The sequence below is a fragment of the Quercus robur genome, chromosome 12 (genome assembly GCF_932294415.1).
Source record: "Quercus robur chromosome 12, dhQueRobu3.1, whole genome shotgun sequence".
NCBI classification, from domain to species: domain Eukaryota; kingdom Viridiplantae; phylum Streptophyta; class Magnoliopsida; order Fagales; family Fagaceae; genus Quercus; species Quercus robur.
In genome coordinates this window covers 27,344,457-27,412,277 of record NC_065545.1, presented here as the reverse complement: position 1 = coordinate 27,412,277, position 67,821 = coordinate 27,344,457, and the positions used below count along the sequence as shown (strand labels likewise).

The 67,821-nt window shown below is 36.8% G+C and overlaps 1 protein-coding gene across 1 annotated transcript; it reads left to right on the top strand.

The window, feature by feature from the left end:
* Window positions 1-26,110: 26,110 nt before the first annotated feature.
* LOC126708582 (salutaridine reductase-like) lies at window positions 26,111-29,601 on the top strand. The gene is made up of 5 exons (XM_050408376.1): window positions 26,111-26,228; window positions 26,533-26,776; window positions 27,471-27,536; window positions 28,539-28,724; window positions 28,957-29,601. The coding sequence occupies exons 1-5, from the start codon at window positions 26,194-26,196 to the stop codon at window positions 29,332-29,334; spliced, it is 909 nt and encodes a 302-aa protein (XP_050264333.1). The 5' UTR covers window positions 26,111-26,193; the 3' UTR covers window positions 29,335-29,601.
* The last annotated feature ends 38,220 nt before the right edge of the window (window positions 29,602-67,821 follow it).

Here is a 67,821-nt window from a genome sequence, read left to right as displayed (position 1 = left end):
TATAATTATCCATTTGAAAACCTCTACCACGCCCTCCCCTTGGCACGAACCAGCCCTCATTGTTCAATGAAGCTTGATCCTCTTCATCTTCGAACTCATCCTTATGGTCGTCATTATAATTATCCATGCAGGCACGCCTTTCCTGCCTTCTAGCATTTGGAACTCTTTGGGGGCGCTCCTCACACAAAGTAACAATAACAGTGTCTTCCCTATCCATTTGATCTTGAATCTCATTAAACACCACATTCATGTGCTCAAATTGTTGTTTCATAGCCTACAACATGAAGGACGACTCCTCCCTTCCTTCCCTATTTGATGTTTCGCCCCTGGAAGACATACTTTTGAAACTACAAAGAAATGTTAGAAATAATTCCTCATAACACTCCCTCACATGTTTGCACTCAAATTATGTCACTCACACTCGTGTTTCACTCTTAAATTGGATTTTTCTGGATATTAGTCTCACACTCTCTTGCCTTTTTCCACTTGTAGCTTCCCCTTTTCAGTTCTGCGTTAAACTAATAAACTTGATCAAGAAATTCAACTTGTAGTATTTAAATTAATACTGACAACAAGAAAATATTACAAAAACAATAAATTAAAGGAAGAGGACAAAAGAAAACAATATTTTGGTCTAAGAGAATTGAAACTACAAACAATATATTTTTTTTTTTCTGTTTTCTGAAGTCTCTTCTTTTTCTTTTTCTTTTTTACGTTATTATTATTATTTTTTTTTTTTGGAGCTTGGTGCACAATTTTAACCAAGTGCACGTGACAAAATAGGAACAAGGAATAAAGAACACAAAAGGAACAAGATAGGATGATAACAGGAAACAAAAGATAAAGGGATAGTAAAACTGATTTTAGAACCTATGCTCTGATACCAAATGATGTGAACCTCAATCGACACGCTTTGAGACCCAACAAATAATATTGGAATATTTGCCCAAGAAAGCTAAAATTCATATTTTTCAATTTGGGTTCCAGCAGCAATCAAAGCTTTAAAATTAGGAAAATATTGGGAAAACAAGTATTATGGTATACAGGTAATAAATTTTTTACAACCATAACTAATTGTTCTTCTTTAGTTGGCCTATTCATCATCTATGCAATTTTGGACCTCCACTTGGTAATGAAGGTAGAGAAGGATTCTTTCGGCTCTTGATTCATGGTCTCGAGATCTCTCCTTGTTATATCCACCTCTATGTTGTACTTGTATTGCTTGTGAAAGTCATGGTAGATGTCTTCCTAACTCCTTGCTTTAGTACCTTCCAAGTTGAGAAACCACCTAAGAGCGGCTCCAGTCAAAGTATTTTGGAACATTTGAGCAAGTAGTTCTTCGGTTGCCCCTATGGCCCTCATATACATCTTCAAATGGGACTTTGGGTAGCTGGTTCGGTCAAACTTGTCCAAGGTTGGCATCTTGAATTTGGGAGGCAATCTCACATCTGGGAAGAGTGAGAATGATTGGTAGTCCATGAGGTATTCCATCTTACGGGCTCTCCTAATCATCTCTTCTACCTTGTTTAGTCTCTCATTGATCTTCTTCTCTCCCTCCAAGGTTGGGGAATTTGGGTCAGTCTTGTTCTCCTCTTGGCCATTCTTCAGGCTTTGGAACTATTGTACCATAAGGTTCATGTACTCCCTCAGCTGGATTTGACTAGCTACCATGGTGTTGAGTAACTCTTGAGTGTTCATAGGTTCTTCAGTGTTTGGATGTTCTCCATCTTGTGCCATGGTGATGGGATCCTTAATCTTCTTATGGCTTGAACTATCTTGTAGGTCAAATATGGGGTTGTGATGTTGCAGTAATGAAGTGTCTTCTATGCTCACGAGCTTCAGTACCGTGATAGGAGTGACGGGCTTGGAACTGGAACTACTAGCTTCAATGTCGGTCTTGGGTTCTCTTTGAAGCCTTCCCTCTGATCTTGACCAAATTCTCCCTAAGATAAGGCTTGGTCGGGTTAACCATAGCTAGGTCCCCATCTATATCAATCAATCAAGCAAACACACACAACATGCAATGCGATTTTAACATGGACCGGCCTAAGGGTAGGTTCTAAGTCATTACGTTGTAGGGTGGGTTTGTTGTTTCATTGTTTCCTATAGCTAGGATGTTGCACCTCCCAACTTGTAATATAATGAACATTGCGTTGGTCTGAATGGCATGGTTTATCCTTTACAGTTAACAAAAAATGATCCAATGACTTTAGGCAATGAGTTGGTGAGTTTGCCACCGGGTACCCGAATCTAATGAAGACCGGTGATCCATGGTTACTACCACCACATGTTGTTGAGATGGGTGCATACATATTTGTTGTTTTGATGGCACACATTATGACAGTTAGGGAAAGCTTTTAACAAACAATACAAACAACGAAATATCATATAACATCTTAATAAACATAAATAAACAAACAAACAACAATATCATGAAAAATCATACAAAAACAAGGGTACATATTTGGTCACTTAAGTCTAATACAAAACTTAGCTCTCGACATCCCTAGTGAAGTCACCACTGTGAGAGACCGCAAAATTAGGTTCTCTCAAAAAAGAGATTTGTGGGCGCTTCAAAAGGCACCTCTCTTTTTGGGTAAGTGTTGTGGAGTCGCCACTTTTTTTTTTATACAAAAATAATAATAAAAAAATTACATACAACTTTACATGACTGAAATGTTCCATTATCATTGATTGAATAAAAAAGATACAAACTTGATAAATTGAATATTACATGGCTTTGGGTCATAGATACAAACTACCAAAGATACATGGCTTTTTGTCCTAGTTATAATCTACCCAAAATAAAAATAAAGATAAAGCCTAGGTTTACCTATTCAAAGACACTAAATTCGGGGGCTAGGTTACGAAATGGGAAGGTGTTAGGCACCCATTCTGCCCAGACAGAGTCTGGTCTTCTAGATTCTCATAACCAATGTACCCCTTTATGCATGACATGAATGATATGTTGCATACATGAAACACTTAACTAAAATAAGTCACATAAATCTATTTATGAATGTATCCTCTTTTTTGTTAAAAATTCAAATCTGTTGTTGTGAACTAAAAAAAAAAAGATTGGTTTGATTGAGTTAACTGTGAATCAAGTTCCAATTTGGGATTTTAATTACAAAAACCAACCATTTTAAATAATGGCCTAAAAGCTTTCAAGTCGCTGGTTGAACCAACAAATTGATGATCTAACCGCAGTGAGGTCCGTTCAAGAGATTCCATTTATGAGGAAAACTTTATAAAGGAGATTAGAAAGTTTAAAATCGAGACCCCTCACACTTTTGAAAGAAATGCTAAGCATGCTAATCACTAAGGTAGTTGCCTTTGTTATGTCTTCAATTTTCATATTATATTTATTTTACTTTTAGGTATTAATAGTCTTTTTTTTTTCTTTCTTAAAATCATATTAATATTTTTTCATTTTATTATATCACCCATCTCTCAATCTACAATTATTTGCTAAATTCATTAGTGATTCAAGAATAATGTGAATGTGCTATTTATAAATTTATATTGAAATTTTTTTATTTAAGATTAAAATACTTTTTATTTGAAAGATAATAAAACATAATTTTTTAATGGTTGTTTATACATTATTATTTTGAAAATTCATTAGAAATTTGTTCAAATTGCTTTAGATATATTTTTAGTAATTTTTACAAATTTAACAGTTTTCATTTTCATTGATTATTAATTTATTTGTGACATCATCACAATTTAATCTTTAGTTTGGCCTTAAAAACCACGAACTTCTGCTTTTTCTAATTCTTTGAACGGTTCAATTTTAAAACATTGGTTTGCAACTCATCAAATGGAGTGTAATTTTGAGTTTTTCTAGTTGGAGTTCTTTGAACGGTTCAATTTTGAATTCTTTTTACTTTTTAGTCATGTATACTTGTTTTCCAAAGTGTATCTTCTTGTCACAAAAAAAAAAGGGTGTATCTCCCTTATCTTCAAGTTTTGTTAATGAGTTTTCTTTATTGTATTAGGTCAAGTTTATGAATTTTTGTTTGAATGTTGTTAGGACATATGTGAATCATGTTAGGAACATATGTCATTTAGAATTGGCTAATCCTTTGACAAAATGCACTTTACTTATAATTGGGTAGATCTAGGTGTGTTTAATAATTCAAGGAACAAGAGTTCAAGTCAAGTGTTAAAGTCATGCAAATTTGTCCAAGAAACAAGTGAAGAAGTGCTGGATTTTAAAACTTGACAGCTATCTCGACAGATAGCATCTATCGAGGTTTAAAAGGCCTGTTTAGCTTGATGCTCGACAACTACTCGATAGATAACCTATCTATTGAGATTTACGAAAATCAGTTTTTTAGATCTGATTTCACACCAATCCGTGTATATTTGTTTAGGCTCTCTTTTCTCACAACCCTAAACATATATAAGGATTATTTTAAGGGCCGTCACAACTGCTGCAACCCAATGCAAAAGTTTTTCACAAGCATATTATGATCGGAGACATATACCCTAGTTCATCTTTCTCTTCAAGAAGCTGTTGCATTTGTATGCTATAGGGTTTTGTAACCAAGGAGTTTCATGATCTTTATCGTGTTGATGAACTGAAGAACTTTGCAGCTAACATCCTTCTCAAGTTGGTGGTTAGTCATGTACTTGGATTCGTGCATCGATTGGTTAGTCATGTACTTGGAGCCGTGCATTAAAAAGGAGAGATTATCACTACTAAACAAGTCCAATTGGGTATTGGGGTAAGGGTTCAATTGTAGGATGGTATAAGGTACTGAGATTCCTTTACTTGTAACTGCTTGTTGTGATAATAGTGGATTATCGGGAGTGGTGACCTTAAATTCACTCGGTGGGGTTTTGCCTTGGAGGCTTTTCCCATTCGTAAATAAATCACCTGTGTCAAATTTATTTTCCGTTGCATTTAGTTTAATTGGTGATTTGTTTGTGCTACCACATTTACTTTATGCTAATTGAATTAATTAATTAACTTGGCTAATTAATTGGTTAATTTATCACAAGGGGTCAATTCATTCTTGGCCTATCAAATGGTATAGTATATATGCACAAAAGTTACTTACAAAATTCTGTCAGGGAGGTTGTAGGCAGTTAGTATGAGAGTTTTGGTGACAAAGATATAAGATTGGGTTGGAATTTTACGCTATTAATCTTGGTGTGGAGTCTTTGGTAAGGAACTCTCAAGCTTGTGAAGGGGTTGAATAACCATTATATTGCATTAAGATCACCTTTCTCAGGAGCGCATATACGCCTTTAGGAATTAGGAGTGGATCCTTCTACTACTTTTTTTTTTTTTTTTTTTTTTCAAGATTTTCTTTATCAGCAGAGAGCAGGTGTTGCTGCTATCTTCCTTCTAGCACTTAAGGGCTTGAGTTATTGTATTTGCATCCTTACCACATATACGTGACCTTATTCACCTTTGGTACATTAAAACAATTTATTACATTTCCAATAAATAAAATGCATGTTTGTTAGATCAGATATATGGTAGTTGTCTAGTTGAACGTAACATGGAAACCTCAAATCATGGTGAAAGATGTTGTTATGAGTTAGTGAAAAAGTGGAAAACAATTGTGTGGCTAATTTTTGACAAACAGTACAATACACATGCACCTGGTTGCACCAGACATCCCTTCCAAATTCTTTTTACTAGAAGAAAGAAATTTTTTATTGATAATGAATGGTATATGTTGAGAGGTATATGAAATTAGTTCTCCAGTATTTAACTAGTTATTGTAGGCTGATATCTCTTACTCTTAGCATTATGCGGTGAACAATTCAACAGTACTATTAATGTGCAAAAATTAGTGAAAGCATGCATTGGCTTTCTTGAGTGCAACCATTAGTAGATAGGAAAATTTTCTTGAATCAGTTGGTTCAATCTTAAAAGGAGTTGCTAAATTCAAATTCTTAATGAAACTGATAGTTGAAGAGATGGCTAGAGTTAGTACAAATTTCTTGCATTTTTATTCCGCTTCTTGCATTATAGTTGGTTCAAACTTCAAAGGATTGCTAAATTCAAATTCTCGTTACTAGCCACATATTGAAACGCTTCCCTATAATCATTAATATATGATATATCCCAAGTAGACAATTTATACGGAACTTAACACACATCCTGCAATATGCCTTTACAGTAAAAAAATTACACAAATGCATGCAATTCAAGATATTGCAATTGCAATATTTGTATAGGCTTCCACAAGGATGTTGGATGAAAATAGATGGACCCTAATTAATTAATTCAATTACTCAAATTGATTAATTAGTTCAAATTACATGCAAATTTTGTAGGCATTAACAAATCACCAAATAACTAATATGCAACGAAAAATAAATAACTCAGTGATTTGTTGACGAATGGAGAAAACCTCTCACAAGGCAAAAACCCCATAGGATGTGTTAGGACATATGTGATTCAATGTTAGGAACATATGTCAATATTTTATATAATTAGCTAATCCTTTGACAAAACGTACTTTACTTGTAATTGGGTAAATCTAGAATGTGTTTAATGCTTTAAGAAACAAGGTTTCAAGTTCAAGTGTTAAAGCCATGCAAGTCTATCCAAGAATCAAGTGAACGAGCGCTATTTATTAAATCTCAACAGCTAGCTCAACAGCTAGTATCTATCGAGGTTTAAGAGAGCTGTTTCAGCCCAAGGCTCGACAGCTGCTCGACAGATAGGGTATCTATTGAGATTTATGAAGTTTAGTTTTTCAGACTTGATTTTCATCCAATCCGTGAATGTATGTTTGAGCTTTCTTTTCTCATAACCCTAAACATATATAAGGATTATTTTAAGGACTGTAAAAGGTGATGTAAGTTGCACAAGAGCACAATTCCACAAGTGTGAAGAAAAGTGTGACTGAAAACCTAGTTTGCCCTAGTTCTTCTTCTCTTGAAGAAGCTGTTGTGTTTGTACACCATAGGGTTTTGTGACCAAGCAACTTCATGATCTTCATCGTGTGATGAACAGAAGAACTTTGTAGCAAACATCCTTCTCAAGTTGGTGATCAAGTCGCGTACTAGGATTCGCACATCAATTGGTTAGTCACATACTGGGAGCCGTGCATTGAAAATGAGAGATTGTCACTATAGAACAAGTCCAATTGGGTATTAGGGTAAGGGTTCAACTGCAGGTTGGTATAAGGTACTAGGATTCCTTTATTTGTAACTGCTTCTTTTGATAATAGTGGATTCACGGGAGTGGTGACCTTAAAATCACCCAGTGGGGTTTTTGCCGTGTAAGTTTTCCTCATTCGAAAACAAATCATCATGTCAATTTATTTTCTTCTGCATACTTTAGTTAATTGGTGATTTTTTTGTGCTACCACGTGCTTTGCATGTTAATTTGATTAATTAATAAACATGGCTAATTAATCAATTAATATATCACATGAGGTCAATACATTCTTGGCCTATCAGGATGAATCTAAGGTCACCACTTCCAAGAATCCACTAATCAATAATCAAGCAGTTACAAGTGTAAGGTTGAATTTATTCAACCATCTAATTGGCTCTATTCCGTGCCAAATTTACTTGTATTTCAGCATTTAGTAACCCTGTATTTAGGTGGGCTTGTTGTAAGGGTAGTGAGTAAGATAGAGTGAAGTTTGCTCAAGAGTGTGCAAGAAAACAGAGACTCGCGGCTTGGCCTCGCAGGTGACTCGCGGCTGCAAGCCGCCAGACGCAGCACACGTGCCAAGCATGCCAGAAGGTGAACAGTCATGCTAACTGGAGCACTACAGGACAAAATAAGACAACTGGCCATATGGTTATCTCGCGACTGGATCTCGCGACTCAGTCAAGTCGCGAGGCCAAGCCGTGAGCCAGCCCTGTTTTTGAAAAACCTGACGTTTCACATTCCTCTCTCACCCTAGTATATATACCCCTTATACCCACAAAAGAAAGAGAGCTTCCAGAGAGAATTTTGAGAGAGAAACCCTAGAGTAAAACAAGATTGATTCATCTACAATCTTTACATAAGTGCCTCTTCAAATTCCTCAACTCTCTTCCTCTCCATTGCCAAACCCTTGAGAGGCTTTTTACCAAAACCTTGTTCTCACCATATCCATTACTGTGAGAGGGCTGTTTGGTGTTCTGGGAAGCAGTTAGAAAGGAACCAATCTTCATTGGTTGATGCTATGGTCTAGTAGCGGAATCCGGGAAGCTAGAAAAGAAAAAGGTTCGGCGCAACCTAGTTGGAGCAAGAAGCTTGGAGGGCTTAGGTGCACTGGGTAGATTAGGCTTGGAAGGTCTATTGCTGTCCATGTATCCCAACTACATTTTCTAGTGGATTGTTTACCGCTTGGAGGGCGGCGGAGAGATTTTACGCCGAGGGCTTCGGTTTCCTCTTCGATAACACATCGCGTGTTGTCTTTGTGTTTGCATCTTCCTTCCATTTTACCTTTGCCTTTTATTATCTGCTGTGGGTTGTGATTTTAATTTGGCTTAGATAGTTTTTCCAATTCCATATTATAGCTTATGTTAATTTTCCGCACACTAGTTGTTTGACATAATGCTTGAATTGGTTAAGTTGTAATTTGGGGGTCTAAACGTTCAAGGGTGTTTTTACACTATTTGAACTTTCAATTGGTATCAGAGCGGGTACACTTTTATTGGTTTCAATACTATTGTGTGATCCTTGACTCCTTATTGAGATGGATCGGTCTCAATCCCTAAATGCACCTCCGTATTTTGATGGTAGTAATTATGTTTTTTGGAAGGTTCGCATGAGAGCATTTCGTTGCTCAATTGATGAATCTGTTTGGGATGCTGTTGAGATTGGTTGGACCAGACCTGAGGCAGCCAAATCCACATGGGATAAGGCAGCACTCGCTGCATCTAATGCTAACAGTAAAGCACTCAATGCTATTTTCTGTGGTGTGTCTCCAGATGAATTTCACAGGATCTCTCACATTACCGTTGCCAAAGAAGCATGGGAGATATTGGAAACCACCTACGAAGGCACGAAGAAAGTGAAAGACACCAAGTTGCAAATGTTGACCACTCGGTTTGAGGAGCTCAAAATGAATGAGGATAAGTCCTTTGACTCTTTCTATGGGAAGCTAAATGAGGTGGTTGTCAGCAAGTTCAATTTGGGGGAGAAAACGGAGGATTCTAAAATTGTAAGGAAGATCCTTCGATCATTGCCGGAAAGTTTTCGTGCTAAAGTGACAGCGATTGAAGAAAGCAAGGACCTTGTTGACATCAAAGTCCAAGAGCTGGTTGGCTCTCTTCAGACTTATGAGATGTCGCTGCCCAATCAACGGAAGAGTAAATCTCTTGCTCTTAAGACCATTAATGAGAAGGTGGAAGATCAAGACTCATCGGGAGAAGATATGGTTGACAAAGATGTTGCATACCTTGCTAAAAATTTCAGAAAGTTCTTGAAATTCAAAAATAATGGTAAATTTGGTGATAAAAGAAAATTCCAAAGTTCAGGAAGGGAGAAAAGGGAATTCAAAAAGAAAGATGGAAAAGAATCCTAACCTACACAAGGTGTCACTTGTTTCGAATGTAACAGGCATGGACACTTTAAGAAAGAATGTCCGAATTATTTGAAATCGAAAGGCAAAGTGTATGCCACAACATTGAGTGACTCAGATTCATCCGACTCAGAATCTGAAGAAAGCTATGATGGAGAGGGGAACTACTCAGCTTTTATGACTATTGCTCATGTTGAGTCTTCAGATGAGTTGAATATGCTTGTACGAGACCTTGGAGAACATAGTGATGAAGAATCACTGGGAATTGTTGAAGAATCAGATGCTGAAGAAGATGAAAGCACAGCCAATCTTCAAGAGAATTATAACTCACTCCTGGAGAAGTCGGGTGAGCACACAAGGGTGGCCAAGGTTGCTGTGAGAAAAATGAAGAAGGCAGAGGAGGACTATAAAAGTCTCCTAATCCGATATAGGGAGGCCAAATGTGAGATAGAAACACTGAATGGTGAGCTGTCAGAAGCTTACACAAAAGTGAGATTTCTTGAGCAAGAGGTTGTGCAAGCAAATGCTAAAATAGAGAGGGTCACCACCAAGAAGCTAGATGATGTTATTTCATCTCAAAAGAGTTTTTCAGACAAATCCGGATTGGGATATACCGGAGGAAGTAGCTCATCTGGAACTGTCACTAAAGAAGTGAAGTTTGTAAAGGCTAAAGATCCAGTTGAAGTTGACCTTACTGCTGAGAAGCTCAAGATGGAGGAGAAGAAGAATGTGGAGAACCAACGGTTGTTGAATCCCCGCAATCAGTATGTGGGCAGGTCTGAATCTCATGCCAAGTCTCGTCCACGACCACAAAGAGGTCCTAGATCAACTTATGTGTGTCATCATTGCGGACTTCAAGGGCATACTCGACCAAATTGCCAAAAGCTGAGAGTAAAGAATAGTGCAACTCCTCAAAAGTCACGAGGACCTAGAAATGATAGAAGAAATTGGGCAGGTGAACAATCTAGAGATCAAAATGGTGATCCTGGAATGATGAACGTGATGAAGATGATTGGTGCATTCACCAACTCCTTAGAAAGCTTCTCACGAAGGTTTGAAAGCCCTAACTCCCGTACCCAATCCTATAAGGAAATCACCCCAAACGCAAGTGACGTGTGGGTGAAAAAGGGTACTCATGCATAAACATTACAACATGTCCATGCATTAATACTTCCTATGCTTTGTGACGATGTTTGATTGATTGCTTGTTGTTTATGTTGATGGTTGTTTGTTTGTCTACTTGTGCATATTTTTGTTTTTGTTTTTGTTTTTGATCAATCTTTTTCTTCTTATGTCAAAAATCCAAAAATTTACATAAAAATCAGAAAATCAAAAAGTTTGATTGACATTGTTGGGTTTTTGTCTCAAAACTTGTTTTGCCTTGTACCTTTGTGCTAATGGCTTTATGCATTTTCGAGCATTGCTTGTTTCTTTGCACTCATATCACTGTGGGAGAAATCTTGAAATCTATGTGATTGTTGTAAATAGATCTTCAAACTTGTCATGAATGATTAGTGAATGGTTATGATGATCTTGAGACATGCATAGATTTGTGTCTATATATCTTCCCACTCTTTATTTTTGTTTTTGCTAAAAAGAGCTCACCAAATGTAAATCTCCAAATGAAAAGAGATATTGAGCTGCAAAAGCCTGTCGCACATTCTAGTATTCGACTAGGAAAAAGGATAAGTGACCTAAAATTAAAGTGAGTGTTTATTCAAAAAGCCAAAGACTAGTTCATTAAAGTGAAATATCAAATATCACTCTCACAATGAGAGGTGATTGTCTCAAAAAGGATCAAAAAGATCAAATGGTATGATTGAAAGTGGAGTCAAATGTAAAGCTCCAAGATATGTTATCTAGTTTTGTGAGAGGTCATATGTACATATTTCTATAATTGAGATGGATCACATGATCTAGTGCTAATTGTGTATGCCTTGGTTGAATTGATCATTGAAACTTCACATTAGACTACGGACCATCTCATTGTTGATATCCACACACAACACACAAGTTTATGTTCAATAAATGCCATATTCATTTGTGCAATTGTACTTGATGAAATGTGTTTTCACATGCTCAATCTTTGTTAATTCAAGCACAAAAAGATTTTTGAGTGTTTTAGGTGTTTTTGGAAAGTATTTTGTTAGAAAAATCTGAAAATTTTCAAAAATCCATTTTTGCCCTGTTTTGGCGACTCAGTCGCGGGTAAGTCAAGTCGCGTGCCTCAGTCGCGTGTTCGCGGGTCATATTTGGCGACTTGTTTGCGAGTGGAAGGTCCAGTCGTGAGGGTTACTCAGAGATTTTCGCGGCTCAGCTCGCAACTCTCTCGCGGGTAGACCTTCCAGTCGCGAAAAACACTTAGAAAAATATTTCAAACTTTTGTCTTTGAGTGTTTTGGCGGCTTGAACTGGCGTCTTTGTAGCGACTCACTTCAGTCGCGAAAAACGCGTGTTTGGCAAAAATAGGGGCAGTTTTTAAAACTTATTCAGTTTTTCCCTCGACCTTTTTGTGACTGTTCATTGTCTCTCTCAACTGCTCTTACCCACTCACACCGTGCCTCCATTTTCAAACTCCATTGTTGCTTCATTTCTTCTCAAAATCATCAAGAAAAGGTATGGGTCTCGTTTTCCTCATCTCATTTTCCCTGCTTAATGAATGTTTCTTGCCATTTGGATAGATACTGTGTTTGAAACATTCATCTCTTTGTTTGATGGGTATGGCTAGTTGTGTTTGTTGTTGATTTCATCCGTTTTCATGTTGATTGGTTACAATGTGTTTAATCTTTGGTCTGATATTTGCCTGTTGTTGATTCTCAAACTCTTTTGTTAGATGGGTTTGGTATTTTTGTGACTTGCTCCTTTCACTTGTTTGTGTGTTGTAGTTGGCTTACGACATTGGTTTACTGTGTTTTTATGATAACATAACGTGTAGATGATGGCATCTTGAAAGTATTCCTTTAAAACAACTTCTTGTTCTGAATGTTGTGTCTCACAGCCATGTGCTCTATTTTGGGTGCTCTGATCCTTCATTTTGAAATTTTATGTGGTCTGTTTTATGCTATCCGTTCTTAATGTTCGAATGCTATCTTTGTATGCATATCATGGTCATGGTAGACTGTCTAATTGACAGTTATTTTAGAATTTGTGTCTCTCTATGCTCTATTATTCTTTCACCATTTTGCTGCACCTGTCGTATTGTGCACTTTAGTATTGATGGTGGTTTGTTTGGGTCTGAACTGTTTTAAGTTAGCATTTGTGTATTAATTTCTCTGGTTTTCACTCTTATTTGCATCGAATCATGTTGATATTTATCTTGTGTGGTGCTGTTTTTGGTTCTTTGCTGTGGGCCTATTCTCTTGCAGATGTCTCGTCGATCCTCTAAGGGTAAAGACATTGTTGTTGACAATCCAGCAACCCCAGTTGCTAAAAGGACTCGACTCTCATCACAGTCATCTCAAAACTCCAATGAGGAGAGGTTTAGAAACCCGCTTACCTCACACATCTACTCAAACATCTTTGACAAGTCAACTCCTATAGTGGAACGGGTGGTGGAGTTTAACACCTTAGGGACCACTTTTATCCCTCGAATATTTAAGCCACGAGATTGGGCAAACTTGTTTGGGAACTTTGTCGATCCAATGGATGAACTGGTTAAAGAATGCTTCTCCAATGCAAGTGATCTTGGAGTTGAACTTATTTTCTGGGTCAGAGGAAAAGAGTTTGGCATTTCCCTAAACTCCATCGCAGATGTTCTCGGCATCACTAGACCTCAGAATGTGGATCTAACTCCGTACGATGATCGAACTCCAGAGATTCAAGACATTCTACAAATCCTAGGATCCGATCATGAAGTATCCAATACAGGAACATCCATCAGCACCGCAAAGTTTGCACCAGAGCTGACCACACTGAAATTGATCATGTTCACTAATCTCTATCCACTGTCTAACACTACATTCATAAATCTTGGGAGAGCTCTATTCCTTTGTGATCTTATTACAGGAGCCCCCATTGATATATGTGCTCACATCTTTTACACCATGAGGAAGACCGCGGTTCGAACTGCAGCGCGAGGAATTATTCCATTTTGCAGTCTCATCATGAAGCTCATTCTTCGTGAAGGCATTGTTCCTCCCACAGATGGAAAAATGTTGACCCGTCAGCGTCCTATTTCCATGTACACTCTTCAAGCTAGCAGAAGTCACTCCTCTAAAACACCAAAGAGTGCACACATCTCTCCGGTTACTCCATCTTCCCCTGAGTCAAAGACACCTGCACATACCACACCTACTTCGCATGCTATTCCTGAAGTTCCACAAGCTAGCATTCCGTATGCACAGACTGATCCTCAAATTGATAGGGTGGGTAGTTTACTTGAAAATATTCAGAAACGTATTAATGAGATGGTGACACTTCTCTACTCCACAAACAACCATGTTCAAATGCGTCTCGAGACTATGGAGAATCAGTTAGACGCTATTCAACAAAAGTTGGACAACAGCCTTTAGCTATTCGTGCCAAAAAGGGGGAGAGCATTCAGTAAGGGGGAGAAAGCTCAAAGGGAAGTGTGCATAGTGATAGGGGGAGTACACACATACTCTATGCATAGGGGGAGTACACACATACTCTTGTTTTAAGTCTTAACCTTTAAACTTATAGGTTTATATTTTTTTGTGTTTATATGAGTTAATACACTGTGGCTTTGGTGTATTTTTGTTTCTAACTCATAACTTACAATCTTGGTTTAATTTTTTATATATATTGTTGATGTTTTTCAGGATATATTGTTCTTGTACCCATGTTGCTTTTGTAAGCTTTTAGGGTTATGTTTTATGCATAGTTTGTAGGCTTTATGGTTTGTACCATGCTTTATGCAGCCTTTTATGCTTTGTTTAAATCAGTACTTCTATATAAATGTATTGCGTTTTCTTTTAAGTACTGTCACTCTTGTGCCCTTGTAGGATTGTTCCTAGATGCATATACTTAGTGTATTATGCATTGGTTGAGTGTTTGGCATGCAAGAGACTTGCATTGAGCTTGTTAGCTTGTATGTCCTAGTGTTCATCCCAAGTGTGAATGAGCATTGTGGTCACTACCTTGTAGTGATTACTTGGTTGATCAAGTCATGATTTGTTTCTTAACTCCATCTTTGCTTGATCACATATTGCCTGTTTCATATGCATTTCACGATTTTCTGCTTACAATGATCATGGTGTATTGTTGTGTTTCAGGAGTCTTATGTTCATATGATTCAAGTGCTTCACAACTTCTAGAGTTAGGTGTGAGTGAGTTTTGTTCAACTGTTCTCAACTCACATGTTAAGTCTAGAGTCTGTTTTAGGGTTTTGTCATGGAATAGCCAAAGGGGGAGATTGTAAGGTTGAATTTATTCAACCATCTAATTGGCTCTATTCCGTGCCAAATTTGCTTGTATTTCAGCATTTAGTAACCCTGTATTTAGGTGGGCTTGTTGTAAGGGTAGTGAGTGAGATAGAGTGAAGTTTGCTCAAGAGTGTGCAAGAAAACAGAAACTCGCGGCTTGGCCTCGCGGGTGACTCGCGGCTGCAAGCCGCCAGACGCAGCACACGTGCCAAGCATGCCAGAAGGTGAACAGTCATGCTAGCTGGAGCACTACAGGACAAAATAGGACAACTGGCCATACGGTTATCTCACGACTGGATCTCGCGACTCAGTCAAGTCGCGAGGCCAAGTCGTGAGCCAGCCCTGTTTTTGAAAAACCTGACGTTTCACATTCCTCTCTCACCCTAGTATATATACCTCTTATACCCACAAAAGAAAGAGAGCTTCTAGAGAGAATTTTGAAAGAGAAACCCTAGAGTAAAACAAGATTGATTCATCTACAATCTTTACATAAGTGCCTCTTCAAATTCCTCAACTCTTTTCCTCTCCATTGCCAAACCCTTGAGATGCTTTTTACCAAAACCTTGTTCTCACCATATCCATTACTGTGAGAGGGCTGTTTGGTGTTCTGGGAAGCAGTTAGGAAGGAACCAATCTTCATTGGTTGATGCTATGGTCTAGTAGCGGAATTCGGGAAGCTAGAAAAGAAAAAGGTTCGGCGCAACCTCGTTGGAGCAAGAAGCTTGGAGGGCTTAGGTGCACTGGGTAGATTAGGCTTGGAGGGTCTATTGCTGTCCATGTATCCCAACTACATTTTCTAGTGGATTTTTTACCGCTTGGAGGGCGGCGGAGAGGTTTTACGCCGAGGGCTTCGATTTCCTCTTCGATAACACATCGCGTGTTGTCTTTGTGTTTGCATCTTCCTTCCCTTTTATCTTTGCTTTTTATTATCTGCTGTGGGTTGTGATTTTAATTTGGCTTAGATAGTTTTTCCAATTCCATATTATAGCTTATATTAATTTTCCGCACACTAGTTGTTTGACATAATGCTTGAATTGGTTAAGTTGTAATTTGGGGGTCTAAACGTTCAAGGGTGTTTTTACACTATTTGAACTTTCAACAAGTACGATGAATCTTACCACTACCCTGGCCTATCCCAAAATACCAACTTACAGTTGAACATTCGCTTCAATACCCAATTGTACTTGACCATGTAGCATATTTCTTTGCTCTGTACAAATCTCTAATATGTGACTAGCTCCTTTGCACAGATCCTAGTTCATGACTGACTCTAGCAACTTGATTGATTGTTGTTGGCTGCAAATTTCTTCATTTCATAAACAATGAAGATCAAAAAGCACTGGGTTACAAAACCTTAAGGCATACAAACACAGTAGCTTCACATGGGGTATATGAGTTCAAAATCTCTATTTCCATATTTGATGACTTTTAAAATAAGCCTTATATATGATTAGGATTGTAGAGAGAGAAACCCTAATTATTCAAGTCATCATGGGCCAAATTTCAGATCTAAAATTTTTGAAATTGTAATTTTTGATAGATCGAGGTTTTGTTAAGCTTCTTCATTAATCTTAGATAGCAGCTAGTGTCGAGCTTTAATGAAACAATTTTTCTTCACTTGTCTCTTGGATCAAACTTCATGTCTTTGATGATACCACTTGATATGTTTGAACAACATACTTCTTGATATATTGAACCCAACTTAAATTTACCTAATTACAAGTAAAGTACGTTTTGTCAAATGATTAGCCAATTACACAGAAAATATGACCCCAACAAAGGTAATAGAGTTTTGGAATCCTACAAAGAGAAACATTAAGACAAAGCTTGTATTTTTATTAACATGAAAGCTGAATTATTTTTGGAGGCTACAACATGTTTAAATAGTAAAATGAAAACTTAAGGCGACTAGGAAAGTTTACCAAAACCCTAATTTGACTAGGCAACATTAAAAAAACCTAAAAATAAGGAAATAAATAAACCTAAAATAATGAAAATTACATAAAAATATACCAAAATTAATAAATTATAAAACTTAAATAATAGATTATATCCTACATCAAACCCTTCCACTTGAAACAAACTCATCCTTGAGTTCATCTTTGAGATCTGAAATCTTCCATACCAAGCAAACAAATATTTGGAATACTTGAGCCCCCTTGATCTTCTTTCCATACTTGCAACTCATCAATTGAGCAATTTGAACTTCTTGCCTCTTGATCTTTATGCAATTGACAATATTCATAAAAAAAGAGTTAATGATCAAATCAAATCTTTCCACCCCAATAAAATCAATACACTTTGGTTCGGTATCTCCCACTAATGAGCATTGCAATCATCTAACTTGATTTCATTGAGATTGTTGACAACTTCCTCTATAATTTCTTTCTTAATGGTTGCTACAATCTCGACTTCAAGATCTTTATGCATACTAGGATCTTCATTAATCTCCTTCTTAATCAATAATAATCTTATTTTGTATACGACAGAAGTTCTTTGATGAAATAGAAATTAAATTGTTAGTTTTTGGTAGTACAAGGTCTATTGAATCCACAAGGTGAAAGAGTTTTGGAATCCACCAAAGAGAAACAATAGACAAAGTCTATATTTTTATTAATCTGAAAATTGAATTGCCTTTGGAAGTTACAATGCATTTAAATAAATAAAAAAAAAAAAAAACTAGGGTGGCTAGAAAACCTGAGGTGGCTAAGAAAGCTTACAAAACCCTAATTTAACTAGATAACATTAAAAGAACCTAAAGATAAGGAAATAAACACTTGAACCTAAAATAATAAAAATTACATAAAAATAATAAATTATAAAAATTAAAATATAGATCATGTCCTATGTCTTGAGTCATTATAGTTCCCTCTCTCACTCTCTCTTGGTTGTTCAAAACATAGACACTTCAGTTGTATCAAAGAAAAGGCTAGAGGGCCCACCTTTGGGCATCAAAGCCAACATCATAGGACCTTTTGTGCCTTCTTCAATAGTCAAAACTCCAATATTATGGTTCTTGCTTGTGTTAACATACCCAGGATTGACTGAGTTAATTGTAATTTTGGGATACTTCCTTGCCAAAATCCTTGTATAAGCATTAAGAGTTGCCTTGGAGACGTTTTAAGCAAAAAATTTAGTAGGCCAACCATTGGTTTCTATCAAATTCTCCTTGACATCTTCTAGAAATCCATCAACCACCTTGTCCACTTTCTCTTCTATGATGTTAAGGACATATTTTATTATAATTGGCTAATCCTTTGACAAAATGCACTTTACTTGTAATTGGGTAGATTTAAGATGGGTTTAGTACTTCAAGAAACATGTTGTTTAAGTTAAGTATTAAAGACATGAAGATTGGTCCAAGAAACAAGTGAAGAAAAGCTGTTCATTAAATCTTGACAGATAGCTCGACAGATGCCTACTATCGAGACTTAATGTGAAGCTTGATAGATAGCTTGATAGCAGCTTAATCTATCAAGACTTACGATTTTCAATTTTCTAGATTTGAAATTTAGCCTAGGCTTATGCAATTGTTTAGGGTTTCTTTTCTCACAACCTTAGACATATATAAGGCTTATTTTAAGAGCCGTCACATTCGGATACAAAGACCAAGAGACTTATTTTCTCTATGTGAAGCTACTACGATTGTACGCCATAAGATTTTGTAACCAAGTGCTTCCAGATTTTCATTGTTGATGAAGTGAAGAACTTTGCGGCCAACAACATCTGTTCAAGTTGTTGGAGTTAGTCACATACTGAGATTCGTGCAAAGGGTTAGTCACAAATTGGAGGTTTGTGCATCAAGGGAAAGAAGGCTACTACAAGATCAAGTCCAATTGGATATTGGAGTAAAGGTTCAACTGTAGGTTGGTATTTTGGGATAAGCTAGGGTAGTTGGTAAGATTCCTTATACTTGTAACCAATTGATTGTTGATTAGTGGATTCTTGGGAGTAGTGACCTTAAAATCACTCGATGAGATTTTTGTCTTGCAAGGTTTTCCCTATTTGTCAATAAATCATCATGTCAAATTTATTTTCTACTGCATTTAGTTTTTGTTGGTGCCTTCACAATTTGCATGCAGTTGAACCTAATTAATAAACTTAGGTAATTAAATTAACTAACTGGGGTCAAGCTATCTTAACCCAACAAGTGGTATCAGAACGGGCACACTCTGATTAGGTTTTAATCTTTGATGTGTGATATATTAACCCCTGTTGTCATGGAATCAAATTGCATGAAAGATCTTTTTCTTTCAATATCTTTTGGGTTTCTAGCCTTTATATGCTTAAGTTTTTCTGAACATGCAAATCTAAAGGTTATTTGAAAGCCTTATTAATGATTATTCAAAAAGGTCTATTTATGAGTCAAAGAAGACTAGATTGTCTCAAATTTTTCCTTTACAAGGGCATATGTCTTAGAAAGATAAAGGTAAGGGTAAAGTCACGTGGCTATCAAATCAAAGAAAAGACCATACTTGATAAATTAACAAATAAGCATGAAGTATGCTTAATGATGCACTCAACCTTTAAAGTTATGAACACCTGCCTATGGTATCTTAATAGTGGTTGCTCGAGACACATGATAGAGACCGTACTCTCTTCAAAGAATTTGAATCCAAGAAAGGTGGCAATGTCACCTTTGGTTATGGAAGCAAATCCCAGATAAAGGGAAAGGGAATCATCTCTTTACTAGGACTACCGGATATTGCAAATGTGTTGTATATGGAAGGGCTAAGAGTGAATTTATTGAGCATTAGTTAGATTTGTGATTAAGACTTCATGGTGCTATTCTCAAAAGGGAAGTGTCTAGTTTTAAATGAGTTATGCGAACAACTCATAAGTGGAATTCTCACCCTAGACAATTGTTATGGTCTAATTCTTGATGTTGAGATTGTATGCAATAGCATTCGAATGCCAAATGAAGACTTATGGCACCAAAGGATGGGGCATGCTAGCTACAAGAAATTATTAATTGTGTCAAAAAAAATGATGCCATTTTGGGAATGCAGAAGCTCAGTAAGGTGACAAATGCTATGTGTGGACCATGTCAACTTGGAAGGTAAACAAAAGCTCAACACCGTGCCACCTTGACCATAGCCACGGCCAGACTGCTTGAGCTTCTTTATGTCGATCTAATGGGTCCAACAAGAACAAAATCTCTTGGAGGAAAGAAGTACATCATGGTAGTGGTCGGTGACTTCACCAGATTCATTTGGGTTGTCTTGTTGCGATCTAAGTTTGAAGCTCCTCATCACATTGAGTTATTATGTAAAAGGGTGTAGAATGAAAAAGGATTGAAAGTTGATAAAATCCAAAGTAATCATGGCAAAGAATTCAAAAATTCTCTGTTAGAGTCTTTTTGCACAAGTGCTGGCATAGCTCAAGAATTTTCAGCTCCATTTCTCCTCAACAGAATGGTGTTGTAAAGAGAAAGAATAAAATCTCTCAAGAAATGGCCAAAGCTATGATACACAACAAGGATATGGCAAAAGATTTGTGGGGAAAGGTGATTAACACTGCATGTCACATTGTGAATCAAGTGTACTTCAAACCAGGTACAAAGAAGACTCCCTATGAAATATGGAAAGGAAGAAAACCAAATGTGAAATACTTCAGAATATTGGTAGCACTTGTTTCATTCTAAAGGATAGAGAGAATGTGGGAAAGTTTGACACTCGAAGCAATGAAGGAATCTTTCTTGGGTACTCCTCCACAAACAAAGCCTACAGGATACTGAACAAAAAGAGTAGAAAGGTCATGTAAACTGTCAATTTTGTGATTGATGAAGCATTAACTTCAAAGTCTTCAAAAGCTGTTGAGCAAGTGCCAAAGTCAATTCTCCCTTTATCTTTAGAGACTAACCAAGGATTAGGTGATCAAGATTCTTCTCCTCTTGCCTCACCTAGCATTATACAAGCCCTAAAAGACTCTTCTACATCTCCTCAGCCTAAAGATCAATTGGAAAGAGAGCCTTCATCCATAATCAAATTGAATCATCCCCCAGATATGATCATGGGAAACATGAATGAACTAACCTTAAGAAAGTGGACAATTGATAAATATATGGCTAACTTTGTTTCTTATTCATGTTATTTGTCTCAGGTAGAACTTGCCAAGGTTGAAGATGCTCTTCAAGATGAAAGCTGGGTTGAAGTCATGCATGATGAACTTCATCAATTTCAAAGCAATGGTATCTGAACACTAGTACCTAGGCCGGAGGGAGTAAACATCATTGGCATAAAATGGATATTCCGTAACAAGACTGATGAGGAAGGAAATGTGATTTGCAATAAAGCTAGACTTGTAGCCTAAGGATACACTCAAGTTGAAGGAGTGGACTTTGATGAAACTTTGTTCCTGTTGCTTGCATTGGATCCATAAGAGTCTTACTTGCATTGGCCTGTCACTTGAAGTTCAAGATGTGAAGAGTGCTTTTCTGAATGGTTTTCTCAAAGAGGAAGTCTATGTAGCTTAGCCCAAAGGGTTCATTGATCCACACTTTCCAAATCATGTGCTTTACCTTAAGAATGTACTTTATGGATTAAAACGAGCACCAAGAGCGTGGTATGATCACCTCACTGAATATTTGGTGTCAAATGGATTCACAAGAGGACAAGCTGATCGAACCTTGTTCATTAAGAAAGTTGATGGAGAACTGGTTGTAGCTTAAGTTTATGTAGATGACACCATCTTTGGATCTACAAAAGATGACTTGGGTCATTCCTTCTCAAGCATGATGCAAACTAAATTCGAGATGAGTATGATTGAAGAATTGAACTACTTCCTTAGATTGCAAATTCATTAAGGTGACTCAGGTATTTTCATATCTCAATCTAAATATGCTAAAAATCTTGTGAAGAAGTTTGGTTTAGAGTTTGCTAGCTCTGTCAAAACGCCTATGAGTCCAAATGTTAAACTCACTATTGACTTGATAGGAAATAGTGTTGATCCCTCATTATATAGAAGCATGATAGGTAGTCTCCTTTACCTTACTGCTAGTAGGCCTAACATTAGCTACAACATGGGAGTGTATGCTAGATATCAAGCTAATCCCAAAGAATCTCACATTATTGCGATAAAACGTACTATCAAATATGTTATGACCACAAGTAACTTTGGAGTTTGGTATGATAAATATATTAATGATGTCTTAGCTAGATATTCTGAGTTGGACTAGGTTGGGAATGCAGATGACTGGAAAAGTACTTTTGGTGGGTGTTTTCACTTAGATAATAACCTTGTTTCATGGATAAGTAAGAAACAGAACTCCATCTCTCTCTCTCTCTCTCCATTGCTGAGGCTGAATACAATATTGTCGGCAACTATTGTACCTAACTTCTTTGGATGCAAAAACTCTTTCTTGACTATAGTATTTGTCAAAAGCATCTCACTATATATTGTAGCAATACCAGTGCCATCAACATCTCTAAAAATCTTGTTTAAGATTCTTGAACTAAATACATTAAGATCTGACATCACTTCATTCGTGAGTTGGTTGAAGATGGTACTCTCACCTTTGAGTTCATTCACACTAATGATCAAAAGGCTGATTTGTTCACCAACCCTCTAGATGGTAGACGCTTTGAATTCTTGCACCGAAACATTGGTGTTATATCCATGGCTTGATCTCTCTTTCTCTCCTCGTCTTCTTGCATATGCGTCTAGTTTTTGATGTTTTGTTTGTTTGCCTTTGCTTTGTTTTAATTCCTTTTTCAATAAAGAAAAAAATTCAAAAAATACAAAAACAATGTGTGTTTGTGTATATTGGTATTCAATTGGACTGTAATTGGTAAAATTGGCTTGTGTAATTGATTAATTATGTCATTATATGATGATTTCTTTCTATTTTAATGATTAATTACTCAATTTGGTTAAAATTTTGAAATTGAATTTTTCAAAATTTGGGGTTTTTGTTCTAACTCTATGTTCAAGTCAATTGTTGGTTCATAAAGTAAAATTGAACTATTTTCAATGCATTAGAGCATACATCGTTTGTTCATTTAGTTTATGCATCATATAGATTGATATTTTCTATTTTGTTTGCTCTCTAACCCTGTCTGATGCAGTCTGCCCTTGTGTGTGTGGTTTTTTTTTTTTTCCCCGACCCTTAGCATCATGGTTAGGAAGTCCAGAGCCCATAAGAAACCCTCCACCTCCTATACCCTTGTTTTTCAGAGTGATAGGTTTCTTAGCTCGAAAAATCAAGAAACCTATGAGAAACTGAATGTCTATAGGAGGTGTGGGCTAAACAAAAAGTGATTTTAGATGAGGTTGATCTTGAGATTCGTAGGATTTTTGATCGTAAGGGTTAGTTGCCTCTTTTAGATGTAGGTCATCCTCTTCCAGCTGTTTTGATCAGAGAGTTCTATTCGAACCTCTCTGTTCACTCCACTTCATCCAACATTTAGTTTGTGAAGAGTTGGATAAGGGGAGAAGAGTATGTCATTACTCCTCAGATGGTGGCCTCTGCTCTTGGTGTACCTTTGATACAACAACCTGTTTATCCTTATGATGAGACACCTCCTCTTGACGACATCATGTCACTCATCACCGGTACTTCCATTCAGTGGGGTACTGATCCTCGTATCACCTCTCATGAGCTTACTAAGCTCAATTACCTATTTTTCTGGATTTCATGTCATTCCATTTGGCCTATCTCTCATTTACACATTATTCTCATTAAGAGATGTGTTTTTTTGTATGCTCTTGTCATTGATGGTTCTATTTGTTTTCCCTCTTTGTTTATTAGCACTTTTGTTGAGGTTTATAGGAGTAGCTTGAAAGGGCATGGTCTTTTCTTTCTTGTTTTCATTCATAGGATTTTGTTAGATTGGGGTTTAGAGGATTTTCCTACATCCAAGCCTGTTCATATCATTGCCCCCATAGGTGCCACCTTTCTTAGGCAAAGAGCGGCTTAGATGAAAGCTAGCCCTAAACGCCTCAGAGTTGAGTCTACCACAAGTGATGCATCTCGGCCTCCTCCATCTAGTGATCCATCTGTTGAGGAGTTTGTCAATCCCACCACCGTTGTTGATCATCCGCCTTCTTCATCCATTGATGCTTCCATTCGGAGTATGTTGGAGACTGTCATGACCGTTCAGGTGGCGCATGGACAGATTTTGGTGGATGTGCATGCTGAGCTTCAGGCTTTTTGTGCGGATTTGGTGAGTGTTCAACATTCTTCCCCGCCTCTAACTTTTGATGATGAGTCTTGATTGCCCTTTGGCAATTCGTCACAAAAAAGGGGAGTATTTATGCATGTTGATAGGGGGAGTTTTTGTGTTTTTGTTGATAGGGGGAGATTTAGACTGTATTTAGGAGATTCATGATGTATTGTTTTATTGGTTGTATATGTTAAGGGGAGACATTTGTGTTTTGTGTTCAGTATTTTTATTGTTTCTTGTTTCACATATGGTACAATTGATTATTGATTTATATCTATGAGGTTATTCATGATATATGTCTTTTATTTTTCTATTTTGTGAAATCAAGAACTTATTTTTTTTTTTTACTTGTATTTTCTACACATGCATTTATGTGTTTGTTGAGTGTTACAGGAATATACAAGTTGATTCAATCGTGCTGCTGTCTACATTGGAAACTGATAGATAGTAGTTAGGTTGAATTCTTTTTGGGCATTTTGTTGTAATGGATTGTTTTGTAACTTTGAGCATTTTTTGTTTTGGTATGTGTTTTGTCACGGATTGCCAAAGGGGGAGTTTGTTAAGTTCTAAGAAACTAGGAACTAATATATTAGAATTTCAATATGTATATGTTGGCAAACTATGATCAAAACATTTAGTCTAGATTTAGGTTGCTCAAAGTGTGTGTATTGTAAAGTTGAAATCGAGTAACTACAGGAAATTACTATTCAATTTCTGCAAGGCTCAATCAATCGAAAATTAGACTCGATCGATCGAAGCTCGTGCAGATTGTTTTTCTGTAGAATTTTTCATCTCAGCCTAAGCCCATATGACGTGTAGGGTTTTATGTTTTGCTTCAAGTATAAAAAGAAAAACCCTAGCCACGTTTTAAAGGTTGTTGATATGCTATGTGTGTGAATCTCTTGTGAGATTTAGAGGTGTTTACCTTTATACACATTTAGGATTATCAAGATCAAGATTAACGTCAAAAGCTTGATGATCTCTTCAATTGCTATTTCAAGAGCTTAAAGAAAACACAAATAGGAGTACTTGAGGTTGTTGTGGATCAAAGAAAGAAGTAGTCCGTGGATTCAGAGCTGTCACGTGATGGTTATAGTAAGTTTTCTCCTCGAGGTAACAATAGGATGTTAGTGGTCTAAGTCGCTATTGTAAAACTTCAATTCTTTCATAGTGGATATGTTTTAGCTTGAGGATAGTTAGGTTAAATCCTTCCTAGGTTTTTTACCGGTTTGGTTTTCCTCCATTATCATATCGTTGTGTTCTTTATTTTCCGCATTGTTTACATGATATGATTTACTTGTGTTAACCTAGATTTGAATAATTTACCTAAGTAATCACTTTGTTAAATAACTAGATTAAACAGCTTATGTTTTAAGGGTCTAAAAACGTACAACAAGTATAAAGAAATTTTGTTTAATAATCTTTCATATAAAAAGTATTTTAATCTAAAACAAAATTATTTTCAACATAAATTAAAAAATGGCTCAATCACATGTAAAACCATAATTCTTGAATCACTAAGAAATTTAGCAAATAATAAAAAGATTGAGAGATAGATGATATAATAAAATGAAAAACTATTAATCTCTCCAAAGCAAAATAAACCTACTAAGAAAATCGAAGACACAACAAAGACAACTACCTAAGTGGTAATAAGTAAACTTGCCATTAAAATTATTTTTTTATTCACTAATAATAATTTGTCACTTATGAATTGTTGTGAAAGTTTAGTAAAATAAATATGAAATAGGCCGGGCTGTACAGAGCAATATTTAACTTCAAACGTTTAACTTTGTTCTTTTTCCTAATATGAATAGGACTATGATGCTAGTAATAAACATAAACATCGTATTTGGAAATTTTAAGGATAAACCTCGGACGTCATGGCTTACGTAGAAAAGCAGCTCCATATAGAACCGTGAGTAAAATTTATATTTCGAATTTTCATAGGAACTACCCTCTGACGTCACTGCCTACGTAGAAAAGCTAGCTATGACAAATAATATCAAACATTTATGCAACTATAAATACATATAAGCTCTTACCTTACCCTAATTACAGCCTTACACAAGAGCAAAATCATAAAACATTAATTTATTGTCAAGGGACATTGTGCGCATTAAACAGACTCTACGTACGTTCATAACAAATGGCAGACCCAACCAAGAATGCTGGGACAAAGAGGTAATTTGATCATCATACTTTCTGACCATCATACTTCTTTTATTTTTATTTATTTATTTTTTTTATGAACTTCTGATCATCATACTTGGAGTTTGTATTTTACATATACATCATGTGAAAGAGTTTAGACATGATATGTGAAAAAACTATAAACATTGTTGGATGTGAAACAAGCAAACCTCATAAATGTTTTCTAGTTAAACTTAAATGTAAGCATGAGATATATATATATATATATATATATATATCCTTAATGCTCACTTCTTTCATTGTTTTTGTATTTATTACGAACTTTTTCGTGTAGGATTGCACTTGTAACGGGGGCTAATAGAGGGATCGGATTTGAAATATCTAAACAACTAGCGTCAAACGGAGTCAAAGTGATATTAACTGCTAGAGATGTGAAGAGGGGCAATGAAGCTGTTGAAAAACTCAATGCCGCTGGATACTCTGATGTGATTTTTCATCAACTAGACTTGGAGGACTCGGCTAGCATTTCTACTTTGGCGGATTTTATCACAAACCAATTTGGGAAGCTTGACATATTGGTAAATGCAACGTATATAAAAAAAAAAATTAATCAAAATATTTATTAATTATGTTATTGATGTGTCATCAAAACCCAATTTTTGTATTAAAATTGGTAATAATTTTACTATTTTCCCATTGTGGAATTATATGCTAAATTTTTAATACAATCATTATATCTTGATATTAAGAAAGAAACTAAAGTATCAATTGATGAGTCTATATATGAAAGTGATTTATTTTGAGTTCTTTAATTGTAGATGAGAATAATCAAAATATGAATATCCAATGAGCTCATACTTCGAACAAAGATAAATATCTCTCTCTCTCTCTCTAGAATATTTTAATACAATGCATTGTAAAATGTAAAATGAGATGTAGGATATATTGTAAACTAGTTATATAAAATAAATAAAGTAGCTTTTTGGTGAGTTAAAATGCCTTTTTTTTTCATAACCGGATGTGAATATTATTAGAAAATGAGAATAATTCTGTTTTTCAACCTCTTCTTTCAACTTTACAGTATTAAAGAAAACTAGTCTTCTTCTTTCCTTGTTTTTGTTTAATTTTTTTTTGTTTTACTCGTTTTCAATTGCCAAGTTAGATGAACATGTGTTGTCACTAGATTGGGTAAAAATTTAAAAATACAAATGAAATCTTGTTCCTTTCCCCTATTTTGTTAGCTCTAACTTTGACGTTACTTCCAAATCGCAGGTAAATAATGCTGGGGTTAATGGAGCCATAGTCAGCGAGGAATTGTGGAAACATGATGTTACAGAAGTATGTCTTCCAATATTATATTATCTTTGTTTGTCACAAATTAAAGACATAAACCAGAAATTTTAAATACCATAGGTGCATGTTTTTATTATATCCTCTATCCTTACAAAATTTCAAGAAAATCAAATATCAATAATTGTGTCATCGATCAATATTTAAATTTCAAGTTTTTATGGTATAAAATTACGCATTAAAAATAAATTTATTTATCAAATAGTAAATAAAATCTGATTTGAACGAAATTTAACATACATGTTAAGAACATAAGTAAAAAAAAAATGTAATTCAACAGTTAGATTTATTTCAAAATTCATATTCTATGTTTAAATTTCAAATTTTTGTGGTATAAAATTATGTATAAAAAATAATTTTATTGATTAAATAGTAAATAAAATCCAATTTGAATGAAATTTAACATGCATGTTAAGAATATAAAAAAAAAAAAAAAAAAAAAACACACAATCCAACTGTTAGATTTTCAAAATTCACATCCAATAAAAAGATTTATAAGAAATTTGAAAGGTTTTTCTTCGAATTAGTTTGGAGAAAAACTTTGTCCATATATTAATCAATTTTTTTTCTTTCATAGAGGGTACATTTCACAACCAAAATTTTATTTATCATATATACGAGTAAAGTGTAGCTTTCATTTTTTTTGGGGGGGAGGGGTAGTATACGTGATACCACGTGATACCATATCATATAAAATTTTGAATGCCTCAACATATTACAAACACCTTCATACATTTAATATTTAATTCGAACCATAAAAGAAATCATTTTCAAATGAAGACGATCCTCGAACCCTTAAAAAATAAAAATAATCTATTTTCTAGAAAACAAAATCAGAGAGAGAGAGAGAGAGAGGTTAAACTTTTTATACATGAGTGCAATATCATTTACCATCGCTTATGATAATGCAGATTCTTCTAGGTGCAAATGCCAGGTTAAACTTTTTATACATGAGTGCAATATCATTTACCATTGCTTATGATAATGCAGATTCTTCTAGGTGCAAATGCCAGACCTCTAAAGGAGCTTGTAAACCAGACTTATGAAACAGTAAAGAATTGTCTAGGAACAAACTATTATGGGATCAAGCAACTGAGCAAAGCACTTATTCCGCTTATTCAATTATCCAATTCAGGGAGAATAGTAAATGTCTCTTCCATCTTTGGACAATTAAAGGTAAAAATTCGAAAACTCATCTTATTAAACAATTTATAAGCAGCTGCATTTGGTCAAGATCATTTTTTGTAAATACAGAGCTCAAGTTTATTAAACTCATCTTATCTATGTGTGGCATGAATGTTTTGTGGCTGTGACGATTGTACAGACCATGCAATATCCATTTGGTTGTAGGAATTGCTAGGGCAGATTATCAAGAAATTGAAATTTTAATTTTGTGTTTTTATTTCAGTTTATTTCAAATGAGAATGCAAGGAAGGAACTAGAAGATATTGATGGCCTCATAGAAGAGAAAGTGGACAAGGTGGTAGATGGATTTCTAGAAGATGCCAAGGAGAATTTGATAGAAACCAATGGTTGGCCTGCTAATTTTTCTGCTTACATCGTCTCCAAGGTAGCTCTTAATGCTTATACTAGGATTTTGGCAAGGAAGTATCCCAAAATTGCAATCAACTCAGTCCATCCTGGGTATGTTAGCACAGACATTAACCATAATACTGGAGTTCTGACTACTGAAGAAGGTGCAAAAGGTCCTGTTATGTTGGCTCTGATGCCCGAAGGTGGGCCCTCTGGCCTCTTCTTTGATAAAACTGAAATGTCTACGTTTTGAACAACATAATTTTTTTTTTTTTTTTTTTTTTTTTTTTTTGGGTTAGAACGTAATTAATGTTTGTGCTTTCCAAGTCACCTATGTAATAACTAATGAGGATATAACATGTGGGAATTATGATAGGATGACAAGGAATATAAAAAACTAAATCACATGGTATTCCATCACTGGCTTATTCTTTGGGGGACTTGGTATATTTGTCACAGGAAATACTTTCTCTGAGTCTATGTGTGAGAGAGAGAGAATAAAACTATCATCTTTATATCAGACGTTGTGGAAGGCCATTCAAATATTGCAGTTGTTTTATTTTTCTATAAATGATCTTTAAGTTTTTTTTCCATGTTAGATGTAACATCCTGAATTGCATGCATTTGTGTAATTTTTTATTGTAAACTGTAAAGACATAGTGAGGGATGTGTGTTAAGTTCCATATAGATTGTCTACAAGATCGACTTGGGATATATAATTAATTGTTAGGGTTTTAGGCCCGATTGTCACAAAATTAACAAATTCTTAACCAAGTAATTAATTTGCTTTAGATCTAAATTGAATAACATCACACAAACATGAATCATGTAAAACACCAAACTGATGACCCAAGAAAACTAATTAAACAAACTATTTCACAGTAAGAACCTATGAGGATTTAACTATAAAAAATCTCAAGGCAAAAAATCCACTAGAATTGGAGAGAAGTTTGTATGCAGTACTTACTGACGTCACCACACCTAGCTTTGAGATCCAATGACTCTTTTATTCTGATTTGTTGCACATGAATTCCTAGTTCATGACTCCAAGATCCATTCTCAAAGATTTGTCCAGTAACTGTAGTCAATTGGGTTTCATCAACTTCACTTGATCACCAAATCTTTGTATGCACTTAGGCTCTAGCTAATGCTTCAAGAGGACTTGGAAAATTTCAGTTCTGTGTACAAAACATTGCCCTCTTGGTTGTAATTGTATTTTAATTTTAAATATATGAAAATTGATACATGTTATTCAAGTCAAGTGTGATTCATTAATCAAATAGGTTAACATGTCATGTCAGGTCAACCTATTTAATAAATAGGTCATGTTAGGCTCAAGGATTCTTGACACATTTACTAAACAAACCAAGTTCGGATCAACCCATATAGCCGAATACTGAGGGCTTGACATGACACGAACTCAACACATGAACACGAATTGCCACCCTTAGCTCTAGGACTTGTATTTATAACATACTTGAGTTACACAAAACCCTAGATCTAACGACTGAGAAGAATAGCTAAAAAACCAATTTGCACAAATCTTGATTAGGTGATGAAAGTTCAATTAGTGTATAAAACATTATGAACGTTTAGACCCCTAATTTACAAATTACCAATTCAAGCTTAATGTCAAACAATTAATGTGCGGAATATGAACATATGCTTAATACAGAATTGATAAACAATCTAAACCAAATAAAATCATATCCATAGCAGAAATTAAATGGAAAATATTAAGGGAAGAGAGATGCAAACACAAGAACAACACACAATGTGTTATCGAAGAGGAAACCGAAACCCTCGGCGTAAAACCTCTCCCCCGCCCTCCAAGCGGTAAATAATCCACTAAAGAATGTAGTTGGGATACATGAACAACAGAAGACCCTCCAAGCCTAATCTACCCAATGTACCTAAGCCCTCCAAGCTGCTACTCTAACGAGGTTACGCCAAACCTATTTCTTCTTTAGCCTACCGGATTCCGCTACTTGACTATAGCATCAACCAATATGAAATTGATCCCTTCTTAACTGCTTCCCAAACACCAAATGGCCTTCTCACAGATATGGGTATGGTGAGAAAAGGTTTTGGTAATGTACCTCTCAAGGATTTGACAATGGAGAGGAAGAGAGTAGAGGAATTTGAAGAATCTCTATGTGAAGATTGTCGATGAATCAATCTTGTTTTTCTCTAGGGTTTCTCTCTCAAAATTCTCTCTGGAAGCTCTCTCAATATCGTGGGTATAAGGGTCTATATATAGTAGGGTGAGAAGGAATGCGAAAAGTTAATTTTTTCCAAACAAGGTGGTCTGGCATCTTGGCCTCGCGACTGGGCTGAGTCGCGAGTTCAAGCCGCGAGCTAACGGCCTGGCCAGCCTGGCACTTTTGTCCTGTAATGCAACAGCTGGCATGACTCTTCAACTCTCCTGCATGCTTCACAAGTGTGCCAGCTTTGGCGGCTTGCCAGTCGCGAGTCACCCGCGAGTTCCAGCCGCGAGTCTCTGCATCTTTGCACAATCTTAAGCATTTCTTCACACTCTCTCACTCACTACCCTTACATGATACCCACCTAAATACAGGGTTACTAATTTCTAAAATACAAGCAAATTTGGCATGAAATAAAACCAACAAGATGGTTGATAAAATTCAACCTTACAGGTGAGATGTGCAGTTCAACCAGTCAAGTTAAGTGGATTTTGAACTATTGAGTTGCAGTCAAAATGCAGTTCTATAGGAGTCTATTTTCTACAATCTTGAGTCTTCCGGTGCTTGATTCTTGATTTGTCTTAATTATATATTCAAACGATACCAACTAACAAGACAAACTAAGTTCTAAATCATGAACAATTAATTGTTCATGATTAGCCAACCTAAAAATATGGGACTAACATTCAAGAAAATTTACCTATTTACTAATGAAGGTTGCGCTCAAGAAAGCCACCGCATGCTTTCACTAATTTTTGCATATTAACAGTACTCCCGAATTGTTCACTGTATAATGCAAAGAGTAAGAGGTACCATCCTACAATAACTAGTTAAATACTGGAGAACTAATTTCATATACCTCTCAACATATACCACTCAATACCAATATAAAATTTCTTTCTTCTAGTCAAAAGAATTTGTAAGGGATGTCTGGTGCATGTGTATTGTCCTGCTTGACAAAAATTAGCCACACAATTGTGTTCAAATTTTCCGCTAACTCATACACCCTTTTATTTTTTTCATGGGTAAACGATATATTTGATTTTTATCCTTTATACCATGTGTTAATTTGGTCCCGGAGTTTTCTATTATGTCAATTTTGTCCCTAACCTTTCTTTTTTGGGATAGAGAAAAATACTTTGAAAAACTAGTAGACACAACTAAAAGCAAGAGAATTCAAAATTCATTGTTTTGTGAATGCATTCTACTAGCCTAAATAGCCTGTTGTAAAATGACCATAACTCCCACTAGAAAAACTCCAAATTATACTCCATTTTATGAGTTGCAAACCAATGTTTTTAAAATCGAACCGTTCAAAAAACTGGAAAAAGACAGTAGTTCAATGTTTTTAAAGCCAAATGAAAGGTCAAATCATGATGTTGTCATAAATTAATTAATAATTAATTAAAATAAAAGTGCTAAATTTGTAAAAATAACTAAAAATAAATATCTAAAGCAGTTTGAACAACTTTCAAATAAGTTTTCGCATTTGTTTAAAAGCCTATTAATATAATAAACAACTATTAAAAAATTGGGTTTAGTTATCTATCAAATAAAAAGTATTTTAATCTAAAATAAAACCATTTTCAATATAAATTTATAAATAGCACATCACATGTAAATATTATTCTTGAATCATTAATGAATTTAGCAAATAATTATAGATTGCGAGATGGGCGATATAATAAAATGAAAAGTAGTAATATGATTTTTGTTTTTTTTTTTTTTTTTAAAAAGCCGAAAAATACCTATGAGCAAAATAAAAATTATATGAAAATAGAAGATACATGTTGATTGCTTAAAATACACCATTATCTTAGTCTTGTTAGGCAATATCACATCAATTTCATGTTTAATTACAAGTAAATATGTGAGTTTTAAATACTTTTAAAAAAAATACTCATTACGTGTATTTTTCTCTTGTTGGAGATTAAAACCATTCAGCTAATCATACAGAAATGCTGTCAAGAGAATACAAGGGTCAAGATCAATTGGAGCATGATTTTTGAAGCATTAAATAAGTAAAAAAATGTGTGAGAATAAAAAAGGGAAGAAAAAAAAATTCATCCAGGCCAAAATTGGAAAAATCCTAATAAAGAAACTAGGGGTAGCAATTTGTGTTCACGTGTCGGGTTTGTGTCGTGTTGACACATGAGTATTTGACTATATAGGTCAATCCTAACTTGACATGTTTATTAAACGGGTCAAGATTTTTTAACCTTAACACAACCCATTTATTAAACAGGTTAGTCATGTTGATCTGTTTATCAGATTTTATCAAAATGAAAAAAAAAAAAAAAAAAAAAAAAAAGGACTAATTTTAGTATTAACCAAATTGATATGAATTATGAAAAACCAAACAAATAAATATTTTTAGTATAAAATTCAGAATTAACAAGTAACTGCATCACAAATAATCATTCAAAACTAAAGCATATCTCCATATCATAAATAATCAATCATAATATGTCCCAAAAAAAACCACAACAACTAATAAGTTTATACCTAGGGTTTGAAGGGTATATTGGTAAAATGTCATTTAATTAAATGGGTCAAACAAGTCAAATGGGTTTCATGTGATGGACACTAACTCAACCCGTTTATTAAATAGGTTAGTCATGTCAACCCCAATTTGACTAAAACCCATTGAACCTCAACCCATAACTTATTAATTTCATGTCGTGTCGTGTCGAGTTCATGGGTCGTGTGTCGTGTCCAATTTTGCCACCCTTAAAAGAAACATCTTGCACTGTTTCAGTTTTTTTACCATAACTTCTTACAGAGATGTCCAATTGACCCGATTCTTGCAACCATGGAAAGAAGACTTATAGATCTACAACTTTGTAGTTTACCACAAATTCCAAAATGATAGGCCAAGAATGTATTGACCCCTTGTGATAAATTAACCAATTGATTTAGCTAAGTTAATTAATTAATTCAATTAACATGCAAAATACATGTTAGTACAAACAAATCACCAATTAACTAAATGCAACGGAAATTAAATTAACACGGTAATTTGTTTACGAATGGGGAAAACTTACACTGCAAAAACCCTACCGGATGATTTTAAGGTCACCATTCCCAAGAATTCACTATTATCACAACAAGCGATTACAAGTAAAGAAATCCCAGTACCTTATACTAACGTACAATTGAACTCTTACCCCAATACCCAATTGGACTTGTTCTGTAGTGACAATCTCTCATTTTCAATGCACGGCTTCCAGTACGTGACTAACCAATAGATGCGCGGAACCAAGTACACGACTTAATCATCAACTTAAGAAAGATGTTGGCTACAAAGTTCTTCAATTCATCACACGATAAAGATCATGAAGCTCCTTGGTTACAAAACTCTACGGTGTACAAACACACAGCTTCTTCAAGAGAAAGATGAACTAGGGCAAATTCTATCTCCAGTCACAATTTGCATGAATACAACTTTGCTTTACACTCACGCAACCTTTGAAGTCCTTAAAATAATCCTTATATATGTTTAGAGTTGTGAGAAAAGAAAGCCTAAACATGTATCCACGGATTGGATGAAAATCAGAACTGAAAATTTGTTTTTCATAAATCTCAATAGATAGCTTATCTATTGAGCTAGCTGTCGAGCATCGAGCTTCAACAACTTTTAAACCTCGATAGATACTAGCTTTCGAGATTTGAAATCCAGCACTTCTTCACTTGTTTATTAGACAGACTTGCATGGCTTTAACACTTGAACTTGAAACCTAGTTCCTTGAAATATTAAACACATCCTAGATCTACCCAATTACAAGTAAAGTGTGTTTTGTTCTATATTGACATATATTCCTAAAATGATTCACATATGTCCTAATACAGAAAAATCGTTTTGAAGGTCAAAAGTGGGTTGGAAGCTGACAGTGGATAATATTCCAAAAATCAATGGATTCCCATCCTAAATTTGAGGGATTTTCTCTTTTTCTTTTGGAGGGAGCTGAGGTTATAGAAGAGGAAAAATCCTAGAACGTTTTTCATCTTTTGTTTTATTTTTTTTAGATGTTTAGCATTGTTTTTATGGATTTCTTTTGCATAACTATGTGTGGTGGCTAAATTAGTAAATCTCTAGCTCGGGTTAGAGGTGAAAACTAACATTTTTATTATGTGTTCTTGGGATTATGTACGTGCTTTCTATGGATTGATGATTGAATTTTGATATTGATTTACTATTTGGAATCATTGCATGTTGATATGCTTTTAAGATTTAATATAATTTTTATTTATATCAAATACTTGAACTCTTTGATTCGTTATGATTTGAGAATATATTGAATGCTAATTCTCCCCTGTAACATGTCAATTGAATGTTTTGCTCAATCACTCATATTCAATCTACTTTATACTTTGTTTGAGTACTTTATTCTTTTATCTTCGGATTAGGCGAGTTGGCTCTCTACCCTAATTAAGTTAAAAATAATCCAAGTTCATGTGATAAAATATTAGGTGGATCCTTGAATCCCTAGTGTTTTCTCTCCATTAATTTCTCTTAGATTTATTTTGCTATTTGCAATTATAGTTTCAATATTATCTTGCTCCATCATTGGGTAGAAAAATAAACAAAGAACTGTTTTTATTTACTACTTAATAATAGAGGTTTTTACATTAGTGCCAATAATTCCCTGTGAATCGACCTCGGACTCACCAAGATATTATTACTTGTGAAAAAAATGCACTTAAGTTTGCATTATTTTAATCACAACAATACAACAAAGGCAGCTACCTCAGTGGTTAACATACTTGGCATTTCTTTCAAAAGGGTAAGGGATCTTGATTTCAAACCTTCGCATTTCCTTTGTAAAGTTTTCCTCAGAAATGGCATCTCTTGAATGGACCAAATTGCTACTGGTTCAACTAGCGATTCGAAAGGTTCTAGGCCATTAAATAAAAAGGTTGGTTTTTGTAACTAAAATCCCTGACTTTTCTCATAAATGGCATCTCTTGAACGAACCGAACCATGGTTGGTTCAGCAATTTGCCGGTTCAACTAAAGATTCAAAAGGTTCTAGGCCATTATTTGGAGATTCTAGCCTTTTGCTCCTATTGAGCAAAATATTTGGCAATATGCCTCTATTTCCAAACTATATAGGTGCATGCCCCTGTTTTGAAACTCAATTTTACTAAAATTGAGTTTCAATGAAAAACTCGATTTGTAGAAAATCGAGTATGACTCGATCAAACTTTGGAAAAAAAGAAAAAAAAAACTTGCATGGAACTCGAGTTCAGTAAGCTCAAGTTCCATTTAAAACGCCACTATAGGACAATCAAAACGTAGCTATAGGTAAACTAAAAAAGAATTGCATAGAACACGAGTTCATGGAGCTCGAGTTCCATTGAAAACGCCACTATAGGACAATAAAACGTAGCAATAGGTTTGGCCCAATCAAACTTAAAAAAAAAAAAAAAAAAAAAAAAAAAAAAAAAAAAAAAAAACCTTGCTTGGAACTCGAGTTCCATTTAAAACACCACTATAGGACAATCAAAACGTAACTATATATGTGGAACTCGAGCTCCATGAACTCAAGTTCCATGCTTTTTTTTTTTTTTTTTTTTTTTTTTTTTTTTTTTTTTTTTTAAGTTTGATCGGGCATAACTTGATTTTAAACCAATCGAAACTCGATTTTACTAAAATCGAGTTTCAAAACAAGGGCATATACCTAAATAGTTGCAAAACAGGGGCATATTGCTAAATTTTTTTAAAAATAAAGGCAAAATGCTAGAATCCCCGCCATTATTTAAAACGGTTAGTTTCCAAACTAAACTCTAATTCATAGCTAACTCGGTCAAACCGAGCGATCTGATTTGGTCTTGAAAACCATATTGCAAAATGCAAACATAGATCTTTCCAATGGTATATGATTTTCTAACTAATAATTTTAGAAATAATTTTGAAATTGACCCAGCAAAGTTGATTTCAACTTCTTTGCAAGACATAAGAAGAACTACATGCAGGGGTTGTTAGATATAAACGAGGTGTGGCAGGATGATGAAAAAAAAAATGGAGAAGAACGTAGTAGACTATTATAGCAGCTTGTTTACATCAAGCAACCTGACAAAGTTTGATGAGATTCTGAATGCAGTGCAGCCGAAGGTATCAACCTGAATGAACCACGATCTAATCCGAAGCTTCAATGAGAGTGAAGTTAGATTGGCTTTGAAGCAAATGTACCCATTGAAGGCACCTAGTCCAGATGGCATGCCTCCTTTATTTTTTCAACATTTTTGGAGCATTAGTAGCAATGGTCACCAAAACGGTACTGGATTTCCTCAACCATGGAATTTCTCCTCCTAATTTTAATGAGACTCATATTGTGCTTATTCCAAAAGTAAAAGAGCCTAAAAGAATAACAGAATATAGGCCTATCAGTCTGTGTAATGTAGTCTATAAGATTGCTTCCAAAGCTACAGAAAATAGGCTTAAAAAGGTTCTACCATCTATTATTAGTGAAACCCAAAATGCATTTGTGCATGGTAGGTTAATCACTAATAATATGCTAATTGCTTTTGAGACTATGCACCATATTAGTCAGAAAAAAGGTGGAAAAGTGGGAGAAATGGCTCTTAAACTTGATATGAGTAAGGTGTATGATAAGGTGTGGAATGGATGTGTCTGGAGAAAATCATGGAAAAATTGGGCTTTGCAGAGAGGTGGATACGGTTGATTATGCAATGTGTGTCTTCAGTAACTTATGCCATAAAGATAAATCGGGTTCCTAAAGGGAATATTATTCCATCAATGGGGATCCGTCAAGGTGACCCTTTATCTCCTTACCTAATCAAAGCAAAGGCTAACAATGGTCAGATGAAGGGACTAGCTGTATGTCGCAGTGGTCCAAAGCTATCTCACTTACTTTTTGCAGATTGCAACCTAATTTTCTGCAAAGCATCCATAGAAGAATGTGATACACTACAACAAATCTTAGAAGTATATGAGAACGCTTCAAGTCAACAATTGAATCGGGCGAAGACATCCTTGTTTTTCAGTAGGAACACATCCAAGGAGATCCAAGAGGAGATAAAAGGAAGATTTGGTGCCCAAGTGATCAAACAACATGAAAAATATCTTGGCCTGCCCTCACTTGTGAGTCGTAATAAAAGGAATACCTTCAATGATATTAAGGAGAAGCTTGGCAAAATGTTGGCAATGTGGAAAGATAAAATGTTGTCCAAAGCCGGAAAGGTGATCCTGATTTAAGCAGTGGCTCAAGCTACACCGACATACATCATGAGTTGCTTCAAACTACCAGATTCTCTTTGTGAGGAGTTAACAAGCATGGTCAAAAACTTCTGGTGGGGACAAAAGAAAGAAGAAAAGAAAACTGCCTCACTTCGTTGGGAGAAAATATGCAATCCAAAATCGTGTGGAGGTATAGGTTTTAAATTTTTTAATCTGGCTCTTCTGGCAAAATAGAGATGGAGGCTTCAAATGGGCCAAAATTCATTGGTGTATAGGGTTCTTAAGGCCAAATATTTTCCAAAAATTGATTTTTTGAATGCTTCACTTGGAAACAACCCTGCCTTTACTTGGCATAGTGTCATGGCAGCCCAACATTTGGTTAGAAAAGGGTCTTAGATGGAGGGTTGGCAATAGAGAAAGTATCAGAGTATGGGCCGATAAATGGCTGCCAACATCCTCCACATACACAGTGATTTCTCCAAGGGTATTTTTACAAGCCAACACAAGAGTGAGCAAGGTAATCGAAGCATCCACCGCTAGTTGGAAGACCTCCATTGTTGATGCTCTGTTTTTATCCCATGAAGCAGAGACAGTAAAAAGCATTCCATTAAGCTTTCGCCTACCAGCTGACAGGTTAGTATGGACCGAGACATCGAATGGTTTGTTCTCTGTGAGCAGCTATTACAAGTTGGCAGTGAGAGCATCCCAATAGGAGAATTGGAGTGAGGGTTCGGAGAGTAACCACATTCGTCGATTCTGGAGGAAGCTTTGGCACTTACCAATTCTACAAAAAATTCGTCATTTTGGGTGGCGAGCTTGTCGTGAAGTCTTACCAACGAAAGTGAACTTGAAGAAACGGCAGATTGTACAAGACGATACATGCGACAGCTATAAAATGGAGTTGGAATCTACAGGGCACATTCTATGGAGCTGTTCGATAACTTAGGAAACTTGGGGTCACTCTAAAACGGCGAGAAGCTAGAACTTGGAAGGATGCCGTACATTCCAAGACCTGATGTGGATTCTAATGATGGTCGATGCAGTAGACGATGAACAAGCAGTGAAGGTTGTGACAATTGCTTGGGTATTGTGGCATAATCGTAACGTGGTTAGACATGGTGGGGAGAAGAAGAATGGGAAGTCTCTGGTGCAGTGGGCCCTTAACTATATTATGGAGCACAATGAACCAATAGCTGATACTAGGGAGTCAACATACATGGCTGAGCTAGATGTTCCTTGGCGTCCTCCTCAAGCAACTTGGTATAAAGTTAACGTCGATGGTGTAGTATTCTCAGCATAGAAAGCAGTAGGGATCAGTGTGCTCATTAGAGACGATAAGGGAAGGGTCGAAACAACGCTATGTAAGAAGATTATGGCACCAATGGGGGCTGTTGAGGCGGAGGCAAAAGCTTTTGAAACTGGGTTACTGCTTGCTAAAGACATTAGCGTCAAAGACTTGGTTTTAGAGGGTGATTCTGTGATGGTTCCGAAAGTTCAATTAGTGTATAAAACACTCTGAACTTTTAGACCCCCAATTTGCAAATTACAAATTCAAGCTTATTGTCAAACAATTAATGTGCGGAATATGAACATAAGCTTAAAACAAAATTGATAAACAATCTAAACCAAATAAAATCACATCCACAGTAGAAATTAAATGGAAAAGATTAAGGGAAGAGAGATGCAAACACAAAGACAACACACGATGTGTTATCGAAGAGGAAACCGAAGCCCTCGGCATAAAACCTCTCCGCCGCCCTCCAAGCGGTAAACAATCCACTAAAGAATATAGTTGGGATACATGAACAGCAGAAGACCCTCCAAGCCTAATCTACCCAATGTACCTAAACCCTCCAAGCTCCTACTCCAACGAGGTTACGCCGAACCTATTTCTTCTTTAACTTATCGGATTCCGCTACTTGATCATAGCATCAACCAATATGAAATTGGTCCCTTCTTTACTGCTTCCCAAACACCAAATGGCCTTCTCACAGATATGGGTATGGTGAGAAAAGGTTTTGGTAATGTACCTCTCAAGGATTTGACAATGGAGAGGAAGAGAGTAGAGGAATTTGAAGAGTCTCTATGTGAAGATTGAGGATGAATCAATCTTGTTTTTCTCAAGGGTTTCTCTCTCAAAATTCTCTCTGGAAGCTCTCTACATTTCGTGGGTATAAGGGTGTATATATAGTAGGGTGAGAATGAATGCTAAAAGTCAGTTTTTTCCAAATAGGGTGGTCTGGTGACTTAGCCTCGTGATTGGGCTGAGTCGCGAGTTCAAGCCGCGAGCTAACGGCTTGGCCAGCCTGGGACTTTTGTTCTGTAGTGTAATATCTGGCATGACTCTTCAGGTCCCCTGCATGCTTCACATGTGTGCCAGCTTTGGCGGCTTGCCAGTCGCGAGTCACCTACGAGTTCCAGCCGCGAGTCTCTGCATCCTTACACAATCTTAAGCATTTCTTCACACTCTCTCACTCACTACCCTTACATGATTCCCACCTAAATACAGGGTTACTAATTGCTAAAATACAAGCAAATTTGGCATGGAATAAAGCCAACAAGATAGTTGATAAAATTCAACCTTACAGGTTCTCAACGCTCTCAGGGGAAAGTCTACACCCCCATCATTGGTAGAAGCAGTGGTATTGGGAATGCAGGAAATGGCCAAGGATTTTAGGCGGATCGTGTCCTCCCATGTTAGAAGACAGGGCAATAAACCTGCACATTTACTAGCTAAACATGCATCTGGCATTAGCAACTATCTTGTATGGAGTAAAGAGTATCCTTGCATTATCGAGCAAGCTTTAACCCATGATGTAATCTCTATTTCTCATATGCAATAAAATGTCGGTTTTCACATAAATAAAAAAAAGGTAGTGTGCTTGAATTATCAAGGATCAATGAGATTAATACTCAAAAGTCAGAATGAGTAGTGCAACCAACAAGTGGTGACTGGCATTGGCGAGAGAGAGAAAATGAGCGTTTTGTTAAAGCCCACACAAACATAACAAACCCATTATTTAGTAAGGAAATGAGAGAGAAGAAAGTCTTGATAATAAATCCCACATTCTGTGCCTTTTGCTTTCAATTACTTTTCTACTTGGGAAAAAAATACATCCAAAAAAAAAAAAAAAAAAGTTACCTTCCAAGCCAATTTTTCTTTTGGTCATTTAGGAAAATTGCACAAGGCCCCGAATTGCAAGAAAATCGGTTAATTTTAGTTTGATAGTATTAAATTATAGTTATATAATTATTTAAAATAAAATGTATTTCATATCCGTTGACTCTTTGTTTTGTTTGAAAATTGTCAATGTTTGGCTAAAAAATGAAAGATACTTCATATACCCTTTTATCACTGTATAACTTAAAAAAGTCTTTCCATCTTTTCTCAAACATCTCTCTCTTTCTCTCTCAAACAAAGACGGAGGTATTCATTGGCATTGGGGGGCAATGGCCCCTCCAATTATTATTGTTTTAAAATACTATTATATATAGGTACTAATTTTAGTGATTTGGTTCAATAAAATTACACTTGGCCCCCCTCTTTAACAGTATCATTAATTCTTTTAAAGGCCATAAAAAAATTTATTGATCTAAAAATTAAAACAAAATTAACAAACTCAAAAAATTAGCACAACAACAAAAATTATGCAAAGCTAAAAAAATTAAAACACAGTCAACAAATTTTACCTAAAAAAAAACCCAATCCTTTAAAAAAATTTAAACAAAATTATTTTGCCATTACCTAGCAACAGATGCACGCATCAAAGACATACACACAAAAAATCCTAAGTGACTAAGCAGCTGAACTAAGAAAAGAAAAAGTGAAAAACTATAGAGCGGGTTTCAACTATGAATATCATCAAAACTTATATTTGCAATAAAATTAAATATGACTTTTTTTTATGGATGTTAGAGCATCCACACCAAACCTTGGATAATAGAAAAAAGGGTGAATTTTACACATTTAAGCCACAAAACTTCTCACATTAGTCCTTCTAAAACTGTGCATATTTGCACATATGCTACAATAACCATGTAAATATACACGGTTACTGTAGCTGTGTATTCTATTATTTTATTATTTTCACAATTTGGCTCTCTTTTTTTCTCTCTCTTCTTCGTCTGCACAACAAACTCAAAGTCTCAGACTTCTCCTCTCTCCTCCCTCATTTTCTTTTTCATTTGATACACACAAACACATCCACACAGATAAATCAACACAGAGATACACAAACACACCCACATAGAAAAACCAACAGAGAAAGAGAGAGAAATGGGTCTAGATGTTGTGGATCGATGCTTGTGGGTCGATGGAATGGGTTTTGATGCATGTGGATCAGTGCTAGCGATGTAGATCGATGCTAGTGATGTAGATAGGTGCTTGTGGGTTGACGGAGATCAGTGCTTGTGGTGCTTTGTGGTGGAGAGATTGGTTCTTGTGGTGGAGAGTTGATATGCTTGTGAGAGAAAGAAGAAAAAAGAAGAGGAAGAAAAAGAAGAAGAAGATGGTTGTGGTGGAAAGGTAATCTGACCTTGAGAGGAAGAGTGAAAATATGAAGAAGGTGGAAACTTTTGAAGAGAGTGGAGAGTTTTGAGAATAAACGGCATAGGAGAGTGGAGATGAGAGTGAAAATGATCAGATCAAATGAAATGTGATAAGTACAAAAGAAAGAGAGATAAGGACAATAGAAAAGGATAAAATAATAATAATAAATAAAATAAATATTATTATTTAAATAGAATAGATTGTAAAATAGATGAACTGATGTGGGTGCTTTGAAAAAGCGGTAGTGTAAAATAGAAAAAGTAGGTTCTTAGTGTAAAATAGACGGAAAAATTTAGCCGGACTGATGCAATTACTCTTATGGTGTTATTTATTGAAAGGATATCACTGCAAAAATTAGTATGAATTCAATTATAGATGATTTTGAAAAAAAAAAAAAAAAGTTCCCTTTTCATAAATGATTGCATTGTAATGTATTAAAAAATAATGATTTTGTGTCTTTGTCTTTATTGACAATTTGTTAACACTAAATAAATGATTATTTGGAGTTTTATAATGATTTTTCTTAATGCTTCCACTCCCTAACTTTAAATTTTGGTTCCATCCCTACTCTCAAAGTTGCTCTTACAATCAGTCACCACAAAAACACTCACATGTACTTTCTATCTCTAAATACATCACTTGTCATATATATTATATTAAAGTGGAAGTGAGAGAAAGTTCAATAATCCTGAATCCAAATTAGATTCTAATTGAACTTCAGTTTTGTGCCAAGTGTTCTTTTAATTGCCTACTAATTTGATGCCAAGTGTCTCTACATTTTAAAGGGGCTTCAATTTATGCCCAGGGTCATAACCATCTCTTTATTTTGTGTTAAGTTTTTTTACAAATAGATTCATTAGTCCAAACTTAAAAAATATAAATAGACTTAATAAACAGTTTATTATACTTCTACATGATATTTTGAATGTTTACTACTTGCAACTTATTTAAAACTATTTTAAGTTCATCTAAAACTATTTCTAGGCTATTCTATTTCATTCCATTTGAAAACCACTTTTAATTTATTAAAACTAATCCAGATTTTCTTACAAAAACTTATTATTCGTTTAAATATAAATTTAAAAAATTATATCATTTGAAAATTGGTTGTTCATATCTTATTTGAAAAATGCACACATGAAATAAATTTATTGCATCTCAATAACAAAACTTAAGTAATATTATATTAAAGTCAAAACACAATAAGAATCTAAATCAAATCCAAATTATCTTTTAATTTTAGTCTAACTTTGTGCGAAGTATCTATTTTATTTATTTTATTTTAATTTTGGTACTAAGTGATCCATTCTTAATAGTTAGTGCAAAATCTAAAAGACCCTTCACTCACATTTCTAAGACCAATCATCACTATTGTTGAATACTAGTCGCTAACCCGTGCGATGCACGGGATAGTTAAATAAATATTTAATTAATCAACCTCACATTAAAAGAAAAGGCTAGCTAAATAAATATTTAGTTAATCAACCTCACATTAAAAGAAAAAGCTAAAAGAATCAAGGAAAGGTTGATTTGCCGACCAAGAAAAAGCTAAAAAAATAAAATAAAATAATTTTTTTTAAGAAAATAATGTTGAAAACTAAAGCAACATTAAAACAATGGGAAATCTATTTGCAAAGGATTGCAACCTTTGTTTTTTTTTACTTGACTCAAGGTCAAAATCCAAATTCAATTTTGAAACAATGAAAATATACTTCATATTAATTGTAAATCAATCTCACTATATAAATTCACTTTTCGCTCTAATGTATTTTGTAGATCAAATACTGTCAAAATAATTCCAATAAACACTATTGCCACATCTATATTTTTTGTAGGCATTTAATTTACATAGAAGCCAATAGCAACCACAATAGCTCTTACGGTTGCTTAATACTATGACAATCTAGATCCAAACATTCTCCTTCTAAAATCTCATCTCTTTTCTTTAAACATGTACATCAAGCTTTGTGAACATGCATCCCCCTCATCTTCATGGAAGAACAAAAGAAAATGAAGTTGATAGCTGTATATTTATTGGTTGATTTGCAAAGGAACACCACTCCTTCAACTGATGATGTAAGTGTAGCTTATACATAATAATCACCAAAGGCAATGGTAAAATTGACCAAAACATCAATTACAGATATGAAAATAACATGTATACATATACCATATAAGAGGTTAATACTCACTGATAATTGTCCACAAAACCGCATAAAAAAAATAAAAAATAAAAAATAAAAAAAAATAAAAAAGACAACAATAACAACAAAATTCGCATTACAACTTAATGCCAAGTGCATGTTCTTCCCAAATGATCTCTTAGGCAACCCCTTTTATGTTGACCATAGACTAATCCAATTTCCTAAATCATAACCTATCCACCACAATATCAAAAACTAAGTCATATTTAAAATCCAAATTTTAAAAAGGGAAAACAAAAACCTTACTAGTGGATGTATATAGAAATGGACCAAAATTTGGGTTTCAACCACTATAAAACCAATTCTAATTCAAAACCAAATCTACCACAATTACATAAATTTTAGACAGAACCTAACATTATAAGGTGATATCCAAAGCATAGCATTAGAGTGCTATTACATAGCTTTGCCATTTACGCTACTGTACAGGCACCAGGGCCTCAGGCCCATTAGGCCTAGGGACCTGACCTGGTAGCCCAGCCCATCTCCCATCCCCATTTTGGACCTTAAGCCTCGACCTAAACACCTCAGGACCCAATTTGGGCCCAAGAGCTGAAATAAGACCACGCTAGCTTGAATACCTCAAGCAAACCACCCGATCACTTCTGACCTGGTCGGGAGAGTTATTGCTCGAAGACGCCCTGCACTTGGTTGCCCAGTAGTGCCTTTGAGAACATCGTTGTCGAGCAGGCTTCTGAAGGTGGGAATTAGTTCTAATGCCACTTCCATCTTCCTGATGGAGCTTCCACTTTGAGATGATAGAATTGGACCCACATTCGCACTAGTAAAGGGGAGTAATCATAACTCCTCCACTTATCATAGCCTATAAATAGGAGAAGAGAATGAGAAAAAGGGGTTGGCAATTTTGGAGAGAACATTGAGAGAAAAGAACAGTCACTCTGAGGGAGAAAGGGAACAACTCTGTGAGGTAAAGAGAAGGGTTTGAGTAAACAAGAGTGTATTTAGGTTGCCAAGTAAAGGATCACCCATAGTAGGAAACCCAATGCCCATAATACAAATAGATTGTGAGCCCAATTAGAGGTTTAGCCTAACAGCCATATTTTGGGTACGCACAATTGGCGCCGTCTGTGGGAATCTCCTACAAAGTTGTGCTTCTACTAGGGCAGTTACGGGAAAATGTCTAGAGGACAATTTGGGAGCTATGCTGAAAGTGGCTTTGGGAGATCTTCTCGGGGATCCACTTGGCAGGAAAGAAGGCAAAAACGGCGCAAAGATAGGGAATATGAGGAGTAAGGGCAGTCCGGACTCAAAGAGGAGTCGTTTCAAACGTATCGGACAATGTTTGATGCCTTGGGGTGCAACCATTTCAACAGAAGGGATGAAGAGCTTGAGCAAAGGGACGAGGAACTTGAACGTCTTCGTAGGTTGGTAAGGGAGTTGGAGTTGCAAGCGAGAGGTAGGCGTCAAATAAGGGACTATGAGGACCGAGGAGAAAGGTCGGCTAGTATGGAGAGGCAACGTGAAGTAGGGTCCCATCAATCTAGATCTTATCGACATCAGGATCGCTCACGAGAATATGCAAATCGAGATTCGATTTCCACGGAGGAAAGACAACCCCGGAATGTTGTCACAGATGCTATGAGCTGTGCATTACGCGGAGCTGCCCGATCACGATTCTCGACGGACATTGAAAGGGCACCAATGCCGAGCAAATTTACACAGCCTCCGTTCAATTCGTACGATGGAAAGACGAACCCGGTAAAACATGTAAGCCATTATATTCAAATGATGTCTTTGGACACTCATAACGATGCACTGATGTGTAAGGTGTTTCCCTCAAGCCTCGGTCCTACTGCTTTAAGGTGGTTCAATGGGTTAAGGAAAGGCTCGATTCACAATTTTTCCGAGTTGATTCAGGAGTTTGGTGTCCAGCTCATGACCTGTAGTTGAGTCTCACAGCCCATGGATGCGCTACTATCAATGAAAATGGGGGCTGGTGAAACCCTTCATAGCTACACTAATCGATACTAGGATCTGTATAATGAGATTGGTGGAGGTAATGAAAAAATCGCGACGAGCACTTTTCGAATGGGGTTGCCCGAGGACTTAGAATTATGGGACTCGTTGACAAGAAGGCCTCCCGAAGATATGAGGCAGTTGATGAGGCGTATTGAAGATTGATAGTTTTTAGACCCCTTAAACAATTGATTAAACCTAGGTAATTAGCCAAGTTGTTACTTAGTCCAATTAAACAAGTCTAGGTTATCACAATATAAAAGATCAAATCATGCAAAGCAGCGGAAAATAAATAACACAAGATATGATCACCCAGGAAACCAAACCCGTAAAAACCTGGGGAGGATTTGACCTAACTATCCTCAAGATAAACTTGAATCCACTATCTTGAAAGAATCGAAGTTCATACAATAAGACTTACAAGCCCCCACGCTTGACTTCTTATTGTTACCAACCAGTAGAACTTACTGACACGACCACGTGCAAGCTCCGAATCCACGGACTCCTTCTTTCTTGGATTCACCTCCAGCTACAAGCACACCCGCTTGTGTTTTCTTTAAGCTTCAATGGCAGCAACTGAATTGATCATCAAGGCGTAGATAAATCTTCTCCTTGAAAACCCTAAGTTTGTGTAAAGGAAAGCTCCTCTAGATCTCACAAGAGATTTACACAAACCGCAAATATGAGCAACACTAAAACATGGCTAGGGTTTGCCTTTTATACTTAGGACAAATAAGAAACCCTAAAAACGTTTTAAAACAACTAGGGCTGAGTTGGACGAATCTGCAGAAAAGCATTCTGCCCAAGCTTTGATTGATCGAGCTTGTCTTTCGATCGATCGAGCCAGGCCGAAAGGCACAATGCTTCCTGCTTTAAACTTGATTCCAACTTTACATAAAATCACAACTTTGAGCTAGACTTAAACACTTCTAAACACATTAGAGTTCTAAATACATAAAATCCTAAATTTTAAAACCTAACAAACTCCCCCTTTGGCAATCCGTGACAAAACACAACTTAGAAGCTCAAAGTTTACAAAAGAAAAGCCCTTTACAAAATAATGCTCATAAAACAAATTCAATCCTAACTACTATCCATCAATTGCAAGTATAGACAGCAGCTCAATTGAATCAACCTGTATATTTCCTGAAACACTAAACAAAATGCATAACCGTATGTGTGGAAACAATACAAGTAAACAAAATAAATTCTTAATTTCAAATAACACACAAATAAAGACATATATCAATAAATAACTCATAAATATAAATCAACAAGCAGTTTGAAACAAGAAACAAATAAAGTACCAACAAAACATAAAACTCCCCCTAAACAAAACAAACAGGTCATCTATGTCTCCCCCTTTTTGTCACGTATTGACAAAGTCTACTTAATCAGAAGGTAGGCAGAAAATATACACAACAGAGTAAGAGAAATTAGAGACAACTCCCCCTATGAAAAACAACAACTCCCCCTAAGAACTACAAAGGTTAAAAAAAATTTCTCCCCCAATAAAAATAGGAAAAACAAAACAAGTTTTGGGGAAAAATAAAGGGGTTGGGGATAAAAAAAAAGACACAAACCAAGTTTAAAAAAACTAAGTTGAGGATACACATGAAGAAAAATATTCTCTCTTTCAATAAAATGCAAACATGGCACTATGTGACCCATAAACAGTTGCATGAGTAGAGAAAATATTTGCACATTGATTATCCATTATATCTCTTAAGAAAAATATTTTCTACAGTTCACACATAAAAATAGCATATACTAGAAAGTACATAACTCAAAAATTAATCAATCAATTTTTAAATCAAGTTGAGTACCCAATTTAGCAAAGTGTATGTATGTTATGTGTGAAAACAATGAGAGACATGACTGCAAAACTACAAGATGGATACAAAAACAATGCAATGCATGTGAATCATAAACATAAATGATGCATGGAAAAATCAAATTTTTGAAAAAACTGAGCAATTTAATGCAAAAACTCCTCAAAGCACAATATTTCATGAATGAAATGCATGAGTATGAGATTAAAAGTTTGTAAAAAAAACTTGAATTCAACCCAAATCTTCCAAAATCAAGATTTTCAATCAATTTGTCCTCAAAGCGCAAACATTAAACACATTTTGCATTAAAATCAAGGAACTTTTAATCTTGAAGGGCCACAACAAGATCACACACAATATAATGTACCAAGTTTAGCAAAGAGTAACTTGTGTAGTGTGTGCAACTAGCAAAAACTTGAGATACATGTGAGGTGATATGTGAAAAGCAATCAATCATAAAGTCTACAAAAGTCATCACGTAGAATTTAAAAGAGACTATCACCTAAAGAGTTACATCATATAACTCCCACATCTCCTAGAACATAAGCTTGCAATCATGTAAGTTTCTTGAATTTTGCCTCATAATATACACACCAATTTTATTTGATTGTTTTAACATTAAGTCCAATAATGTACTCACCAATTTTAGCAATTAAACCGAGGCTACACCTTATATTCTTTTTGTGCAAGTGCTACACTTTCTCGAGCACAAAATCTTATGATATGCATTAAGGTATTCATGATTGGCTAGTGAACAGTGGTGAGATGGTTATTTATGTCTTTCTCTAAAGGTTCAAGTCCGACAGTCAAAGACATGTGACTTCAAGATCAAGACAAAGTGATCAAAACGATAAACATATTTCCCACACAACATGCACTACAAAGTTTCAACTAGTAAAGTGCAATAAGTAAGCTCATCAAAGCTAAACAAGGTACATAAACTTGTTATGTAAAGATAATATGGTCAATCCTTGATTATAAATCCAAGATGTGAAATACAAAACACAAAAACCTTTTTGGTTTTAAAAAATTTATGACCAAAAACAAAAAGCACACATTATGCTAAATGAACAATTCAAATGCAATGCATGACAGTGCTTAATTAAGCTATAGAGGGTATACAAACAAGAAATATCAATTTCTTAATTAACCTATGAGTACATGTACAAACTAGTACATACTCATACAAAATCAAAAATAGCTTAGCACATATATAACACATTCTATTCAAGTTTCTCCACAATGTCAAGCATGTTCTAAATCAAGAGAGAGATATCATAATTCATGTAATCCTCAAGAAAAATAAAACAAGACTCAAAATAAAATATTTTTGTCTTTTTGAAAAATTTTCAATGTTTTTGGATTTTTTTTTTAATAAAAAACAATCTAAAAAACAAAACAACCAAAAACAAAAACAAAACATGTCCATAAACAATTGAAAGAATTAAATTAGGGACAAGTTAACAACACTCACCTTGGAGAATCTTTTCTCACCCATATATCACGAGTCTTCGGCCTTGTAGGTGAAAATCCATGTGAAGCAGAGTGTATATGAGGAATTACACCAATCTTTTGAGAAATACTAAAATCGTGCAAATTCCTTTCACAAGCCAACAAGCTCAAATTTTTCAAAAGAATATGAAACAAATTATATGAACTTATGGCAGGAGAAATATCATCACAAATCCTAGACTGAAACATAGAATGCTTAAATTTCAGTTTATGACAATTAGGACAAATGTGACCATGGACACCACAAAAGTGACAAATAGGAACAAATTTAGGAACATCAGTGGGGTTTCCAGTCACAGGCTTTGGTTCTTGCCTCAACAAAGAACAATTTGATCTAATATGACCAACAACACCACAAAGGTGACAAGTAGGCACAAAAACAGATTTATTGTGCTCTCTAACAGTAGGTTTAGACTTAGGTTTAGAAACTTCAGTGTCTACATCAGAACTTTTACCTTTGTCTAACCTAGCAAAATAAGCCTTTTCTTTATTATTCCTCTTGAAAGGAGGGATATAAACTTTTTCAGTTTTAGGCTTAAGAGAAACAGAAACACTTCTGTTATCAACAGTAGGCTTGGTACAAGTCAAATTTTCAATTTTAGCTTTAAATTCAACTAACTCTTGTTCCAAGCTTTTCATCTTCTCATCTTGAGAGGAAATTTGATTTCTCAAAAATTCATTCTTTTTATTAGATTCATCTAATCTAACAACCAATTCCTCTTTTTCAAGATTAGTCAATTTTAACTCTTCCTTGAATTTCTTAGCAATTTTCATAGATTTCAATAATTCCTTACGAAGAGTTTCACAAGCATCAATAAAATCAACAGAAGCATGGGCAGAAACATGATCAGAAAGACACTTCAAATTTTCCATGATAACAGGGGTCAAGGATCAGCTCTTAGATCAAAAGATCTAAAACAAAAGAGCAACCCGCTCTGATACCACTTGATGGTTTTTAGACCCCTTAAACAATTGATTAAACCTAGGTAATTAGCCAAGTTGTTACTTAGTCTAATTAAACAAGTCTAGGTTATCACAATATAAAAGATCAAATCATGCAAAGCAGCGAAAAATAAATAACACAAGATATGATCACCCAGGAAACCAAACCGGTAAAAACCTGGGGAGGATTTGACCTAGCTATCCTCAAGGTAACTTAAATCCACTATCTTGAAAGAATCGAAATTCATACAATAAGACTTACAAGCCCCCACGCTCGACTTCTTATTGCTACCAACCAGTAGAACTTACTGATACGATCACGTACAAGCTCCGAATCCACGGACTCCTTCTTTCTTGGATTCACCACTAGCTACAAGCACACCCGCTTGTGTTTTCTTTAAGCTTCAATGGCACAAACTGAATTGATCATCAAGGCGTAGATAAATCTTCTCATTGAAAACCCTAAGTTTGTGTAAAGGAAAGCTCCTCTAGATCTCACAAGAGATTTACACAAACCGCAAATATGAGCAACACTAAAACGTGGCTAGGGTTTGCCTTTTATACTTAGGACAAATAAGAAACCCTAAAAACGTTTTAAAACAACTAGGGCTGAGTTGAACGAATCTGCAGAAAAGCATTCTGCCCAAGCTTCGATCGATCGAGCCTGTCTTTCGATTAATCGAGCCAAGCCGAAAGGCACAATGCTTCCTGCTTTAAACTCGATTCCAACTTTACATAAAATCACAACTTTGAGCTAGGCTTAAACACTTCTAAACACATTGTTTTGATCACGGTTTGCCAACAATACACATTAGAGTTCTAAATACATAAAATCCTAAACTTTAGAACCTAACAAAGAATATAAGCGGTTAGAGGATGACCGGATATAAACCAAAGGTAAGGCCCTGGTCATAAATCATCCTCGGCATATCAGTCTACAGTCTAGGCCCTGGAAGGATTTGAGGATTCAAGAGCCGGGGTCACAGATAGGGGAAGTGAATGTAGCCTTTAAGGAGCCGGTGCATAGGATTGTGGATTGAATCAAGAACGAGCCATACTTTCGGTGGCCGAACAAGATGGGGGGTGACCCTTCAAGGAGGAATCAGAATCTGTACTATACTTACCATAAGGATAAGGAGCACACCACCAAACAGTGTAGAGTGTTAAAAGATCATCTGGAGTAGTTAGTAAAGGTGGGGTATTTGAAAGAGTTTGTAATTGACCCCAGGAATCAAGAAGCCGGGCAGGGTGCTCGGCCTCGTGGGAATCCCTCCCACCCCCATTAGGAGTAATAGAAGTCATCCATGCGGCCCTAAGGGGCTCTCAAGTGTCCAAGATGAGGGGGATGCTAGCTGTGATGTCAACGGAGAGTAGCATGGGTGAGCAACCTTCCGACAAGAAATTGAAGTACACTCGAGAGCCCATAGCCTTCGATGATAATGATCTGGAGGGAACGATTCAACCACATGATGTTGCCTTGGTGGTTGCAGCCCAGATAAATGGTTTCATTGTAAAAAGAGTGTTGATAGATCAGGGGAGTGGTGTCGAGGTGATGTATCCCGACCTATTCAAAGGGCTCAGCCTGAAGAATGAAGATCTCACCAAGTATGATACGCCTTTAATGGGGTTTGATGGCTACATGGTGATCCCAAACGGGCAAATCTCACTTCCTATCAATATGGGAGGTAAGGAGGTGATGGTAACATTTGTAGTGGTTGCTTTTTTCTCTCTGTACACAGCAGGGAATTGCTATAGTAAGGGGCAATTAACAAGTGGCCAAGCAGTGCTTAGTAATCGCAGTTGACCAAGGAATCAAGCAAAAGGAGCTAATCGAGGAAACTCCCTTATAGCAATTACAGGGGCCCTAAAAGGAAGCGGGGGCTAGCTGTGCCGAGGACTTGGTGAAAATAAAGATATTAACGGATGATGACAGGAGTTTTCTGATTGGAGCAAGTGTAGAGGACAAAGATAGGGTAGAAATGTTGCTGTTTCTTGTATAAAATGTGGACATGTTCGCTTGGAGCCCATATGAGGTTCCTAGGGTGGACCCCGAGTTCATAGTTCACAAACTCAACGTGGATCCCTTGTACCCTCCCAAGAAGCAGAAGCCAAAGAGGTCGGCTAAGGAGCACGTTAACGCTGTTAGCCAAGAAGCTAAGAAACTGAAGGAAGCTAAGGCTATAAAAGAAATATATTTTTTTTTTTTTCGGAATAACTTGCGAATACTGTGGTGGTAAAAAAGAAAAATGGCAAATTGAGGGTTTGTGTTGACTTCACCGACCTAAACCAAGCATGTCCGAAGGATTCGTTTCCCATGCCAAAGATTGATTAGTTGGTAGACGCCACCTATGGACACCTGAGGATGAGTTTTCTGAACGCCTTTCAGGGTTATCATCAGATCGCTTTGACTGCCGAGGATCAAAAGAAGACAGCATTTATTTCAACTGACACTAACTATCGTTATACAATGATACCGTTTGGGTTGAAGAATACTGGGGCCACATATCAGCGGATGACGACGAGAATGTTCAGGGATAAGATCAGGCACACAGTCGAGGTTTACATTGATGATATGGTGGTAAAAAGCAAATGGGAGATACAACATATTGATGATCTTAAGGAGGTGTTCAAAGTACTTCGACGTCACAAGTTGCGCCTCAATGCCAATAAATGTGCCTTCGGAGTGGGGGTTGGCAAGTTCCTAGGGTATTTGATCACTAACCGAGGAATTGAAGTCAACCCCGATCAAATTGAAGCAGTGAAATGCCTCAAACCACCGAGCAATCCAAAGGAAGTCCAAATACTGATCGGCAAGTTAGATACCTTTAACCGATTTATTTCCAAGTTCACCGAACGTTGCCGTCCATTCTACCAGCTTTTGAAGAAGTGGAAGGGATTTCAGTGGAGTGAGGAGTGTGAATGGGCTTTCTAGGAGTTGAAAGAATATTTGGTGCGATCGCCTATGCTAACAGCTCTAGAACTCAGGGAAGATTTATTCATGTATCTTTCGGTGTCAGAAAATGCCGTGAGTGCTGTGCTTCTGAGGGACCGAGGGATTCAACAGCCAGTATACTACATTAGTAAGACCCTGGTTGATGTCGAGACAACGTATTTTGCCTTTAGAGAAGTTAGTGTTAGCACTAGTGCATGCTACACAGAAGTTACCCCATTACTTTCAAGCTCACACCGTTTACATGTTAATCGAGTATCCCTTATAGTTGTTATTGAAGAGATCTGACTTCATGGGAAGAATAGCTAAGTGGGGAACTCGGCTGGGCTCCTTTGACATTAGGTATAGACCAAGAAGCTTGGTGAAGGGTCAAGTCCTCGCTGATTTTGTTGCAGAGTTTTCCCCGAGAGGGGGGAAGGAGATGGTTTGCCCTGTAAAGGTAATCCCATGGAAGGTATTTGTGGACAGTGTGTCCAGCGCATTGGGAGCTGGGGCAGGGATCGTAGTTGTCACCCTAGAGGGAATAAAATTGGAATACTCCTTTAGGTTGGGCTTTAAGGCCTCCAACAACGAAGCCGAGTATAAGGCCCTAATAGCCGGATTGAGAGTGGTTTCAGATCTGGATGCCAGAGAAATAGAGGTCTACTCGGACTCTCGGTTAATGGTCAACCAGGTGTAGAGAAGTTTTGACGCCAAGGATCCCCGGATGATGGAGTACTTACAGTTGGTGAAACAAACTATGGACCGCTTTCTGAACGTCAAAGTGATTCAGGTAACCAGGGGGCACAACCGGCATGTCGACTTTTTGGCCATATTGGCGTCATCATCAACCGAGGAAATTCCTCAATTAATAAAAGTGGAGTTGGTAGTGGAACCAAGTATCAGTGCAGGAGTAGGTGTCTCACTGATGGTAATGGTTGAGCCATGTTGGATGGACCCGATCATCAACTTCTTAGTCGAGGATCGAGTGCCGGCTGATGAGAAGGAAGCAAAAAAAGTATGCTGGACAACTACTCAGTATTCGTTGTCTGCCAATCATAAGCTATATCGAAGATCTTTTGACAGGCCTTACCTATAGTGCTTGCACCCTAGCAAGATTGAGGAACTCCTAGCCAAGTTACATGATGGGGTGTGCGGCAGCCACATGGGGGACGTTTGTTAGTTCACTAGGTAATGACCTAGGGATTTTGGTGGCCGCGAATGCAAAAGGATGCTAACGAGTATGCACGGAAATGTGAGCAATGTCAAGAGCACGCCCCTATGATCCACCAACCGGTAGGGAACTTAAATTTGATTAGTAGCCCTTGGCCCTTTGCATAGTGGGGGCTAGATATCATTGGTCCATTCCCTCAAGCAATAGGAAACCGGAGGTTTGTCCTAGTAGCCGTGGATTACTTCACCAAATGGGCGGAGGTAGAGGCGTTGGCAAACATCCAGGATATGGATGTTAAGAAGTTTGTATGGAGGAATATAGTGATGAGATTCGGGGTTACTAGAGTCCCTAGTGTCAGACAACGGGTTGCAATTTAATAGCAAAGCTTTCCGCGAGTTTTGTGGCAGCCTTGGCATCACAAATCGGTATTCCACCCCGGTATATCCACAGAGCAAAGGCCAAGCCGAGGCCACCAACAAGGCCATTGTGAACAGGTTGAAGAGGAGGTTAGAAGGTGCTAAGGGTAGGTGGGCAGAGGAATTGCCCAGTGTTCTATGGGCATAACGAACTACCCCAAGAAGGTCCACGGGAGAAACCCTGTTCTCCCTAACATATGGAGTGGAAGCAGTCATACCAGCAGAGGTGAACTTGTGTAGTGCCCAGATTTCAGGATTTGGCCTCGCCGAGAATTCAAAGTTGATGCTGAAACAGTTGAACTTGTTGGAAGAACACTGGGAATTAGCGACTATACAGCTAGCAAAATATCAACAGAAACTTGCCCGGTGACACAACAAGGACGTGAGGAAAAGGGAGTTTAGAGCGGGAGATCTGGTACTTCGAAAGGTAGTGGGGAATACATGAGACGTCAACGCAGGGAAGTTAGCACTAACTTAGGAGGGGTATAAAGAGTTACCGCCATTGCAGGCGCAGGGGCATATTATTTGGAGGATTTGGACGAGAGACCTCTCCCCCGGCCATGGAATGCCCACAATCTGAAGAAATTCCACCACTGATTATCAGTACACGGGGGTACATATTGAGTGTAATATTATGTGTGTGTATTGTTAATTAATACAAAAGTGATGTTTATCCATGCAGGCGTATTTGTACTTATAATTCCATCTTTGCTAACTCATTATCCCTGGTCAATATACGCGAAGAGGGCTAAGGTAAATTATTGTAAGGACAGAAACCTGTCTTCGGTTCGATTTTCATCACCGAACAAGCGGAAACCTTACGTTAAACTATTCTAAGGACAGAAACCTGTCCTCGGTTCGATTTTCACACCAAGTGGGTGGAAACCTTGCACTAAAGTATCCTAATGACAGAAACCTATCTTCGGTTCAATTGTCATCACCGGACTGGTAGAAACCTTGCACTAAACTATTCTAAGGACATAAACCTATCCTCAGTTCGATTTTCATGATCGAGCAGGTGGAAACCTTGCACTAAATTATTCTAAGGATAGAACCTGCCCCGAGTCAATTTTTATCACCAGGTAGGTGAAAACTTTATATCAAATTAACTCTAAGGATGGGAACCTGATTCTCAATTCAATCACAATCACCGGGTAGGCGGAAATATTATATTGAGTTATTCAAAGCAGCTTAAGGGGCAAGTGGAAACTCTTTGATAGCTTACTCAGGTTAGAACCTGTTACCTGGTTTAATCTTGATTTCTCGCAAATTAGGAACCACATTACAAGCATTCCTAGAGACTAAGGCCCGGTCCATTCATGTTTCGTATAGCAACTAAGAACCTAATGCCAGGGCTTCTTAAATGCGAAAGTTTGGCATTCATTCTCATTAAGTACATTGGTATACATCTAAGTCATTCATGATTGCCAAGTAGACACAGTCTTGGTGCCAACCTTTCCTCAATATGGCAGGCTTTAGAAAACCTTTTCTAGCTTGGTCCCGGCCACTGAATAGAAGCCGACCTTGACCAGAATACCTCGGCATTCATAATAATCAATAAAAATAAATAAGGCATAGCATAACAGTAACCATGTAGTAGTTATTTATAAAATAGCTCACTGTTCAGTCATCACACCTATCAGGCTAATCAAATAAACCAAGCATAAAGGTAAATCATTGTTCTATCGCCACAGCCCGGTGACTATAGGCCAGCCAAATAAAGAGCAATAAAAATTAACTAAGTAAAAAGGCAAATCTTGGATTCAAAAGCTAGGCAGCAGGATCGGTGGGTAGGAAGAAAGCTACGTTTTCAGTCTATTGAACTGTGGTCGGAGGTTGGATTTGAATGCCCTCAGGATGTTTGCCGGCACAGAGGTTGCTGGTGACTTCCAGGTCAACTAACTCCATGTGGGAGTCAATTTCCTACACTAGCTCCCTCATGTTGCTAGACTTTTCTTCATCGGCATTAGGGGGGTTTTGGATAGGGGGAGCGAGATTTGAGAAGGGGATCTGGTCGAGGTTCCTTAATGGAGAATCTTCAGGAACCCCCATGGCCTGTAGGGCAGCCAGCCACCCCTCCCCGAACCCATGCCTCTGGGCTTGGCGGACGACAGGCTCCACAGAGTTCTTCGTGTTAGTAAAGCCATCATTATACCACTTGTCCTCACAAGCCTCCAGACCTACCTTCAGGTCGGCAATCTCATTAGCTTTTGCGAGATTCAAGCTCTCTGCATCTGCCTTCTTAAGATTCATCCCCTCGAGCTTCACCTCTAGCTCCACACTCTTTTTCTCTACTAACACTTAGGCCTTCTCAGATATTTAGGCCTTTTTCTCAGCAACCTCGGTAGCTTTCTTCTGATCCTTCGCCATGGCCTGTGCTACATCCTTGAGAGCTTTTTCCAGTTTGACGTCCTCAGTAGCCTCCCTCAGTCTCCCGTCAATGAAATGGGTCAACTACGCGGCCTGGTTATGCAAAAGCCATAAGTATAGATACAAAGAAAAAATACTTGCGCTTCAAAGTAAGTGGAAATAAGGTAGGAAGATGTGTTACCGCTATAGTATGCCACTGTAAGCGTTTGGCCAACGACTCATCATTTGCGCCCGAGAAGAAATGGACGTCCTCGGGCAGCAACAATCCCTGAACCAGACTTTGGGCCACTTACCCCCCTTCCCCCTACACCCACACCCTTACGCCAGCTATCACCAGCAATGGATTGCCACCAAGCGTGTAGGTGGTTTGCCAACCTGGCTCCTGCCGTGAAGAAGAGGTGACATGAGACCCGACCTGTGTAGTTCACTAGGCGTCACCACGGGGCTCCCGGATGGTAATCCCACAAGAAGCTTGGGGAGGAGTCCTCATCGGCGCATCCCTTGAGCCTACAATGGGTTGCTCGGTTGTGCGTTGTCTCTTCCGAGAGCAGTTGAGAGTAGGAGAAGGAGGGGGAGTTGGGTCCCTGCCCTATTGTTCTTACTGTCAGGCCGCCGGCTGGGCACCAGGCACAAATCAGTCAATTGTTAGTGCCCGTCTTGTCACCATTTCTTCTTCACTGGAATCTGACTTGATTGCCAAGGAATGAATGGACTCGGCTGTTGTCGGCTCAGTAACTTGCACTGGAGCTTCAGGCTCCTTAATAGGCACGTGGACTTTGCTGCTTCAAGACACATGTTCGGTTGACTCGTCTCTCACCAATGCGAGATCTTCCGCAGTGATGTATCTAGGGCCTAGGTCCCGAGCTTCGCTGACTGTCAAGTATGGTGGCAGGAAGTTGGCATGCCGGACGTCAATATATGACAGCAACGAGCTATCCACTAACAAAGCTGGCTCGAAAGGTTGTCAGGTGGTATAAATACGGTTGCAGCCAAGGATCAAATGCGATGCCCTGAGCTGCTCGTCGATGTGCACGAATATTTCGAACCAGAGTACGAAATTCAAGTCTCTCACGTGCAGTACTCTAAGATTGGCCTATACCTTTTGCTTTCTGCATCAAAATAACACAAAAGCTGGTTAGTGCCTACTTGGGTAAAATAATCAAGGATAAATGCAATTAAAAAGAAAAAAAGCATAAATGCTCGATATCGACCAACATTGCGCGGCGATAACGGACAGGGGAGCTCATCGGCAAGCCAATTGCCGCTCACCCAGACAAACTCTCCTGCTGAGTTTATGTTGGAATCGGGCAAGCATGATATAAGCCATACCCGTATGTCTCTAGTTTTTAAATAATATTCGAACCTAATGTTTCTACACAAACTATACATAAAGTTGATATCGTGGTGGTTTAATTGCAACCCATACATTTGGTTTAGTTTACTTACATAACTCACAACTCAGTAAAAATTGGGGGGGGGAGGGGAGTTGGTTGGGGCAAAGGCCATAAAACCTAAGGGTACCTATGATCAGAGGGTCCACGGGGAACCTAACCCCATCCTCAAGAATGGACATCAAAGGAAAAAATGATACATTGGGATTGGAACGTCTATGGAGAGCAATATCGCCTTCATGATAGTAGGCGATATCAATGTCTCCAGGAACGCCAAAGGCTGCTCTAAAATCAGCCAAGGCTGCCTCAGACGCAAGGAGGTGGGAATATCCCATTCCTAAATTCTAGAATGAAGAAAAATTGAAAGAAAAGGGAGGAGTAAAGAGAACTTACTTTGGGCTCTAAGAAGTGATCTGGAATGAAGTGTTTTACGCACAGGAGGAATATGCTCGGCAGAGAGGAAATCGAAGAAGAGAGGATGCAAAGAGTGAAATGAACAAATTGTGGGAACTATTTATAGGAGTGAAGGCATTTAATGAAAGAGGCGGGAAAAACCCTTCTGGATTCTACCTGTAATTGCCACACGCGTGAGCTTAGGCAATGAACCGTCAGATTATGATGACGGTTAGGTATAACAGGCTGGCATAGTGCTCCTTTTGAGAAAGCATTAATGACTCTCTCATCCTTTCAGTAGCTAACAATTGGGCTTCCCAAGGAGTTACCAGCACCATGCGAATTGTCCTTGATTCGCTCTCGGTAGCTGGGCACGAATCAAGGGGGCTATTGTACGGGGGCTTGGGGACCTAACCTAGTAGCCCAACCCCACCTCCAATCCCCATTTTGGACCTTAAGCCTCGACCCGGACACCTCGGGACCCAGTTTGGGCCCAAGAGCTGAAATAAGACCACGCTAGCTTGAATACCTCAAGCAAACCCCCCAATCACTTCTGACCTAGTTAGGAGAGTTATTATGCGGAGACACCCTACACTCGGCTGCCCGGTAGTGCCTTTAAGAACATCGCAATCGAGTAGGCTTCTGAAGGTGGGAATTAGTTCCAATGCCACTTCCATCTTCCCAACTGAGCTTCCACTTTGAGATGATAGAATTAGACCCCTATTCACACTAGTAAAGGGGAGTAATTATAAATAGGAGAAGGGAATGAGAAAAAGGGGTTAGCAATTCTAGAGAGAACATTGAGAGAAAAGAGCAGTCATTCTGAGGGAGAAAAGAAACAACTCTGTGAGGTAAAGAGAAGGGTTTGAGTAAACAGGAGTGTATTTAAGTTGCCAAGTAAAGGATCACCCATAGTAGGAAACCCAATGCCCACAATATAAATAGATTGTGAGCCCAATTAGAGGTTGAGCTCAACAACCATATTTTGGGTACGCATAGCTACATATATTCAAATAAAAATAATTTTATGTAATGAAGTCATAGGTTGCAACATCATTTTCAGCCTTTTAAAATGATTGTGACAGTTTTTAGACCCCTTAAAACCACAAACAAATTAACCTAGGTAATTAGCCAAGTGATTACTTAGTCAAATTAACAGATCTAGGTTAACACAAATATATCATATCAATGTATAGCAGCGGAAAAATAAATAACACAACGATATGATAACCCAGGAAAACCAAACTGATAAAAAACCTGGGGAGGATTTAACCTAGCTATCCTCAAGATAAAAAGCAAATCCACTAGAAAGAATCGAAGTTCATACAATAAGACTTACAAGTCCCCACGCTCGACTCCTTATTGCTACCCACCAGTAGAACTTACTGACACGACCACGTGCAAGCTCCGAATTCGCGGACTCCTTCTTTCTTTGGCCTTTGCAAAACACAAACACCCCCGTTTGTGACTTTGAGATCCCACTCAAAGGTTTAACAACACAAACTCTCTTGTTTGTGACTCCAAGACCACCCTTGAAGGTTTAGATCATCAACACCTTTGATGACTAGAGAAGGCAGCAACTTCTACAATACTGGATCTTGAGATTTTTCAAGGAATAGCACCGGTAGAAGACATAAGAGAGCTTTTTAGGAACAAAACCCTAAATACAAAAGAGGCACACTCTTTTCTCTCTAAAAAACCACATAAAAATGTGCTTAGGGTTTCCTTTATATACTGGGAGAAGTAGATTAGAAACCCTAATCCTTAATGGGCTTGAACTGCTGTTTGAGCTTAATTAAAATTCTGTAGATACGACTTTCGATCGATCGAGCCTGTCTTTCGATCGATCGAACCAGACAGATTATGAAATCTTCTTCCTACAGCTTGTATGTTCTTGAATTAGACCCCTTAAACAATTTATTAAACCTAGGTAATTAGCCAAGTTGTTACTTAGTCCAATTAAACAAGTCTAGGTTATCACAATAATAAAGATCAAATCATGCAAAGCAGCGGAAAATAAATAACACAAGATATGATCACCCAGGAAACCAAATCGGTAAAAACCTAGGGAGGATTTGACCTAGCTATCCTTAAGGTAAACTTGAATCCACTATCTTGAAAGAATCGAAGTTCATACAATAAGACTTACAAGCCCCCACGCTCGACTTCTTATTGCTACCAACCAGTAGAACTTACTGACACGACCACGTGCAAGCTTCGAATCCACGGACTCCTTCTTTCTTGGATTCACCACTAGATACAAGCACACCTGTTTGTGTTTTCTTTAAGCTTCAATGGCAGCAACTAAATTGATCATCAAGGCGTAAATAAATCTTCTCCTTGAAAATCCTAAGTTTGTGTAAAGGAAAACTCCTCTAGATCTCACAAGAGATTTACACAAACCGCAATTATAAGTAACACTAAAACGTGGCTAGGGTTTGCCTTTTATACTTAGGACAAATATGAAACTCTAAAAACGTTTTAAAACACTTAGGGCTGAGTTGGACGAATCTGCAGAAAAACATTCTGCCCGAGCTTCGATCGATCGAGCCAGGCCGAAAGACATAGTGCTTCCTGCTTTAACTCGATTCCAACTTTACATAAAATCACAACTTTGAGCTAGACTAAAAACACTTCTAAAATATTGTTTTGATCATGGTTTGCCAACAATACAAATTAGAGTTCTAAATACATAAAATCCTAAGACTTTAGAACCTAACAAACTCCCCTTTGGCAATCCGTGACAAAACACAACTAGAAGCTCAAAGTTTACAAAATAAAAAGCCCTTTACAAAATAATGCTCATAAAACAAATTCAATCCTAACTACTATCCATCAGTTGAAAGTGTAGACAGCAGCTCAATTGAATCAACTTGTATATTTCCTGAAACACTAAACAAAATGCATAACCGCATGTGTGGAAACAATACAAGTAAACAAAATAACTTCTTAATTTCAAACAACACACAAATAAAGACAAATATCAATGAATAGCTCATAAATATAAATCAATAAGCAGTTTGAAACAAGAAATATATAAAGTACCAACAAAACATAAAACTCCCCATAACATGAATATCCCAATCAAAAACATGGCAAGAGCTAAAAAAGTAAAGTACAAAGTGAAGCACCTAGATACAATCTAAACTCCACAAGTGCCAACCAAAAACAAATAAAGTCCCCCTGAAAGCAAAAACTCTCTACAAAGTACTCCCCCTTTTTGTGACGGAATGCCAAAGGGCAAACAGAATCCTTCATCAAAAGGGAGGTGGTCTAAACTGCACCAACTCCGCACGCAAGGCACGGATCTCATCGAGCATGTCCACCAAAATCTGTCCATGAGCCGCCTGAACGGTCAAGACATGATCCAACTTACGACGAATGTCGGAATCATCCGTAGCAGTCGGTGGAGGAACATCATCATCAGCAGCAGCACCTGATGTCTCGCAGCATCAACACCTATAGAAGAGGGAGGAGGGGGAACACCACTAGATGACGCACCTCTAGGACGAGAAGAAGCAACTCTCAAGTGAACAGCTCTCTGACGAAGAAAGGTGGCACCTATGGGAGCAACAACATGAACAGGCTCACCAGACGGAAAACTATCTAAACCTAAAAAGAGCAAAATCCTATGAATGAAAATAGGATGAATCAGCACATGCCCTACGGCAGAACTCTTATGAACCTCGTTCAAAGAATGAAGGAACAAGTGAGGAAAACTGATAGACGCTCCAGAAACAAAGGCATACAAAAACACACATCGCTCTAAAAGGATGGTGTGGAAGTGAGAAATAGGCCACAATGAATGACACGCTATCCTAAAGAAGAGATAGGCAGTCTCGATAAGCTTAGCGGACGTGATCCGAGGATCAGAACCCCACTGGATAGATGACCCAGTGATGTATGACATGACTACATCTAATGAGGGTGACTCATCATAGGGATAGTCAGGCTCCCGAACAACCGGAACCCCAAGAGCCTCAGCCACTACCCTAGGGGTAATGGTGAACTCAACACCTCGTATCTAACTCCTAACAAGGGTGTTGGAATCATAGATGTGGCAAGAGAGGTTCTAGAAGAACTCTCTAATCAGGGTGGTTAGGGGTGGATGATCTATCTCTAAGAGAGGCAACCAACCTCTAGACTCAAAATTGGCCCTAATGGCTGGATCAAGCTCATCTAAGACCACAGCTCGCTCAACCCATATCTTACGCTTACGATTCAAATTCTCAAAGGCCTCTCGACACTTCTCATTCCTAAAGTCCTCAACCCTAGAGGGAGACACAGAGGAAGTGGAATGGGTCCTATTGGCTCTAGTTTTCCTAGGCATGGTGCTAAGATAAGGACCAAAACACAGACTCAAAATTGGCCCTAATGGCCGAATCAAGCTCATCTAAGACCACAGCTCGCTCAGCCCATATCTTACGCTTATGGTTCAAATTCTCAAAGGCCTCTCGACACTTCTCATTCTTAAACTCCTCAACCCTAGAGGGAGATACAGAGGAAGTGGAAGAGGTTCTATTGGCTCTAGTTTTCCTAGGCATGGTGCTAAGATAAGGACCAAAACACAGAGCAAAATAACAAAACACAAAACTAAAACCAAGGGCAGACTATAAGTTAGCACAAAAAAAATATAGAAATAAAATCTATATGATGCATGACAAATTTAAATGGTATGATGCATGTTATAATGCAGTGAATTAAGTCCAAAAGGTTCAAATTCACAAAATTGGCTTGAACATTGAGATATTAACACAAAAACCCCAAAATCTGGAAAACCACTTGATCAATTTGAAAAATATTGGCGAATTGCTCATCACACATGATAAAATAACAAAAAAAATGACCAAATACATCAATTTGATAAGCCAATTTCATCAATTTAACCCAATTAGACAAAAATCCCCAATTCGGATCAAATTCAAACCCTAGAATTTCCAATTTTTCACAAATCACAAAATTGATCAAATTAAACTACAAGAATCATCATTATAGCATCCTAGGACAAAAACCCATTGATCAATTTCACAAAAACAGGTTTGAATCATCAAAAATCCCAATATTTTGAAAGTGCCGAAAATACCCATAATAATGCATGAAAAATGCATGAAATCATGAAATAAAATGCAAAGGGAAGGGCAAAAGAGACTTACCGGCCTTCAAGGACAAAAACTTTGCAAAAATCTTGGAGGAAAACGACAAAAAATAGATGGTGGAGCCTTTAGCCAAGTCGGAGAGAGAGAAAAGTTGAAAAACTTTTTGAAAAAGTGACTTTGAAAAGTTTAATCTGGCTTTTTAAAAAAATAGGATTCACGAGTTTCGATCGATCGAAAAACAGCCTCGATCGATCGAAATAGATAGAGACTATATAAAAACAATTTGAAACAAGGTCGATCGATCGAAAATCAGTTTCGATCGATTGAAATAGACAGAGGCTCTCTCTATCAACTTTAAAAATTTTCGAACGATTGAAAAACAGAATGGATCAATCGAAATAGGCAAAGGCTCACCAAATTTTGAGAAAAAAAACACAATTTTGAAAAACATTTAGAATTAACTCAAAGCATTGAAATTTAAGAACAAAAATGCATGAGTATGTGATGATATGATTTTCAAAACAAGAATTTTAAGCCCAAATTCCCCAAAAACAAAATTTCTTGCATTCTCCACAAATTTTCAAGCAACAAATTAATTTTGCAAAAAATTCAAAATATTTGTAAAACTTGGTTGGTCAGACCATAAACACACACAATAACATGTACAATGTTTAGAAAAGAGGCACACTCTTTTCTCTCTAAAAAACCACATAAAAACATGCTTAGGGTTTCCTTTATATACTGAGAGAAGTAGATTAGAAACCCTAATCCTTAATGGGCTTGAACTGCTGTTTGGGCTTAATTAAAATTCCGCAGATACGACTTTCGATCGATCGAACCAGACAGATTATGAAATCTTCTTCCTACAGCTTGTATGATCTTGAATCTTGACTTGAATCATATTGAGCATTGTCTAATAAAACCTATAGACTGGAAGATCTATATCTAGACAAGTTTGTGTTCACGATTTGCCAATTGTTCTAAACATTTAGAATCTAACAAACTCCCCCTTTGGTAATTCGTGACAAGACTTTCATACAAAATGAAATGCTCAAATAAAAGAACAACCCAATACAATAAAATGCCCAATTACATCACGAATCCCAATCTAAGACTCCTAACCTAGAAGTTGCAAGAAGAGGTAGAAGGTCTTGATCAGAATGCACCTGTCTTTCCTGAAACACTCAACAAACACATCACCGCATGTGTGGAAAGAAAGATATATAAACAATAATATGAAACAAAATATAAAAAACAAAAGTAAACTAACTCTCCCCCTAAGTTAGATGCATCAAAAAGTTTTTTATATTCTCCCCTTAAACAAAACAAACAGGTCATCTATGTCTCCCCCTTTTTGTCACGTATTGACAAAGATTACCTAATCAGAAGGTAGACAGAAAACATACACAACAGAGTAAGAGAAAATAGAGACAACTCCCCCTATTAAGAGCAACAACTCCCCCTAAGAACCCAAAGGTTAAAAAAAATTTCTCCCCCTATAAAAATAGGAAAAACAAAACAAGTTTTGGGAAAAACAGTTTTGGGGAAAAATAAAAGGGGCGGGGATAAATAAAAAGACACAAACCAAGTTTTTTTTTTTTTTTAAAAAAAAAAAAAAAACTAAGTTGAGGATACACATGAAGAAAAAATATTTTCTCGTTCAATAAAATGCAAACATAGCACTATGTGACCCATAAACAGTTGCATGAATAGAGAAAATTTTTGCATATTGATTATCCATCATATCTCTTAAGAAAATATTTTCTACAGTTCACACATAAAAAAAGGCATATACTAGAAAGTACATAGCTCAAAAATTAATCAATCAATTTTTTGATCAAGTTGAGTACCCAATGTAGCAAAGTGTATGCATATTATGTGTGAAAACAATGAGAGATATGACTGCAAAACTGCAAGATGGATAAAAAAAATCAATGCAATACATGTGAATACTAAACATAAATGATACATGGAAAAATCAAAATTTTGAAAAAACAGAGCAATTTAATGCAGAAACTTCTCAAAGCACAATATTTCATGAAAGAAATGCATGAGTATGAGATGAAAAGTTTTTCAAAAACACTTGAATTCAACCCAGATCTTCCAAAATCAAGATTTTCAATCAATTTGTCCTCAGAGCGCAAACATTAAACACATTTTGCATTAAAATCAAGGAATTTTCAATCTTGGATGGCCAAAACAAGATCACACACAATATAATGTACCAAGTTTAACAAAAAATAACTTGTGTAGTGTGTGCAACTAGCAAAAACTTGAAAAACATGTGAGGTGATATGTAAATAGCAATCAATCACAAAGTTTACAAAATTCATCACGAAGAATTTAAAAGAGACTATCACCTAAAGAGTTACATCATATAACTCCCACATCTCCTAGATCATAAGCTTGCAATCATGTAAGTTTCTTGAATTTATACCTTATAATATACACACCAATTTTAAGTCATGTGAGTTTGGCATCAAGCCTAATAGTACACATCAATTTTAATTTTAAGAATTAAGCAATTTAAACTGAGGCTGCACCTTATGTT

What these genes read in the sequence shown, in the direction of transcription:
- LOC126708582 (XM_050408376.1), top strand. Translation starts at nt 26,194, where the DNA reads ATGGCAGACCCAACCAAGAATGCTGGGACAAAGAG. An exon ending in TTGGGAAGCTTGACATATTG is followed by an intron (nt 26,777 to 27,470) that starts GTAAATGCAACG and finishes TCCAAATCGCAG; the next exon opens with GTAAATAATGCTGGGGTTAA. An exon ending in CCATCTTTGGACAATTAAAG is followed by an intron (nt 28,725 to 28,956) that starts GTAAAAATTCGA and finishes TTTTTATTTCAG; the next exon opens with TTTATTTCAAATGAGAATGC.